General features: G+C 51.2%; 1 protein-coding gene across 4 annotated transcripts; it reads left to right on the plus strand.

Moving 5' to 3' along the window:
- The first annotated feature begins 676 nt into the window (after positions 1-676).
- On the plus strand, positions 677-46,078 carry ABHD17C (abhydrolase domain containing 17C, depalmitoylase). 4 transcript variants are annotated; one of them, XM_040969248.1, is made up of 4 exons: positions 677-882; positions 940-1,295; positions 39,827-40,006; positions 44,586-46,078. In XM_040969248.1, the coding sequence occupies exons 1-4, from the start codon at positions 682-684 to the stop codon at positions 44,803-44,805; spliced, it is 957 nt and encodes a 318-aa protein (XP_040825182.1). In that variant the 5' UTR covers positions 677-681; the 3' UTR covers positions 44,806-46,078. The 4 variants fall into 4 exon arrangements, with proteins under 4 accessions (XP_040825182.1, XP_040825184.1, XP_040825183.1 ...); XM_040969250.1 differs by having other exon boundaries at positions 677-842; positions 969-1,295; XM_040969249.1 differs by having other exon boundaries at positions 677-826; positions 902-1,295.
- Positions 46,079-70,651: the final 24,573 nt, after the last annotated feature.

The following is a 70,651-nucleotide window of genomic DNA, read 5'->3' on the forward strand; positions in this document are numbered from 1 at the left end:
GGTGAACGCAGCACGGTCCAGAGACAACTGGCCGAAGCTCCAGTCACACTCCGTCGCCACCTGAATAGACGCGGTGATGGGGTAACAGGGCAACTCACCCAGGCCTCCCCATTAGGCGCTTCAGACCTGCAGGTGGCTCAGGCCAATTCATAAAACCGCACACACTGGCAGGTAGACACTCCAGCTCCCCTCGCACCTGCATACTCGAAAGAAACTTGGATGGGGGAGGCTTTGGGCACCTGCACACCTGAGCAGCCAGGGAAGCACACGGTCCCCTCATACCCCGTGAGGAGGTGCGGGGACAGGATGCGGGAGGCGGCCGGGAACCCCGCCCACCTGCCGCGCCCGCGCCCTCCCCTGGGGGCCGCCACGGCGCGGTAACCCGGAAGTGGCGGCGGCGGGGGGCGCGCACGAGCCGGCCATGGCCGCCGCCGCCGCCACCGCCGCCGCGGGCTTTGTGTGCCGCACGCCGGCCCCGGCCGCCCGCGCCTCGCCCGGCCCGCGGGGCCGCCGCTGACCCAGCCCCGGCTGCCCGCGAGCACCAGCGCCGCGCCGGCCCCGCCTCTCCGTCCTCCGCCCTCGGCGCGCGCTCGCGCTCGTTCGCCCGTCGCCTCGTCGTCGCGCGCCCTGCTCCCCCGGGCCGGCGACGGCGGCGGCGGTGGCGGGCGCCAGGCCGCCCCGATGCCCGAGCCAGGCCCCAGGATGAACGGCTTCTCGCTGGGTGAGCTGTGCTGGCTCTTCTGCTGCCCGCCCTGCCCGAGCCGCATCGCCGCCAAGCTGGCCTTCCTGCCGCCCGAGCCCACCTACACGGTGCTGGCGCCCGAGCAGCGTGGCCCGGGCGCGCCCTCCGCCGCGGCCCCGGCTCAGGCACCCGCCTCTGCCGCCGCTGCTCCCGGCGCGGCCCAACCTCCTCCAGCGGCGGCGGCGGCGGCCGAGGAGGGCCCGGGCGCGGCGCCCGGAGCGTGCAGCCTGCACCTGAGCGAGCGCGCCGACTGGCAGTACTCGCAGCGCGAGCTGGACGCCGTCGAGGTCTTCTTCTCGCGCACGGCCCGGGACAACCGGCTGGGCTGCATGTTCGTGCGCTGCGCGCCCTCCAGTCGCTACACGCTGCTTTTCTCGCACGGCAACGCTGTGGACCTGGGCCAGATGTGCAGCTTCTACATCGGCCTCGGCTCTCGCATCAACTGCAACATCTTCTCCTACGACTACTCGGGCTACGGCGTGAGCTCGGGCAAACCCTCCGAGAAGAACCTGTACGCCGACATTGACGCCGCGTGGCAGGCACTGCGCACCCGGTGAGCCCGGCGGTGGGGTCCCTAGACTCGGCTGGAGGCCTGGGACATGCAGGGTGGGTGGTGGGGGGCGGGTTGTTCAGGGTCCACTCCTCCCAGGCTCTGTGGGTCTCTGGGCCTCCGCGCTCACCCTCTGCTAGCTCCCCTCCAGTGCCAGGGGTTCCTGGAGAGCCCAGGTCTGGAGCCAAAGTTAACTGCCTCAGCTTGGCACCAGCTGGGATCTTGGGGCTCATGGTCATCGCAACTGGGGAGGGCGTGTGTGTGTGTGTGTGTGTGTGTGTTACAGGGGCAATAAGAAGCAAGAAGGTTTGTGCTTAGTTTGTCACAGCTACACACCCCCACCTGAGGGCCTTGAGCCCAGCTGTGACCTTGGACAAGGCATGGGAGTCGTCCTCACCTCTGCTTGCTTCCCTGTAGAGGTCTGGGTCAGAATATGGTGGCCTCCAAGAGACTTTCTGGGTGCACAAGTGACCCCCCAGGATACTGTCTGTGTTCCTTGGAGGGTCAGCCTCCAGGTAGGGCTGGATAGCTGGGCATACCATGCAGTCTTCATGCCAACCAGGGTGAGTTTTGAAGTCTTGTAGGGGCTGGGGACTCCCTTGACCTTGAGAGAACATACAGCACCGCAAAGTATTGAGTGAGTATTGAGCTGAACATCAAGTGTGGGCATGGTGTGGGGGTTAGATCTGGCAAAGACTTGAGTTTCCTTCTGGACTGAGACAAAAGTCTGGCCAGCCGTCTGCCCCAGCTTTAACGGCTGTGACCTTAAGCGGCTGCCTTGTGGCAGTTGGTGATGACAATGCCCAAGGTGTATGCACATTGAGACTGGGTTTCTAGGGACAAAAATGTGCCCAGAAGTCCAAGTCAGGCGCTCCGGTGGCTGTGGTTTGTATCAGAAGCAGTTTGCTGGGCTCTGGCAGCTGGCCTGCCGTTGAGGACTTTGTGCCCACACGTATTTGTATAGATGCCTGCTGCCTCCCTGGGAGGATGATGTGCCCAACCAGGAGGGCCCTTGGTGTTTAAGCTGCAGTCCCTGTTCGGGAAGTGTACTCACTGGGGTTGTTGCTTTGGCAGGTGGGCTAGGGCAGCTGCAGGTGTACTGGGTTGGAGTGTGCAGTAGGAGAACGCCACCTGTTCAGTAAAGGCTTTCAAAAGTTTCTGTCACACACTGTCAGCTCTTGGGGAGCGGAGCAGAGGTACGGTTGGCGCTGGACCCTTTTTGTCTAGTAAAATCCCCAAATCCTACTCTGGTTAGGTTTTGTATGAACATTTCCGTAGGACATGGCTCCTTGGTGTGTGTCCAGAGTAAAAGGAAATCAGTTAGACTCACCCTTTGGCCCTTCTAGGCAGGTGTGCCTGTGACCGGGTATCTGAGGCGTGTTTATTTCCTGGAGACGTGTGTTATATTCAGTTGAGTTAATGAGCCTTGTTTTGGCTTCTGTTAAAACTCTGAGTTAGCTGATGGTGTATGTGACTTTTGCCCAGGATTTGATGTTCTGCCAGATCGCGTGTCTACATCGGTTTATTCACCTGGAAGGTAGAAGTTGAAGTCTCAATGAAGAAACCTATCCGTCTTGTTCTGGGTATTGTGGACGCTTTATGCAGTGGGCCCCCAAAGAAACATTTTTTGGCATCTTGTTCGAGCACACACTTCCACAACTATGTGTGTGTATCTGAAGCAGGTGTTTCACAAACTGCATTTTTTTTTTTAAGTTGGGGTAACATATAGCAGAATCTGAACTGCTGAACTCCAGCTGACCAAGATGAGAGTACTGGCCAGGAGCTGCCACACGGATGTCCCCGCTCCTGGGTGGTCTCTCGTTTGACAGAATGATCACCACCCAGTGGACCACGGGGCTTCTCTGGACTACTAATTTAGTACTGTTTCCACTGTACCTCTTGGTCCTGCAGGTCGGGTTTCTCAAGAGTTGCATTTATGTGCCTGGGTTACCTGACTCAGAAGCTAATCAGCACCTCCACCCCTTCCTGCAGTCTTTCCCCCTTTGCTCAGCTCTCTGTTTTTCCTGGAACGCACTCCGCCCCCATCCATTTACAGCAGTGTTTGGGTCACTGCCACGGCAGGTGCACACCTTTCCCCAATCACCTATCCTGTGACAGGGTCAGATTTGCCTTCTGACCCCTCCAACCCAGGTGTCACCTCTGAGGAATCTTTCTTTTCTGTGACTTTCCCAGGAGAGGCCTTGGAGAGCTAGACTCATGCCGGGTCAACTCCATCTCTGCCTTTAGGTCATTCCCCAGCATCAGGTGGACCTATCAGCACTACTCAGCCACACAGCTCCAGGCCCAGCACCCTGCCTGCCTCCTCCCACTCACAGCTGTACCATCCTGCTCTGCTCAGAGCACCCCATCTGACTCCATCCTGCCCAGATGTAGCCACCTTTGGCATCTCCCACTTTTCCTGTGCTCAGTGCCATGTTGCGATGAGTACCGAGTTCATGGCACTCACCCAGCATTTCCTTAATGAGCTGTTCACACAGGTGCCCTGCAAATAAGTGGGACACATCCAGTGCTTCCCAAGTCAGATTCTTGCAAGGAATTGGATCATATTGCAGTTCCAGAATTTAGTATCCATGAGTATCGGCGCACCGCGAGAAGGAGCTCAGATGTGCTGGCTTGAGGTCTGAGCAGTACTGTATTCGTTATGTTGATGTTCTTATGATATAAGTTGTCTGCATTGATCCTTGGTATTTCTTGCCACCTTTTCTCATCACCTATCTGTGCCAGCTCCTGGGCCTACTGTAAGAGTTTCCCAGCCAGAGTTGAATACCACCAGGTGTGTACTCCTTTGTCTCTGAGTCCCCTGCAGTGGTGAGTGACAGGGTGGGCAAGAACTCCCAAAGAACCCAAGAACAAGTACATTTGGAGTGAGGACCGTGATTAATTGTTGCTGTTTGGGCCATGCGTGAGCATCGTAAGCATGTGAACAATCCCTGGAAAAGGTGTAGAATGGAGGTGGGGTCTGAAGGAGTCAGGTGGGACACTGGGGAGAGCTTGGGCTCCGTGGGAAGGCCTAAGCCGAGGACACGTCTCACCCTTGCGTTCCTGGGACACGAGAAGGTGTGGCTTGCGCTCACGGAGAACTATTTGTGGCAAGGACACTGTGAAATGAGGGCTGTCTCTGTGGGAGCCCCGTGCAGTGGCTCCATTTGGGGGGTGAAGCGCTGACAGCTTTAGTCTGATGAGCTGCCTGCCTGGGGCTGAAGGGGAAGGGGCACTTCCGGGCCCCTGGCTGTGTGTTCTGCGGGGACAGGGGAGCAGCAGGAGAGATCCTCGCGGACCCCAGCAGCTTCAGACTGCGGGAGCTGGACTGTGATTTCGGAGGGAGTGAGTCACCCAGTTTTGAAAGTGTAAACCAACAAATAGTTCAAAGAGGGGTGGGCAGTGTGATGCAGTGAGCTAGGTCCCTCCTGCCATGCCAGCATCCTGTGTTGGAGCTCCCTTCTGAGTATTAGCTGCTCTGCTTCAGATCCAGCTCCCTGCTAATACCCCTGGGAAAGCAGCAGAGGATGGCTCAAGTGCTTGGGCCGTTGCCACCCATGTAGGAGACCCAGATGGAACTGCAGAGTTCTAGCTTCTGGGCCCAACCCCAGCTGTTGCAGCTGTTTGGGAAGTGTAACAGATGAGCAATGTCTCTCTTTCTCTCTCATTCATTTACTCTACATTTGAATTAAATCATAAATCATAAAATAACTAAGGGCTGATGCTATGCTTAATGTCCTGCCTGCAGTGCTAGTAACCCATGGTGGGGCCAGACACTGCTTAGATAATTCTCTTTGAGTTTTGTTCAACCCGGGCTGTTTCTTGTGGCTGAGCATATAGAGTAGATTACAGAGGCATTGTGACTGCAGACCTTATCGCCTTTGTGTCTTGTGATCTGTGGATCTGTGTTTGGAAAATCCAGGTCCCAGTGAGGTTACTAATTGTGGCGTGCCCATAGGGAGTGGCACCCTCGGGCACACCTTCTGTCCATCACAGAGCAAAATACCTACCTCTCTGGGCATATGGGAACATGTAACCTAACTGGGTGTTCCCAGAGTTCTCGGGGAATACCGCAGGGTCATTCTGGGGAGAAGGCCTGGGAGTTAGACCAGTGAGGGACCAGAATGAGCACGTGTGGTGAGTATGCTGACACAAGGAGACATCATAGTGGTGTTCCCCAAGAGCAGGGAGGGTATTGGCTTGGGATTCGGGGCAGGCAGTGTGAGCCCTCCTATTGGAAAGCAGTAGGCTGGTGTGCTTGAGAGCAGGGTGTGCTTGAGGGGATCTACTCGGAGCCCCTTCTCTTGGGTGCATCCACTCCCCTCTCCTAGGCTTTAGCTGGCTTTTTCAGGCCCCCGTCCCCCTGTCATCCTGCAAGGTTGCTTCTTTGCAGCAGAACTGGAAGCTGTGCTGTCATTCTGCTACCTCCACAGCATACTGGTTCTACCCATGTTTCTATTTTGAGGGACTTGACTCTTCCGTGGCAACCCAGCTACAAAAGATCTGACAAGGGATTTCAATGTGAATAACTCGTCTATGCGTTCTTCTCCAAGTGCCTTTACTTTCATTCAAGGTACCCTTGGAAACTTGGTCTTCACTGAAATTTAGCCTTAAAACTAATGGTGGGGCAGGCATTTAACTTGGCAGTTAGCATGCCCATCTCTCAACATTGGCATGCCTGGGTTCAAACTCCCTGCCTCTGGCTCCCTGCTGGTGCAGACCCTGGGCCCTGGGAGGCAGTGGTGCTGGCTCAACTCATTGGATCCCTACTCACCACGTGGGAGGCCTGAACAGAGTTCCTGGCTTTAGTCCTAGCCGAGGGACCATGGTTACCGTACAGGGAGTGAACCAGCAGGTGGGTGCTGCCTTTCTGTCATATTCACTCTCTGTCTCTCTACCTTTGGGATGAATACTTTTCAAGCCAAGCCTACCCACTCCAGTGGTGCAGTGGTGCAGTGGTGCAGTGGCATTTTGGCCGCAGGTGCCTTGGTCCACTGCTGAAATCATTTATACCACACTCTGCTGTGGTTCTTTGGGGACTCGCCTGCCTTGTGCCCCTGCTGCTATTCTTGTCCTCTCTCCCAGATTAGTAGCTGCTCTCCTCTGCTTGGCATTGCTATTCCCACTTAAGCCTCCAGAATCTGACTTTTGGAGTGGCAGCGTTCATTTTGTTAGCACTTTACCCTCAGCAGTGGGTTTTGCCTCCACTCATCCCGAAGCTAGGAGTCTGCCCCGTGAGGAGTGGTCTTCCGTTTGGAACCCAGAACCTCAGCCCAGATGGGCTCTCCCAGGAGGTCATCAGTCAGACAGCAGCCATGGCTTTTTTTTTTTCCTTTTCCTGTGGTGTGATCAGTTTAAATAACAGGATTCCCAAGTTTGTCTAAAGATATGATTTCCCAAAGTTAGATAAGCACACAACCAGGAAAGTTAGTTCTAAATGCAGCAAAGTTAGTTCTAACTGCAGCAGACACATTGTGTCACAGTGTCCCCATCTTAGTCCTGAGACTGGATCATGTTTAAAAGAATAGACAATTCTTGTTTATACTTTTGGAGGCTGGCAGAACCAAAGGCGGGGCAGTAGCCGGGAGATTCCATGTCCATTGAGGCCCCCGTCTGCACTGCCAAGCTGGCACTTTGAACAGCACGTGCTCAGGAGTGGAGAAAGGCTGTGTCTGCACACAGCAGGTACATGAGCTGGCAGGGCGGGGGGAACGGGAGACAGCGAGTATGATGAGCTCGCTGTGTGTTAGGGCCTTGATCCACTCCAAGGGGCAAGGCTGCCAAAGCTGCTTCACCTCTTACAGCAGCTGTTATGTTTCAGCAAGGCATTCGTGCCCTCCCGGGCAGTGACTCTCACAGCACCCTCACTGGCTTCACATTTCACTCCAGTAACACGTGGGGCCAGCAGGGCGTGAGCCAGCTACATGATGGGCAGAGTGAGCCTGGGAGGGGACTTTGGGGGCAAGCACTCGTGCTTCTGAACTTGCTGTTCTTGCCAGTGCTGGGGGCCTCTTGATGAGGGCATTCTGGCACGGGGCACCTCACTGCTGGCTGTGCTTTGAAATGTTCCAGGTGTTCTATGGTATGTGGGCCAGTTATATCCAGCTCTGTGTGTGCATGTACGGGCGACCAGAGCCAATGTGTACCAGCCCACACACACATCCAAGAGCCTCTGCCAAGACCGGCCCCCGGTTATGGGAGGTTGAGTGGAAAAAAAAAGGTGGTTTTTGTACACAGTTATGTAGCTGGTTGAATCAGAGGACCTTGGTGGCCAGGAAGCCACTAGAAGGAACTCTGCAAGGAGCAGGACTGTGTTTATGAGGCTCCCCAGGACTGGAGCTGGGAGTTGAAGGCTTCCCCTGTCTCCAGGCTCCGGTGTCAGGCCCACTGTGGGTCCGCCACCCCTTACCTCCCCCAGCTCCCCAGAGCATCATACCGTGTGATCATGCTTGGCTCACTCCATTGTTGCCCTAGGTTAGCCCTGGCTGGGACAGGGAAGGGACCCTTCTGTAACCTCAGAGTCATGCAGCTGCTGGCCCCAAAGTGATGCAGGGTTGCACAGAGTCCTCTCCACACAACCCCTTGTGAGGGACACGGCCAGTTGGCGCTGACGAGAGAGAAGTGGCCTGGCTGCTCAGGCCACAGTTCCCTCCTTAAACCAGGTCAGTGGGGCAGTGACGTCACGGCCGGCTGGGACCGTGTGTGGGCATACCCATGGGAGGCCAGGGAGCGAAAGGCTGCAGCAGAAAGATTTCTTCACTTGTGCTGCCTCTGTCCTTCTGCCCAGCTGCCAGGGGTCAGTGTGACTGCTGGCAGCTGGGGGGGATCTGTGGTGTGCACTTGTCTCTAACATCCGTGTAGCAAGGGGGTCCCTCAGGGCCTCAGGTTAGAACCCTAGCATAAAAGGACTCAAGGAATTCTTCCTTCACTTTTACTGGAGCTGGCCATCCAGCTCTTCTGTGTGAGGAGCCCTGGGGAAGAATGTTCCCTGTAGTTGGGCAGATTTGGGGCTCACCCAGGCTTGGGGGGGTGGGCACACCCTGCCTGTGTTAGACCTCAGGCAAGCTTCCTCACCTTCCCAAGTCCCTGTGGAAAGAACAATACTAGCGGTCCTGGTGTAGTAATGATGATGGTGGTGGTAGTAACGATAGCTGTAGTCATTGCTGGCAATCAGATCGTTGATGACATTGGTGGAGAACTGATGCTTGGGTCAGCACCAAGAGCACATGGAAGAGACCTTGAGCTCAGGTCAACAGGTGCACTGGACACTTCGGGCTCATCTGCAGCTCAGGAAGAAGTGCTCTGGCCTTGCGTCAACGGCTACAGCCTCCCAGGGGTTCCTGCAGTTACCTCACAAACCATTCTTCACCTGCAGCCTCCACCTTGCCTGTTCCAGCTCTAGCCCTTTGGAGCCGAGTGGGGAGCAGGGCCTGGGCTGGGTGCAAGTCCGACCTCAGGTCTCGTTCTCACCTGTCTGTCTGTCTCTCTCCTCTGAGCCGTTCAGGACTTTCTGGCTGCTCCTCATCCCTCGTGTGACCTTGGCTGGCTGAGGGACCTGAGTGGCAAGCTTCCTTTTAAAATATGAATGGGCCCATCATGCCTTGCACGGGGGTTCCGGGCTTGTCAGGCTCTGTGCGCTGCAGCTGCCGGGTGCCGCCCATGTTATTGATTACTGTAGAGTGGTCCAGGGCCCTGGCACCGTGGGGGAAATTGGAAACCTCTGTTTCCAGGAAGTGGGGGTCATTCCCGGTCAGCGCTCATTCTGCGGCATGTATCGGTTACTGGCCGGATCACTGGGTAGAGTCTAGTCTGGAGCCCTCTTTCTCACAGCAGCCCTGAAGCTCATCAGCCACCTGCTCCTTCACTGTTGAACTGCCGTAGTGGAACTGGGGTGGCTGCATTGTTAGAAAAACACGCACAGCGAGCCTGAACTCCGGGTGCGTCCACAGAGAGCTTGTTCGCAGATGTTTGGCCTGACTGCTGGCCACGGCCTGGCCTGCTAAGGCTGGTGACCAGATGCAAATTCCAGTGTAAGTGGTGGCCGTGACCACAACCTTCACCCTCGGCAGTGATAATGATGGCATTGGCTGCGAAGCTCTGTAATATAGCAGGACAAGATTTTTGCATGTGGCCTAATGGAAATTATTGGATTTATCCCCACGATGCTAAGATATTGCAGATTTTCTGCTTTGGGTCGCTGGGTCCTCACAACTTGGTGAAACTCACTCTGTTTAAGTATTAGGAAAAGACAATTTTTTAGATTCTATGATGAAGCTGGACAAACTGTCCACCGAAGAACATGCCATCAGATACTTTATTGGAAGAAGTTCCTTTTCTTAGTAAAAACTTCAAGAGGGCCCAACGCGGTAGCCTGTTGGCTAAAGTCCTCGCCTTGCACGCACCAGGATCCTGTATGGGCACCAGTTCGTATCCTGGCTACTCCACTTTCCATCCAGCTCCCTGATTGTGGCCTGGGAAAGTAATTGAGAATGGCCCAAAACCTTGGAACCCTACACCCACGTGGGAAACCCGGAAGAAGCTCCAGGCTCCTGGCTTCAGATCATCTCTCAGCTCCAGCCATTGCAGCCTCTTGGGGAGTGAACCAGTGGACAGAAAATCTTTCTCTCTGTCTCACTTTCTGTCTGTATATCTGCCTTTCCAATAAAAATAAGTAAATCTTAAAAAAAAAATCAAGAAGACTAGAAGGGCAAACCAGGGGCAGAATAAGTTCAGACTGTCATTTCAGGCAAGGCACCCCGCCCCTCCGGGCTGTCGCCTCTGTTCTGAGTTCCTGTTCCCATGTGGTTGGTCCTGGGTTCCGGCTCCCTGTGGGCTGGGCCGTGGTGCCGCACCTGGGGTGGGGAGTGGTGTAGACACAGTCCTTCTCTGTTCTCCCTCAGGGCTGCAGGCTCCTGCCGCACTGTGACCACTTTCCTTATCCATTTCCTGCTTCACTCTGATCTTGTTCCTCCATGGGAGACTTGTTCCTCCATGGCTGCACCGCCCCTCTCTTGCCTGTCTCTTCCCTGTTCCGGGTGGCACGGGTTTAAGTCTGTGGGACCAGCCCAGCTCCTGGCTTCCTCCCAGGCGCCTGGCCTGAGTGCACCGGGACGATCCGAAGTAACTGCAGCAAGTCCATTAACAGAACAACAATCATCCGCAAGTCGGGGCACCTTGTCAACATGCATGCTGAAGCTCACCGTTGGAGGCTCTGATCGAGTGGGCTGCAGGTTCAACGTGGAGGAGGTCCAGGCAAAACCCTTTGACACCAGCAGAGCCAGAGGGAAGGGTGCCGTGTCTCTGTCTTAGGAACCATGGGACTGGCAAGTTCTTGAGGGTCCTTTAGGACCCAGTGAGTCCTGGCTGTGTACGCACGCCCTTGGAATGTGCTGGCACTCTCCTTTGCCTGGGGGTAGTAATGCTCATTGTGCAATTGGCAGCCTATGCAGTAGCAAGAATTTCCAGTTTTCTTTTGAAGTAACTGTAAATATGCTTCTGTAAGTGCATGGATTCTGTGGCTATGTAATCTTTAAGAAATGTTTACCTGTTTTCACCTACTTGAAAGGCAGAGCAGCGACAGAGAGAAGAGAGATATATATATAGATTTGGATGGATCTGCCTGCTATCTGCTAGTTCATAAGCTGCCACTCTACGCTACCCCCAGTCATGCACCCAAATGCTCACAAAAGCCAGACCAGGTCAAAGCCAGGAGCCAGGAACTATGTCCTGATTCTCCCCCATGAGTGGCAGGGACTCAGGTCCCCAAACCATCGTCTGATGTCTTTCCCCAGCCCTTTAGCAGGAAGCTGGGTACAAAGTAGAGCAGCTGGGACTTGAACCAGTGCTGTGACATGACATGCTGGTGTTTACCAGCAGCAGCTTAATCCACCGCATCGTGCCAGGACCACCCCCTCAACTCCTCCACCGCCCCATCTCACCCCACCCTCTTACCCCTGGTTAACTTTTGTTTTTTGTTAAATCTTGGGAGATGTGATCCTGCAGGCCATGGTTGCCCGCATGAGACAAGTACGTCTGAGTCCCAGCTCTCTCTGCCACTTCACCTTTTGTTGTTCTCCCATGCTGCTCGAGAACTCTAAGGGAGTTGAGAGGCTGCTCCTGGCCTCTCCTTCCTTCTGTGATCTGCACCTGTCGAGAGCCCATGCCTGGGGGCACCTGAGGCTGCCTGGGGATTCCCAGAGCTCCTTGAGAACACTGGGAATGGTTCATTCCCAGGAATTTGACTTCTGAAATTGCTTCTTTTCTGACTCATCTCTGGTCCTACAGGATCTGCTTGTTCAGCAGACATAGTAAGTGCCAGCCGTGGACAGGTATCCTTTAAGAACAAAGCAAACAATGTATTGCTCTTGAGACATTTCTGATCACTGGTGTCGATGGAAAATGGCCCTCCTGATAATGGTGTAAACAAGATCACCCAGACACGGACCAGGGTGGCAGGGTAATGGGTGCACGGGAAGGTGGGTGTGTGGGTTGCAGGTTTAAGATATTATTCCCATCTGCTTGAAGGGAAGAGGAACAGAGAGGGACTCACATTTTCGAAAAGCCTGCGCCCAGTCAAACCAGGAACCTGGAACTCTGTCCTGGTCTCCCAGGCTAGGTACCAGGGACCCAAGAACTTGAGTCATTGTCTGCTGGTGCTTTCCAGGGGTACAGAAGACAGGGGACCATGAGAGATGAGGATAAAGAACAATCGGGTTGGGATACAAACAGGACCTCATGACCCTTTGCAAAGTTTTTGTTTCACAGCACACAATGGGAAGGTTTGGGGGATCTGGACAGGGAAGCGACCTGACCCTGGCTCTGGCTTTACAAGGTCCTCGCTATGTCAGATTGCTGATGACTCGGAGGGGCTGGTGTGCCAGGGAGGAAGGAAGGGGACATGGATGGGCATAGCCATGGCGTGCGAGGTGCAAGGTGGCTGTGGCTTGGCCCAGAGTTCTGGCAGCAGAGATGGAGAAATGGGCTTGGGCTTTGGAGGCAGACCCGGCAGTATTCACTGGTGGCCAGTGAGGAAGAGGGAGGAAGAGGAGTTGTCAAGGATCATGGCTCCAGGGACTTGGACCTGAGCCCTGGGAAGCCTGAGGTGTCTGCTGAGTGGAGTGGACATAGGTCAAGAACTAGCGAGGCCCCTGCAGGGTGAGAGCAACACGGAGGAATGAGGAGTGTGGTCAGATAGACATTCACTGGGAAGTGCGTCTTCTAAGAAGAGAAGTCACCAAGCCAAGAACACCTGCAGGAGTTGGCCGACCTGCTGTGTTCCCCTGGCCACGTGCTGCGGCACTGGTGATACAAGTTTACGGCAGGCGACTAGAGAGCCCAATGGGGGAGGGTCAGATGCTGGAACGTGTTGTTGCCTCTGCCCACACGTGATCACTGGTTTTCTCTCTAATGGGACCTGGACTCCTAGGAGGGCCTGTGGTAGCTGCATGCTCCCTGTGGCACCCCGAATAGCACCGTGGAAGCCCGAGAACTGAGCAGGTCACGTGCTGTTTCCCTGGGCGAGCTGTGTGCACCCCTGCCTTTTACTCGAGGTGCCCTTGTTACCGCCTGCTTCCTGCCTGCCACAGCTCCAGCTCCTCATCCTGACCCCCGGAGTGTATTGCTGCTTCTCAGAGTTTGAGATAGCCGGGAATCCATAGGTACCCTCGCAGGTTTAAATAGGGTGTTGCATTTCTTCTCTGAACCCAAAATGGGACCAGAATTTCATGGGGACATTGCCAGGAAACTCTTTCACTCTTAGTGTGATTTCCCCCTCATCCTTCCATTTACTGAAAGAACTGCAGAGTTTGTTGAAACCCTAGCGCTTGTGGCCTGACCCTGCCTTGGTAGGAATGCCCTCTTCTTGAGGCAGGTGTTGTGGCTCAGTGGGCTGAGCCACCACAGCTGCTAGAGTGCCTGCTTCAAGTCCTGGCTGTTCTGCTTCCGACCCAGCTCCCTGCTGATGCATCTGGGAGAGCAGCTGACCAGGACTTGGGCTCTGCCTTACCTGCATGATCTGGATGATGTTCAAACAGGATCAGCCCCCCAGTGCCCATGGAAGGATGGGGTGGAATCAGTAGTAAGAGGTGGGGTTAGCCTTGGGGCACTTTCTTTTCAGTTTTATAATGGATCAGGTGATTCCGGGGAGGGAGGGTCTGTCAGGCAGCTATTACAGGCTCAGCTTCCCTGCTGATGACCCCTTTGGGTGTAACCCACTCTAGGGGAAACAGGCAAGGCTGGAGAGACCCAAAGAGCAGTGGTCTTGGGCACAGCCCCTGGCCCATCCTTCAAAGCCTGGCCATCCTGAGGAAGCACAGAGCTGGGGAAGCCTCCCTTGTGCTCGGATAAGGCTGCAGGAGGGGGAAGGGAGGATCCTGTGTGGTGTGTGGGAGCATTCCCAGCCTGGTTCCCCAGCACCTGAGCCCTCAGGCACAGTGCAGCTGCTGTTGGGGAGTGGTGTGTGTGTGTGTGTGTGTGTGTGTGTGTGTGTGTGTGTGTGTGTGTGTGTGTGTACACCAAGTGTCAGGTTATAGTGACCCAAGTTAGAGTGGAAAAAAAAAGATTTTTCTCTGCACTTTCACCAGCTTCCCACCTGTGGACTTCCTGAGGCCTCAGTCTCTTCTGTCTCTTGCCGTATCATATATTCAAAGTAAAACAGAGCTTCATGATGGAAAAATTCAAGTTAAAGCAAAGCAAGGCAAATATCCTTGTCCATCTGTCATGGCCAGGGGCTTACTGCCCTACTCGGAGCGTCTTCAGTGCCACGCACATCCCACACTCTTCCCCAGCACCCCACCTCCCCAGGCCATTATTCGGATTTGTTTTGTTTTGTTGCATTTCCCGGTCATGCCATGTTGTCATCTGTGGCCTCCATATGGTCAAGGGCTGGCCCAGGAGCCACATGTGCTTGACTGTTCCCTGCCTGGAGATGGGTCCCAGTTGGGTAGAGTCAGTGGAGAGCACTGCGGAGAACCTTGGCCTGGCGCTGGGAGACCAGTGGCTCCCGCTCTCACAGCTACAGGGCCGGAGTCTTCGTGTTCTGGCCTTGAGCCTCTTTTCTATAATATGGAAGATTTGCAGTAGAGGCTGCTTCCAGGTATCCACTGTTTGTTGCCTGTCTGCTTTGTGCCAAATGCATTGTTCACAGATGTGGAAACTGAGGATCCTGAAAGATGGATGACTGAATGTGGGTTCCCAGGAGCCAGGATTTGAACAAATGGCAGCTGTTCTAAAATCAGGCATTACTTATTTCCTGGGGCACTGGGGCTTGCGCCACCTGTGCAGGCCACAGGCTGCAGTGTGGTGAGAAAATGCCAGAGCTGTGATCCGTTCCTGGCTTACCATACTCCTCCAGCGCCCACAGACTTTGTACAGTGCTCTCTCTCCCTCTGTCCCTCCCTTCTCTCTCTCTCTCCTCTCTCTCTTTCTCTCTCCTCTCACACACACACTCCCATCTTTATAAAAAGGAATGCACGATTGCAAGTTTAGAAACCAGTGTTCTCCATCCCTATTGTCAGTTAATATATTTTGGGCTTTCTTTTCTCAGCATGACGGTATCTGAGCTCCATAGTAAATTGAAATGTTTATCCCTTTCCATCTTCACTCCACTCCGCCTGCCTGAGGTCCTCAGCGCTGTCAGGTGCTGGGCTAAATGCTAGGTGCAATCTGCTACAACACAAAAGACAGGGCTTGATTTGCATTTTAAAAGGTGACTGTGAATACCCTTGGAGAGATCATTCTCCCCATGCAGGCTGTGCTGTGTTCCCACAGCGTTCTGAAGTCATAAAATGTCTCCTGGATGTAGGGGAAAACCGTTGATGAAAGGAAAAAGGAAGAAATGATTCCTTTTGGGCCGCTGGCTTCTGTTTGGCCCTGGGACTGCTGGCCTGCTTCCGCCCGCCCTGCCCAGTGTTTTGTGACTCCTGAGGGAGTGAAGGTGATGGCTGCGGGGTTCAAATCCTGCCTCTGCCAGTCCCTCTCTGCCTGGCCTTCCTCTTCTGTAATGAATTCTTGCTAGCATAGATAGGAGGCCCTTATATGTACGCTTGATAAAGCACCATTTTTTAGACAATTGCAAGGGAGAAAGGAAGATGACACAGTTGAGAAATGGCCACTGCCAGCCTTCTGAGTGGGTTTGTGATCATTGAGGTCCTTTCCCACGCTCTCACTCTCATTGTTCCCATGCTCAGGTCTGTGACTCTTGTTTATGTTGGATGGGTCCAAGGAGGAGGTTCCGGGAAGGTCTGTGACGGCCCGGCCAGGTGGCTAACAGCCGAGCCAGGATTCCGGGTATTTTCTTTGGATTTGAAACACTCCCAGCGTCCCTGCTGCCAGGTTCAGGGCTCCCAATCAATGTGGGCGATTTCCTCCCACTCTTACTGGTCTTCAAGCAGAGCAGTGGTGTCCAAGTGGTTGACACCTTGTCTTTCCGTGCTTGAGTCTTTCTTATTCTTTCTCTTGGGTGCAATTCAGTTTTTTTTTATTATTTAAAGATTTATTTATTTATTGAAAAGGCAAAGTTAACACAGAGAGAAAAAATAGATCTTCTATCTGCTAGTTTACTCTGCAAATTATTGCAATAGCCATGGCTGGACCAGCTCAAAGCCAGGAGCCAAGAGCTTCTGCACATCTCCCACAGGAGCTTAGGGATTTGAACCATCCCCTGTTGCTGCTTTCCCAGGTGTGTAAGTGGAAAGCTGGATTGGAAGTGGAGCATCTGGGACCTGGATGGGTGCCCATATAGGATGCTGGCACTGTAAGCAGCCGTTTCACCTGCTACATCACTGTGCCAAACAGAAGAATTGAGTCATAATTCTGGGCTGGCATTTTACTGCTGATCATCTAAGCAAGCACTGATTCTCACTGCTGTGTTATATTTTTTTAGATGGGGCTCAGTCTTGAAAAGTCACTTGGTGTAGGTTTTTGGAGCCCAGCTCCAGGGTAGGGCTGAGGAAGGAGTGGCCCAGGGCTTCCTCATCGGACCCCAGACATGCTCCTTTCTCAGGTTAGACGGGGCCTGTGACCTGCTCTACATGAAGAGCATGCCTTGAACCCCCAAAAGAGAGGCAGCAGCCATGGAGGAGGTGGGGCTCCATCCGGATTGTCCACAGCCTCTTGGCAGGGTCAGTGGTCAGAGCAGGGTGTCATAAGGGGAATCATCTTCAGTCCCACCCTACTCCTCCCACCTTGCTAAGGGCCAGTCTGGAATTGTAGCCTGGATGGTCAGGGCCATGGTCATTTCTCTGGCCAACTGTGCCATACCCTGAAAGCCCGCCTTGTTGTCAGCCAAGGTTAAGGTTTTGGCCCTTCTGTTGTCACGGGGAACCCGTGACAGTGCACAGGCTGACGCTCATGGACAGGACACCAGGGTATCCCAGTGGACTCCTTGTGCCCATCTGTGAGTCAGGATGACATTTAACTTCACCCACAGCCAAGTGGGAAAGTTAGGCAGTGATGGATCCTCAAGCCAGCTGTATTCAGTAGGCCCAGTCTTCTGAGGTTGTGCTTTCTCTGTAAATGTAAATTTGTTTTTTCTTTCTTTTTTTTATTATTTGCAAAATCATCCATCAACAGATTGACTTCCCAGATGCCCATGGTAGCTGGGGCTGTGCCAAGCTCAAGCCAGGAATATGAAACTCAGTCCAGGGCTCCACTGAGGGTGCCAGGGGTCCAGGGTGCACATTAGCTGGTAGCTGGAATCCAAAGTAGGGCCAAGAGTGCAGCTGGACACTCCCCTATGGGGTGTGGTCCCCCCAAGAAGACCCTTAACTGCTGTGCTGAGCACCTACTGCTGCTTTTCCTTCCCTAATAATTAAAAATACTCTTTGAAAACTATGTGACAACCAGTAGTGGCTCCCTGCTGTGATGTGCAGGAAATAGGAGACACAGGTTGGCCAGAGTGTGGAATCTGCAAGTAAAACCTCATTTAGTCTAGTGCATGCTGGATTCAAGAATGTCTTCATTGTTCTTTGAAAATCCGCTTTGGGACTGGTGTAGTGGCATGCAGGTTAAGCCATTGCCTGCAGCACTAGCATCCCGTATGAGCACTGGTTCAATTCCCAGCTGCTCCATTTCCGTTCCTGCTCCCTACCAACAGAAGTTGGCCCAAGTCCTTGGGTTCACTCGCCAAATGACCACAAAGGCTGAGGCCAAAGCCAGGAGCTTCTTCTTGGTCTCCCACATGGGTACAGGGACACAAGCGCTTGAATCAACCCTTGCTGTTTTCACAGGCCACAAGCAGGGAGCTGGATGGGAAGTGGAACAGCCAGGACACGAACCAGTGCCTGTATAGGAGCCTGATGTATGCAAGTCAGGGATTTAACCCCTGGGCCATCACACCAGACCCAAATTTTCTTAATATTGTCAAGGGAATAGGAGTAGACAGGTATTGTGCAGCAGTAAAGACGCCACTTGGGACCTTCGTGTCCCAGATTGGAATGCGTAGTTCAAGTCCCAGCTGCTTTGCTTCTGATCCCAGCTCTGCCAGTGCACACCCTGGGAGGCAGCTGGTGATGGTTCAGACTCGAGTTGCCACACATGTGGGAAAATTGGATTGAGTTCTAGCTTTCTGGATTTGGGCCAGCCCAGCCCCAGCTCTTGGGGATGTTAGCTGAATGAACCAGCGGATGAAAGATCTCTCTGTCTCTTGCTCTCACACGCCCTCTTGTTTCTGCCTTCCAAAAGAAAACAGGGTGGGTGGTGAGTTTTCTAGAAGGCATTTGTTGGTCTGTGGGCTGAAGGTCACTGCTCCATAGACTTCTGGCTCCCAGCCCCTCGTGTGCGGAGCCAGCCCCGTGTGTGGAGCCAGTCATTCGTTTGCGGAGCCAGCCATTCGTGTGCGGAGCCAGCCCCGTGTGCGGAGCCAGCCATTCGTGTGCGGAGCCAGTCCCTGGGCTGTTTCGTATTTATTTGTCCATAGCTTGCTTTGTCTTCTAATGAAGCTTTAGGGGCATTTCTTTATTCTTGATAACCCCCAAAATTTTCAGAACTATTCCAATGAAAAACAGTCTTAAAATTGTGATGACTTGGTGTTAGGTGCTTTGTGGGAGCCCTCACTCGCAGAAGACTCAGATTTTCTGTTCAAAGGATTCCTCTCATATTTCTTTGAAAGTTTCTTTTCTCTCACTTTCCCGACCTCCACGTTTTTATCTTTTATCTCATGACTTCCCATTCTCATAACAGCCCCTTCTTGTTTCAGAGATGTAGTTTTTCAAATCCACAGGGATGTATAGCTACTTTTAAAAGCTTGTGGCAAGATGGAATTCAAAGATCATTTTATTTTGGTACAAAACAGTCCCTTTTCAAAGATCCCCCCTTAATGTATAGACTTCACAAAATTTTACACCACAGTAAACTTGTCTTCCAATGCTATTGCCATGAGGTGTGGGTTTTTGTTTGTTGATTGGTTGGAAGTGTCCTTGGGCATGCATCTTTCATGCTGCTAACATCATCTTTGCCCTTCTTAGTTATTGATTCTCACTGAAGGGGGAAACGATTGGGTAGCAAGGTAGGGCTATCTTCCGTGTGGTTTTAGAAGCAGGTATTGCTCACCCAGCCTTTTTTCAGGAGGGAGAGAGGCTTCGTTCTTCATAGCTCAGCTCCCATGTTACCCTGCAGGCTTTGTTTAGGGATGAAGTGAATGTGGATGAGTCACTTGGCAGCCCCCACCACTGGCCAGTGTTGCTCACCCCTGAGAGCTTTTTTTTTTTTTGCTGGGGAGAGTGGTGGATCTGCATGGTTAATCACTTGCACTTTTTGAGCCCAAAGCCTCCCTGGGGCTCAAGTGGCTGCCACCTGCCCTGCATCAGTGTATTCCCATACACATCTGTCACCTGCCCAGGTTTTGAAGTCTCTCCTCATTTTGTCCTGTCTTGCTTTCTCTACTATTGTACGTTTATTCATTTATGACCTTTTATGCATCTTTTCCAGTTAGTTGAAATGCAAATAGTTGGGCTCAGGTCATCATAACCAAAGGAATCTTTTATTAAAAAGAAAGCTTTATTGAGTTATGATTGACATACAGATAGCTAATGTGCATAGCTGAATGTGTTTGAAGCATGAACCCTGGGAAACCCTCAAGCTAGTATCTTTCTAAAGGCCGCAAACTTACCCATCACCTCCCATGGTTTCCTTGGGCTCCTTTTTGCCCTCCATGATCCCAATGCTTGAAACAAGATTTCCCCCATGTAGACACTGTTTCAGTCTTGGGTGCAGAATCCTGAATCATAGACCTATGCTGTATAAGGGAGGCTTCCTATCTTTTCTGTATTCTTTGGCAAACTCTGTCTCATTTCCTACTCTCACCTTGTCCTGCCCACCTCTCTGTTCTTGGCTTCCGTTAGATTGTTTCACATCTGTGTCCTTTGGGCCTGGCTTGTTTCACCTAGGCAGAAGGTCCTCCAGACCAACCTTATGGTGGCCAATGACAGAACTTCCTTCCTTTTCAAGGCTGGACACTACTGCAGGCCAATTCTGCTACCACAGTTGAGTTACTCGTTTGTCTGCCAGTGAATGCCAAGGAGTTTTTTCCCATTGAGTTTCTCAGTGTGAGCTGCCAGGGCTGTTCCATGCGTCCATGAGCAGGGCACCCATCCTGAGACCTGTCCCTGCTCCTCCCCCATCCCTCCTCCCCAGGAGAGTGCTGACTGACCAGCCTAAACAGGATCCCCAAAGTTGTTCTGAGCACCCTGTTTGTGGCTGCAGGTGTACTTGGCCATGGGCAAGTCCCTTCTGCAGTCTCGTTCCTGCTGATGGCCAGTTGTACTTGGTGTCTGTAAGGGGAAGGGACGGGCTGGGTTCCTGGGCTGAGTCCTGGGCTCCTTGTCTTGTTGATGTAACAGTCACAGGTGCACATTGCTCTCAGCCCATGCACTCGCAGTATGCTTCATCCGTTTGCCAGGTGAAACTTTGGAACAGGTGTTTGCACTGTTATGAACACATCATCTCTGTCCCCTTCCAAGCAAAATCCAGTGAAAGCCAAATCACCAGGCCTCTCCTGGGGCCTGTGGGACGCAAGCAGGGAGAGTGGTTACCGCCTGGCATGACTTATCCTGCAGCCCCCAGCCTCCCCCAGCTGTGGAAGTGGCCAGGTGTGGGACCCAAGCAGGTCTCCCTTTAGGGTGGCAATCGCTCCAGTACCTGACTCGTGGCCGGTTGTCTCCCAGGATGAGCATTAGCAGGAAGCTGCATTGGGAGTATTATAACTGGGACTGCGCCTCCCCAGAGGCAGCTTCACCCAGAGCGTCACAACACCTGCCTCTGTTCCTGTGTTCTTACACTGTCATTTCTCCCAGAACAACCACGGTCTGGCTGTCAGAGGATTGTGTGGTCAAGGCATGATGGCATGGGTTGTGCCAGGACAACAGTGTTTGGTCCATAGCACAGTGTAGTCTCCTATGGAGTTGTTGGTACCTGCTGGATGCAAGGGGCCAGTCTAATGGGAGGTACAGCTGTGAGTACACCCTCACCCCCACAGGTCCCAGGCAACCCACAGGGGGAGGCACTTCAGTTTTAGAGGGCTGGGCATTTAGGACAGCGATTAAGATGCCTACTTCCCACCTCAAGTGCTGGGGTCAGTCCCGGCTTCCTGCTAGTGAGACCCTGGATGGGAGACCTCTCAAGCCACTCAGTCCCTGTCCCGCCGTGGGAGTCCTGAGTGGTGTTCCTGGCTCCAGTGTTCAGCCATTGTGTGCATCTGGGGATGAGGCAACATCTAGGAGCTCTCTGGCCTTTCTTTCTCTCTGCCTCTCAAATTTAAAAAAAAAAAAAGCATTGCAGAAAATAGAATAAAAAGATTACTTTTGTGTAAAGAAAAAATTTGGAATCCTTGCATGCATGCAAGAAGTCTTTCAGAAGTTCTTGAAAAAAACCTGCGCTCAGGTTTTGGATTGTTTCTGCATGATTGAAGTCTACTTTCTGAAGCACCTTCACGTCTGTGGAAGGTTGTCTGTGAAGTTCCTGAGAATTCGCAGACCCACGGAATAGAGATAACCCTTGTGCATTCCCTGAGAGTGGCAGGCTGCTGCCAACGTGGGCTGCTTGAGAATTCCTGCCCCTGGAGGCTGGCTGGTGAGGCTATCTGCAGTGTTCTTTAAGCTCCCAATTGATATTCTGGTGGAATGTTAGTACAGCCTTGGTTATGTTAATGGGCCAGGTGATAAACTGCCTTGCAATCCCTCGTGGTGCTATTTTTTAAACATGGGCTCTCACTGTCGTTTTTTATTTCTCCTTTATTCCAGAGCTGTTTAGAAAAGTTTGTATGTGTGTCTGAGTGTGTGTGTGTGTGTGTGTGTGAGAGAGAGAGAGAGAGAGGGAGAGTGTGTGTGTGTCTGTGTGTGTTTTGTAGTTCAGTCATGTCGCTCCTCTCTAGATAGATTTTTTTTTTCCCTCCATTGTCCTTGCTCTCTGCATTGTGGGTGTAGAATGTGACACAGCCTGCCTTTGCTTCAATTCTGAAGATGGGTCCCCTCTTAAACTGGTCAGAGCCTTTACCCGTGTTGGTGCTTGCCTGTCGTCCGCTGTGGTTGGGGTGCGTGGGGAGCTGCCTGGGGCTGGGAGCTCAAGTGAGTCTATGGGCCGAAACTGCTCACCCTGTACAAATTCTGTAGTCTGAGGATAGTGAGATGGAGAGAAATAAACTTCCCATGTCAGAAAATGGAAAGCAAAGTGCAGTGCTTGCATTTCAAGATGTTCCGGTGGATGGGGACCATGTGGATTTGATATCTTTTCCAGGTTCTTGAACAAAGTAAACTTAAAAACGACCACTCCCAATGGACAGTGTGAGTTGGGATGGGGTCAGACCAGACCGGGCAGGGCTACAACACCTCTTGGTCTCATGTGAACTGGATCTGGGAAAAGCCAGGCTGCGCTAATTGTTCCTACTGGTGCAAGCATAAACCAGAGTGGGTGAGGATTGGTTGGGCTTTGCTGCAGCATCAGCAGGCAGATGCTGGCACTGGGGGCTAATTCTGTCAAGTTAACCTGCATAACCACCTGAGGAGTGCAGGATCCAGGAGTGGGAATGGGCCCATTAGAGAGACAATGGGTACCTCCTCTTGGGTTGCCATTCTCACTGGTGAGCATGAGAACCAGGACAGGGGCAGGTGTGGCTAGACAGAATGGTACCCACCAGCATGTGTGTGGTCTGGATAGTGGGACTGGTTGGGTTGAACTAGGCTTCAATGCCCATTGACATGTATGAGAGCTGAAAGGGGTATGGGACAGGCTGGACCAGTCTACTATGCATACGGCAAGCATGAGAACCAGGGCAGGGGAGAGTTCTGTTGAGGGTTATTGTGGGTTGCTCCCACTAGGCTGCAGCTCCCACTGGTTTGCATGAGGGCCAGAGTGTGTAGTGGGCAGGACTGAGCTGGATTACAACACCCGTTGGTTTGTGTAGAAGACAGGACTGGAAACAGAACTGACCCAGCAAGTGCAACCACCAGCGTATACATAAGCTGATTGGGGTGGCAGACTGTACTGGACCCTGTACGGGCAAGTACACAGAGAATCAGGTCTGGGATCACCTCAGATGAAGTTTTTTGGGGGGAATACTCCAACTCAACTGCTGATCTCAGAATGCCAACCATGAAGAGACCTGCAGGGTCCATGGTCTGACCTTGGAGTGCATGTGTCAAAGTTGAGCCTCCTCAGAGGCTCAGACAGAGCAGTAGACAGCATATCCAGGTGCACATAGAGGATATGGCAGTGCTGGAGTCCAGCTCCAGCCGGAAAGGCTGCGTGGAGTCGGCGATAAAGAACGACACACACTGTCACTTCGTGCGCTCCTGCTACAGCTCATGAAGAAGCTGTCCTTTTTATTTACTCAGACACCTCACAAGCTTCTACACAAGCAACTAATTGTTCTATTTTTACTTCACGACTAAGAGGGCGTGTATAGACATTTGGTCATTCCGTCTGCACTTCAGGGCTAAGCAGGTGCCCCTAAAGATAATTCTGCAAAATACTGTATTCATATTCTTCAAAGCAAGCCATTATTCATTCTTCAGTAGTGGTCATGGAGCAACAGCCAGGATTCCAAAGCCAAGGCACATGTGATTACCTGCTAATCAGTATTACATTCCTACCACATTTCTATTTCTACAATTTACCCATTATTTGATGGGAAAATAGGTTACAAGGGGAAAAATGTAAAATCTAAGACGAAAGTTTCAAATATTAAATCCCCCTACAACTATAGGCTCTACAACCCCATAAACAATAAAACAATAATTAAAAGCAAATTTCCTTAATGAAAGCATCCTTAATCCCTCTATCTAAAAATTATAAAAGCAGCTAAAGCAGTTACATTTTCTATGCTCCAAAATGCAACGACAGGCTAGCCTTTGAGATGACAATAACTATATTTATTGCCATAGCAGTTTCAACTCTCACTCCTACCACTTGCATTAATATTTAGGATATGTATCAAGCCCTTTTCCAGAAGGAGTGCTACATGTCTGGGCCAGATTCTGAGACAATGATTAGCACACAATAAGGTGTCAGAGATGGCATGGGCTTGATTGTACTCCTGTGTGTAAATTGTCAAAGGCCCACTCACCAAGACATTATCAGTGACATTAACTCTCAAGCTCATGTTGGTCACAAAAGCCATCTCACAGGGGCAAACAACAATGCCTCAACAGATTACAGAATCCTTAGTGGGGTGCTTGAGTGTCCATGCAACCAGGGGGTGAAACAGCGTCAAGGTGGTCAGAGAGAAATCCTCCAGGTCCTGCCAAACAGCTGGAAGTTACCCTGAGCCCTGCCAAGCAGGGGAGCTATTCTCTTCACACCTTCGTGTCATCCACACCTACTACACGGACCCCAGCACTACAGAGGACACCTGGTACCAAAACAGAGGACGGAGGACAGAACAAATCATTCTACTCTAGGCATATGTTGACAGTGAAAATCTGGGCAAACGGAGACTCTAAGGTGGACTGTCAGCCAGTGGATTCTGGAGTGATTTTGTCTTGGTTAGAATGGTGAGATCAACAGCAATTCAAAACTGTTGAACTATCAAAACCTCTTGAACAGTGCCCTTGGAGCATGCCCCACATCGGGGACCCTGGCATGGATGGGAGGCTGGGTGGGTCTTCTCTCTTTATCTCCCCCAGCCTTACCCCAGATACAGAAAAAAAAATGTGAAAATAATGGTCTTACCCACTTTCCTGTAGCCCTTGACCCTTTGTGCCCTAATCAACTATGTAAAGATTATCAAAATAAAATAATAATTTAAAAAATAAGTGAAAGGCAGTGAGAAGGGCAAACAGGGCTCCCATCGATGGGTTCCGGTTCATTCTCCAGAAACCTGCAGCGACTTGGGGCTGGAGCCAGGGTGTCCCATGTGGGTGGCAAGCATCTAATGACTTGAGCCGTCACCTGCTACCTCCCAGCACGAAGCTGGAGTTAGGAGATGGAGTAGGGAAGAAAACCCAGGTACTGGGAATGTGGGACACGAATGTCTTCACCTCAATAAGTAACTCTTCCACAGCACCTCAACTAGGGAACTTTTCAGTGGCGCCCGGAAGACACTCCCAGTGTGGCTCGGTGGTCCACTGCTATTAAGTGGAACTCTTGGGCACTGGACCAGGAACGGGCACAACATGGTACTGTGTGGTTACTTCAGGAATTCAGGCCAAGCCGTCCTTTGGCAGGTGGCACCCAGAGTTTGCTTTGAGCATAAACAGTGCCTTCCCCGCCATGGTACTCAGGAGGCTTTGAATAGCTCAGATTCTTCTGAGTGCTCAGCTTAGCATTCCTTTACAGTGAGAATAACAAAGTCTCCAAAACTGAAAGGAGTTTTCCCGAAGTCACCCTGGAAATGTGGGGTGTAAAGCCTCGGTCTCCATTGCTGTAGGCTGTGGGGTCTGAGCATCCTGGAGCCAGGGAGCATGGCTGGGAATGGAAACACTGCTGTTTGGGTCATTGTAGCCCAACACTGAATGCTGGGCTTTCTAATGAAGGGTATGGCACATGGTCACTTAACGCCATGAATGTTGGGGTGGACATTTGGGCCATTGGTGAAGGTGTACACCCTGAGGTGTGTAAAGAACCCTCAGAGCTAAGGCTGTGATTCCCAGGCAGAGGAGACCCCAGCCCTCCCTGGAAAACACCCGTGGCCCAGCTTGTTCCACCTGCTCTAGGACCAGTCCAGCTTCAACTTGCATGACAGTGGCAATGACATCACTGGTAGGGGCTCCCCAACCATAGCTGCAGCACTGCTGTGGGTGTCAAAGTCAGAGGTGGTGATGTGGGGGCCGAGGGTCCCCTAGTATCACTTCCCACTTAGTGAATCCAGGTGGGTGACTGCCCTGTGGAGCCTCCCAATGCCTGAGTCATGTCAGACCTCATTTTAGAAGACAGAGTGGCCTGTTTCCAAAGCCCTGGATTCTGTCAAAGCCACTGTCTGTGGCGAGGGTACATGAGGCACGTGAGTGTCAACCACGAAAACCTATCTTAATCCTGACATTTGTGGTCTGTTTACTGGTGTGTGTGCGTATGTGTGTTTTCTTGGAAGAGAGAGAGCGAGAGAATTGAAGAGAGCTCTCCACTTTGCTGCTGTTTCCCCAAAGGCCTGCGATGGCTGGGGCTGGGTGCCAGGAGCTCCATCCAGGTCTCCCATGGGTGGTAGGGACCCAACCACCTGAGTTGTCACCTACTGCCTCTTGGGGTCTGCATTAGCAGGGAGCTGGGTCAGAGCCAGGACTCAAACACAGGGCTCTCAGATGCAGATATACCCCCAACAGCATCGTGATGGCTCCCCTAAGTCTGGAGCCCATTTTACTGTCGTGCCTTGGCCAGCCTGTCCTTCCTGCTTGCTGGTGGGCGGGGAATGTGTGAGCAAGACATGGAAATGTTACAATAGCTCCGCAGTCTCTACAGTGCCCAAGCCATGTCTTTTTCATGTTGGGAGCCCCGCTCTGCCTTGGTGGCTGTTTGAAACATCGTGGACATACATCTTGTAGGAGGTTTTTCTGTTGCTGAAATGGATTTAAAATAGGAGACGGGGTGTTGTTGAGTTCTGCCAGAGAGAAGCTGTTACCCACGTGACAGGTGCGGGAGACTCAGGTGGTCGAGAGCCTGGATGGAAGCATGGTCTCATGCCGTGAGAAGTGTGTGGAGCCCCCCTTCAGAGTGTGTGCTGCTGCAGACCTGGGTTGCCTGCCAGAGCAGGTTCTGCTGCTGCTGCACCCCGCAGCCCCACCCTGCCTCTTGCATTCTGCTCCCAAGGCTGTGTGAGGACGCTATCAGGACTGATGATGGGGAAGTGCAAGGAGTGGAATGTGGTCAGCTGGGTGCTCTGAATTATTAATGCCACAGCACACAGTGTTCTTGGGGGCCAATAATAGCTTCCTGTGTGCAATAAATAGAGAGATAGGGTTTGTTTCATTGGGTTTATGCACTGCATAGGATGATAATTAAAACGCAACCTGGAAGTTACCTGCAAGCTTGCCCCCAGTCTGACTTAGAAAAGGGGCTGGAAGGAGTTGTGCTGGGTAGCTTGGGGGAGCAGGCAAGCTCCTGTCTGCTGTTGGGGTGTGACACAACTCCCAGACTGAGTCCTTGACAAAGGCTGGGTGGAGGAGCTTACAATGCAACTGACCTCTTTCACGGCCACCCTTGAGCACCTAAATATAGAAGCCACCTCTTTGAGAAGTGTTGCTGTTCAGGTCTGCCCTGGGATTCCTGCCGAGGGAATCCATCCCTGCCCCTGCAAAGGCAATGCTCTGGTTCCTGGGCAGTGGACATCCTTGGTTCTTTCCAAAGTCCCAGAACTGAGGAGGGAAAAGGGAAGGGGCTTTAGGACAGGGACCAGAGTGCTGTGTTACCCCTGTAAGACTCAGCTACCAGAGTGCTTGTACCGCACACAAAAATATCAGTCACATGTCTTGGTAGCCCCTTTTTCTTTATGTTACTGGTACATTTTCTTAAATTCTTTTTAAAGATTTATTTGAAAGGCCGAATGATGGGAGGTGGGTGTGTGGAGGCTGGGGAAAGGGGTCTCCTCTGTCCACTGGTTCACTCCCCTCAATGCCTTGCAGCAGCAGCCTAGGGCTGAGACAGACACAAGCCTGGAACTCAGTCAAAGTGTCCCAGGTGGGTAGCAGGGGCCCAAGAACTTCCACTGACTTCTCAGGAACATTAATAGAGAGTTGGATTGAAAGATAGGAAATAGAGGTCCAGCACAATAGCTCAGTGGTTGAATCCTTGCCTTGCATGTGCCAGGATCCTGTATGGGCGCTGGTTTATGTCCCTGCTGCTCCACTTCCCATCCAGCTCCCTGCTTGTGGCCTGGGAAAGCAGTCGAGGACAGCCCAAAGCCTTGGAACCCTGCATCCATGTAGGAGACCTGGAAGAAGCTCTTGTCTCCTAGCTTCATATCAGCTTTGCTCCAGCCATTGCAGCCACTTGGGGAGTGAGCCAGTGGGTGGAAAATCTTTGTCTCTGTGTCTCCTTCTCTTTGTAAATCTGTCTTCCAATAAAAAATAAATAAATCTTAAAAAAAGATAAACAGCTGGGATTCAAACACTTCAATGTGGGATGTTGGTATCTGCCCTTTAAATTTGTTATCTATATTTATTGGAGAGACAGACACAGAGAACTCCCATCTGTAACCTGGTTCACTCCCCCAGTGGCCACAGTAGCCAGAGCCAGGCCAGACAGGAGCCGAGAACTGGGAGTGCACCTCAGATCATCCACAGGGCTGACAGGGAGCCAAGACTTGATCACCTCCCATCCCGCAAGGGGAGCATGAGCAGGCAGCTGAAGCTGAGCCAGCTCTGGTGTATAGGCGCTCTGATATGCAACAGGGGCATCCCAGACGAGGTCTTGACTGCTGTGCAAACCCGCTCCCCCACCCCCACAAGTGATAATGGCCTTGGGAGGTGGGGTTGTACATTAAAGACAAGGCTCATTCTTTATTACTACACTGCTTACTGTTCTTTTTTTTTTTTTTTTAATTTTCATAGCAAAAATCTCATTTAGGATTCATAAGCGCCAGCCATTCCCTTTGTGCTATCTCATAAGGAGATGAGCAAGGGAAATGTGATTCTAGAGGAATATTCACTCTTTTTTTCCTCTTTCATGTTTGTTGATGGTTGAGCAACATAGAATTTTTTTTTTTTGCAAAGTCTTTTTTTTTTTTTTAAATAATCTTAGTTTATTAGGGTACAAAGGGTCAAGGGTTACAGGGTGAAAGTGGGTAATATCATGGTTTCCACACTAATATAATCATTTTGCCCTGTATCTGGGGTTAGGGGAGTAACAAAGGGAAAAGCCCCACCCTACCTCCCACCCATCCTCGATCCCCAACATGAGGTGCTCTCCAAGGGTCCTGCTCAAACAGTTTTGATAGTTCATCAGTTCTGGATTGCTGCCAATCTCACCATCCCAACCGCAATGAAACCTATTCAGAGTCCACTGGCTGACAGTCTCTTGATGGTTGGGGTTCCAAGATTAGCAGTTCAATTGGAGAGATATCCAAAGAAATTTCATCTGAGTTGATCCCAGATCTGATTCTTGAGTGAGTTTGCTAGTACAGACTCCAACACTGTTCATCACACCAATCAGCTTGTGCATATGCTAGTCGTTGTGATTGCTGGGTCAGTTCCGTTTCCAGCCCTGTCTTCCTTGTGAACCGACGGGTGTTGTAGTCCAGCTCGATTCTACCCACTTCATACTCGGTCTTCATGCAAACCAGTTGGAGCTGCAGCCTAGTTGGGGCGACTCCCCAAAACCCCTACCAGCTCTGCCCCCTACCCTGGTTCCCATGCTTGCCAGTATGTACCACAGGCTTGTCCAGTCTGTCCCACATCCCATTTATCTCTCGCACACATCAGTGGACATTGAAGCCTAGTTCAACCCAACCAACCTATTATCCAGCCCATACACCCACTGGCAGGTGCCTTTCTGTCTAGTCCCCCCTGCTCCTAGCCTGGGTTTTGTGCTGTCCAGTGAGGGTGGTAACCCTGAGGGAGGTGCCCACTATTTCCCTACTAGGCCACACCGACTCCCAGAGTATGCAGTCTCCAGGTGGTTTTGGCATTTGACTTGACAGAATTGGCTCCCAGTACCAGCCTCTGCCAGCTAATGCTGTGGCTAAGCCCAAACACCCCTCAACCCACTCTAATTTTAACTCGCACCAGTCAGAACAGTCAGCTCACCATGAGGCCCACAGGTGCTATAGCCCTGCCTAGTCTGAACTGCCCCCATCCCTATTCACACTTTCCAATGAAAGTAGTTATCCAGCAGGGGTGCCCACGTTCCCCTGTCGGCTTTGCCTCCTCCCCGATTGTCACATGTGCTGTTTGTGTGCTGCAACCACATCTGGTACGGCTCATCTCACCTTGGCATTACTTGTTGTGTACTGGTATGTGTGAGCAACATAGAATTTGAAAGGTAAGTTTATTTTGCTACAAAACACCGTGGGACTCCACGCACTTTTTCCCCCCCCATTATACACATTTTCCATGAACTTTTTAAAGACACAAAGTGTACCCTTGTGCACACTTGAAAGTGCAGCCGCTGTGGCATTGGGAACATCTGCCCTGCTGTGCTGCCATCCTGCACCCTCCCACGCTGAGGTTGTGAGCCTGGCAGGTGGCCTGTTGTGAAGGTAGGAGCTCTAGGCTTCTTTATTTCTGACCACCCAAGCGACCACACACCAGGCTGCCGGAGCAGGAGCCTTGGGTTATACCCCAGGGAGAGAAGACCAGAGCTGCACTGGAGGACGCACCCTCTCCTTGCCAGCCGGCAGCGGAGCTAGGCTTCCATCAGCCACACCACTTCCCTGATTCTTGGCCTGGTTTCTGATCTCAGTTCTCCCCCAACCTCCACCATGGCCCACCTCCCAGGCCTGTGACATAGAGCTGGGCACCTGGGCGTCTCTTAAAGCTCTGACATCCCCCTCTATGTGACCGTGAGATCCCCAAGGGCCTTGCCTTCCTTGACCCGTAGTTTGAACCGTTGCCATTCCAGATGCCATGAACGTGTGAAACCCATAAGCAGACTCGAGGGAAATGGAAGGTTCTAGAAGCAGAATGGAAAGTACGGAATACCAGGCAGGCCACCCAGAGGGGCTTAGGCCCAGGAAAGCGTGTGTTCTCTATTCCCAGGATGTCCTCAGCCAGAGTTTGCTAGGGCACACCTTGGCAGTTGCAGTGAGAGTCAAAGTGATCCAGGCCCACAGGACCAGGCACATGAGTGTCCTACAAGTGAGCACCCTCTCTCTCCCTTCTTGTACTCACCTTACAGTGTGGTGCTGGATATTGAATTCCTAGTTCTGAGAAACCACATTCGGCCTTGGCTATCAAATAGATCATTCACTTTGACTTTTAAAGCACCTCCACACAACACACACTTGATGTGAGGGAACTCCAGAAAATTAATGGAAAATATAATTTTAAATAAAAATGTTTATTTTATTGTGGAAAATGTCAAACCCAGGCTTGCTTTTATCCTAGTGTGTGTCTTCTTCCTTGGCCTTTCTGAGGATCCCTCATATGTTTGGGTTTCATAATTTTTTGCATCATAATAAACTTGTATCCCACACTGTGGTGTAGCAGGGTAAGCCACTACCTGTGATGCCAGCATCCCGTACGGGCCTTGGTTTGAGTCCCGGCTATTCCACTTCCAAACCAGCTCCTTGCTAATGGCAGCAGGTGGTCCAAGTCCTTTGGCTCCTGCACCTGTGTGGGAGACCCAGAAGTTTCTAGCTTTAGTCTGACTCTCCCCTGGGCGTTGCAGCCCTGTGACAATGAGTGAGCCAGCAGATGGAAGATCTCCCTCCCTCTCTGTAGCTTTGACTTTTAAATAAATAAATCTTTAGGAAAAAAAACTTGTTAAATTTCATTTCCCGCATAATTTTTGCAGTGTACTCATTGTGACTGCCTGTAATCTTTGCTTTGCTATTAGCTGGGTTTTCCAGGAGGTGGAACAATGAGTCTGTTTTCTAGGTTCTTACTTGGCTCCGGGGTTCTGTTTATTGGTGTGATTAGTTAGTGATTAGTAATTAGTTAGGCATTGATTAGTTGTCGGGGCTTCAGATGCCCAGTGGTTCACATAAACCAGCTCACTAGTTCTCCCTAAAAGTCCTGGAGGGCAAGTGGCATTCCAGCCGTTAACAGGTGTGGTGCCGTGCAGGGAGAGAGGTGCATTTTTTCTAGCTTTTCCAACAGCTGGATGATTATTGAAAAGGGTCTCAGTTATCATTAGAACAACTCATGCAGGATTATACTCAGCCAGGCTCGAGCACATTGTTGTATGTGAATTGTAGCAGATCTAAAGAGAGCTAATTTTATGTTCTTTAGGAGTGCAACTTTTGCACTGAAAGATGATGATTGCTTTTCTCAAATTCAGCTCATCCCGACAGCTCCTGTTTCTTTTTGCTTTGACGCAGCAAGAGCGTTGTGGGAGTCAGGTTGAGTCTTGGGTGTCAGTGAGAACTGAGTTGTTTTGAAGGTTGGGTTAGAGCCCAGCAGGGAGGGCCCTTCCCAAAGCACCTTGCAGGAGGAGATTTCAAGCATCCTGGAGGGAATGATGCATGAGACCCAAGGCTGGATGCCGTTTCACCGGAGGTAGATCACGTGCATCTGAGGTATTTCAAGATAAGCAAGGTAGCTTTAGACAGGTTGCCTTGCTTTGATCTCATTTCACCACAGCAGGCCTGCCTGTTAGCCTCCCTAGAGTTGCCTAGAAGTACTGTGACATTGTCACCATGCACAAGCACCCAGGCGGCGTGGTCCCTCCCACATCAGCCCTCTGCACCCAGCTTTTCTCTGTGCAGGGATCCTTCCAGCCAGGACAGCAGTGCAACTCTGTCCACGGCATCTGCCGCGACCTCAGGAGCTGTGCTTGCGCAGGGGTTTTCCTGTAGAGTTGGTTCTGCAAAGCTGACTCTGACAGCCCTGCTTTGTATTTTTCCCAGGCGGAACTTACTCCCTCGTAAATCCAAGTTCCAGGGCTCGCTGTCTCCTCTCAGCTTCAGGCCTGGGTCTCGGCGCTGGCCCTGGCCTGTGGGGTGAGGCCAACGCTGCCCGGTCCCTGCAGCAGCTGCAGCCAGCGGCTCCACAGTCTTTTGCGGTACACTTCTCACCCTCTCCCCCATCTGCACTGTGGGTTGAGATCAGCTTTCCTGGCCTCACCTTCCACTTACTCCCTCCCTGCAGCCTTGCTGGCCTCCATCGGCACCCCACGTTGGTGGGGTGCTCTCCCTCACCTTCCGCCATTGTCCATCTTCTCTTGATGCTTCCAGATCTCCCCACCTTTGAGAAAATTGCCTCCAAGAGCTGTCGTTGCAGAACCCGTGACTCCCCAGGACATTCGTGCATCCCTCTCCTTGCTGTTTTGATAAACTCACTGATGGCAGTATTTATATTTATGCCTGGTTTTCTAGTGTTATTTTACAGCTGGAGTCTCATTTCCTCTTTTTTTTTTTTTTTAATCATTCGTTCACTGGGGCCGGGGTAGCAAAAGGAGATCTTTAATCCATTGATTTATTCCCCACAGGCTCACAATAGCCAGAGCTGGGCCAGGCCTTAATTTGAGTCTCCCGTGTGGGTGGCAGGGACCCAAGTCCTTGTATCATCAACTGCCTCCCATGGTGCACATTAGCAGGGAGCTGGAATTAGAAGTGGATCTGGGATTCCAACTCAGGCACTCTGGTAATGGGTTGAGAGCATCCCCAAGCTTAACTGCTGTGGCAAACACCTGCTCCCTCATTTCCTCCGTTATTTCCCTTAAGACATACAGCACACTGCTCCCCTCCTTTGGTTCAACTCTAACCGAATACAGTGAGGCTTCTTTTCATATTGTACTAGCTACATTTTATTTTGTGACCGCTGTCCATGGAATACCTTGGCTGTGCCCGGCTCATAAAATGCCTGGGAATTACAATCGTCTTGTTTATGAAGAGTCCCTTTTAACCAAATTAGTTCAAATGAGAATTAAAAAAAGCAAAAGAAATATCCAGCCAAAATCCCTGGACTTTTTATGCTTAAAATCATCTCAAAACAGTCGCCAAGTAACAGATACTTTAAAATGTTGTGGTTTTGTTCGTTTTAGTGATTAAAACCAACAACCAATAGAAATCTCTTGGTAAAACTTTAATGCATATAACACTGGAAAACGTGGCTAAACCTACAATGGTCCTTTTTTTTTTTTTTTAACATTTGTTTAAGATGAAGAGACAGAGAGGTGGGTACTCTATGCACTGGTTACTGCCATAAGCAGCCGTAGCATTCAGGCCAGAGTCAAGCTGAAATAGGAGCAAGGAGCTTCAGCCATGTCTGCCATAGGGTGCCAGAAGCTGCAGCATTTGGACCGTCTGCCACTGTTTTTCGCAGGCCATTATCAGGGAGCTGGATCAGAAGTAGAGCAGCCAGGATACAGACCAGTGCCCATATGGGACGCTGGTGTCACCCACTGTGTCACAGCACTAACTCTAGTAATACATCTTAAGGAGGGAAAAAAAGCACATTTAGGCCACTGGTGTTTTTTTTTTGTTTTTTTTCCAGCTCTTGACTAAAATATAAAGCTCATGTTTGTTAGGCTTCGGCTACAGAAAGTACAAGATTGGCTCAGCGTTCGTATGCCTGAACGTGGAGTCTCCCTCCCGGCCCTGTGGGTTTGGGGCTGGTCTCCGTTGTGCATCTGCTGCACCCCTATCCCACCCCTCCCTCCAGGGGGAGTCTATCGCCCAGAGTGTATTAGGGGTCTCAATGTCCTCAGGCTTAGCATTTGGATTCCCTTGTGTATTATCTACATCCTCCAGTCTGAAATGTTTAAAATGTTGACTTCAAAGTCAGCGGAACCTGTGCCAAGGGTGCTTATTCCGAGAGCACGGGGCTGCGTTCTTGACAGAGGACAAAGGGGAGGCCCGTCAGCTTCAGCAGGACACGGTGTGTCTCAGGGTGGCCAGGCGTGGAAGGAAAGGAAAGGCTTGCTCTGAAACCTAAACAAACCGATGCCATCCTCGTGACCCCTCACGTCCTGGGAACCTCCAGCCTTAGCCGTCCCTCTTCTGTTGAGGAGGGACACCCAGAGAGCGTGGGTGAGCAGGGAGGAGTGGGGGAAGGAGGATTTTGCAACCTAAACTTGCAGTGGTTGAACCTGTGCTCGGCATAACTGACATCTACAAAGAGACAGGAGGTGAGGCCGACGCGCTGGCATAGCACATAGAGCCACCACGTGCAATACCAGCACCCCATGTGTTTTATCAGTTTGAGTCCTGGCTGCTCCACTTTTGGCTTGGCTCCCTGCTGGTGGCCTGGGAAAGCACTGGAAAATGGCTCAAGTCTTTGGCCCTCTGCCACCCACTTGGGAGACCCACGTGAATCTCCTGGCATGGACCTGGCCCAGCTTTGTCCATGGTAGTCATTTCGGGAGTGAGCCATTGGATAGGAGATCTCGCTCTCTCTTTCGAATCTCTCCCTCTCTAAGGCAGCCTTTTAAATCGATGAATATTTTTGAAAAGAAACAAAATGTCAACTTTTGGAGAAGTTGACAAACCTTGTGGCTTCACAGGGGCTTTCCATTGTCGGGGCCTGGTTCAGGGCCACAGCTTCCGCCTGGAGGAGTTGTGCGCCTTTCATTGCTTGGGCTGCATTTTAAGCCACAAACCATACACCGTGTCTAAAAATATCAATGCTTACATGCTCACTGTCATTTGTCTTCCTTTTGGCTAGTTTGCAAAGCAGGAGATTCTGCTCTGCCCAAGTCCCCAGGAGATTGGCTGCGTTATGAGATTCAGTTGTAATTCGTTCAGAAACAGCTCTGGGCTGGAATCTCCCGTCTGTTTAGAGTCCCAAGTGCTGCCACACTTGCTGATTCCTGAGCTTGGGGGCTGCTAGCCACCCCAGGGGGAGACACAGAGCTGGTCCAATGGAGCCACATGCACGACTCCAGGAAAATCACACCACACACACACACACAGAGCGGGGAGGTGGGGAAGGAGCCCAGGACGGGAGGAACCTGAATGAGCCCAGAGTTTCCTGATGACAAACAGGAGTGAGGAGCATCAAGAAGCCAAGTCTTCAGGAGCAGCAAGGGCCACTAGGAAAGAAGAGGAAGAGGTTAAACCATTCAGGCAGGGCGAACCTGGTTTATGGTGACAGAGGTGGCTTGGCGCTTCAGGATGGCTGTGGGGAGGGGAGTGTGGCAGTACAGGTCTGGGGATGAGGAGGGGAGAGGTCAGCCTTGGGCCCTGCCTGGGTCCCTGGAGATTCTGCCCAGGATAAAGGGAGGGGCCGGGAGGGAAGCCCAGAGCTGTCAGTGTGCGTCAGTACTCAGGGAGATCAGGGCCAGGTCTGCAGCCTGGACCAAGGGTACCTGCCTTCCCATTGACCACTGAGCTATATGCAAGAACTCGTGGAGCAGGCTGGTCCTAGGAGCCCACAGAGAGTGTCACCAAACCGAAGGACCTGCAAGCGACACGCACCCATCACTGACCTGACAGGTTCATCTCCATCATTGTTGGCCATCAGGGGCCACTCCTGTATAGCAGCCACACAGGAGCTGTGTACTGTCAGGCAAAGCTTGGATCCAGAAAAGGCACCTGGGGTGAAATTGGGGGAGCTACTGTGGTAGGATGCTGAGGTTTGAGATGCGACAGGACACAGATCCCAGAGTGGCTCTCCGACAACCCCAGGTATCTGCTCCGTCCCCGACGCTAGGCTGTCCCTTGCCAAGGGGCAGCTGTCAGAGTGTGAGAACTCAAGACTGTTGGGCAGCAAGGATGGCGCTAACTGGAGGCAATGTGGTGGGGCTGGGCAGGGCAGGGCAGTGCGACCTTCCCTGGAGAAGTGTGCAGAAGACGCTATGCAATGGTCAGAACCCAGGAAGTTCTGCCTCGCAGGCAGACCTGCTGTTGGCCAGGAGCAGAGCAACCTCGTTGCCCACCCAAATTTGACCCTGACCTGATTCTGAGTGTCCTGCTTGGGCCACCACAGCATCCTCTGTCCTGGTCATTCCTCTCATGCTCAGCTTGCCCCCTCAACCCTCTTCCACTCCGAACCTCCACATGCATCCCCACAGACTGCAAAGTCCCCCAAGACCACCAAGCCAGTCATACTTCTCTGTCCCCAGAGGCTCCATCTGAGGGATAGAGAGAGAGAGGGAGGGAAGGAGGGGTAGAAAGATAGCAAGCTGTTGCTTTTTTTTTTTTTTTAATGCATTGTAAAACTGGTTGACAGGCATTCTGCATAGGCAGAAGCAAATCCAGGGTTTATGTAATTGTCCAATTAATAAGTCACTCCCAGAATTAAGTTGCGGATTACAGCTGCATTTGTCCTTTACCAATTCACTGGTTTGCGTAACTTGTTCCTCGCCGTAGCTTGTCTTGGGAGGGAGGGGACCGTGATCTCCAGGTCCTGCCTGATGGGCTGCTCTCTGGAAAGTTGTTGATGTCTTGAATCATCACAGTGAGTTTGGAATTTGCCCGTGTCAGGGAGCTGCAGCAAGTTCATAGCCCTGCCACTCCCCAGCTGCAGGAACTCACAGAAGTTTACCCAACTGTCGCCCTTGAGTCTCTTCTGAATAAATGGGGTCCAGAATGGTTCCTCACAGGATCGCAGGAAGGTAAAAATCAGATTGGTTGTTTGGTGTTGTGAGGTCAGTAATGGCACAGGGGATAGAGGTCTCAAGAGCCATTTCCTTTTGTCCACTTGCCCTGTCTTTAGACAGGGAACGTGTCCTTAGGGAACATTCTGCTCTGGGGCTTAGGAGGAAGAGGAAGGCTGATGGAACTCGTCAGTGTCTGATTTCTCCAAAAACACAGCCAGTAGGAAATGGATGGCTGGGTGGATAGATAGATATGGGAGGGGTGGGTGGGTGGACATGGGTGGATGAATAGATGTGGTCAGAAGGGTGGTTATACACCAATACATGCACACATACATGCAAGGGAGATTCATGATCGACATCAGGGATGTTTATGGGATGCTCCGCATTCTGCCACTGGAAGCTTGAGAACCAGGAAAGCTGGTGTGTTATGCTTCAGTCTGAGTGTGCTGATCTGAAATCAGGGGATTGAGGAGGGAGAGAGGGTGAAGGCCAGGGCTCAGAGGCCTGAGCACCAGGGACTTCAGGGCCCCAGAGCAGAAGACCGTCCCAGCTCGAGAATGTGCCCTTCCTGCCTGCTTCGTGCTCTAAGCGACAGACCGTGTCCAGCCTGTACCCTCAACCCTAAGCCCGCTGGAGTCTACCTCCACTCTCCTGCCAGCTGCTGTCACACCAAATCCTGCAGCTCTTCCCGCTTCTCTTTCACTTGAACTTCTCCTTGGCAGAGAATCCACCCCACTGCCTTTGCTCTGCAAAGGGGTGCTTGTTAGGTTGGATGTGGCTCTGCCCACATGGGGAGGGCAGAACCACCCTACTCACTCTTCAGACACACCCTGAGGTGCTGTTTCCCCACTGGGCTGGAATCCCTAGCCAGCCTACTGGGCATCCCTGGCCCGGTCAGGTGGACACATAGTTGGCCACTGCAGCCAGCTTTGAGTTTGTATTGGAGCTGCGGCTGGGTGTGGGGAGGTCAGCGAGAAAAAATCCCAGCGTGTGACAGGGAGTTGAGTGCGTCTGGGGTGGAGACGGGTGGAGATGGGTGGAGACGCCAAGACTCCGGGTCACAAAGGCCAGGCCTTGGAGCTCATGGACAAGGTCGTCATTCAGCAGGTGTGCATTGAGCTGAGCTGTTGGATTTGGTTCTTCCAACAGCAGGACCCAGGAGGGGTTGCAGGTGGATTTCCCGGGGCTTAGGGTTAAGCATCCGGGAAGTCCATGGCATTGAAGTGGGAGTGTGGGGGCGAGAATTGGAGCTGTGGCTTGGAGTAGGGAGCACAGATGGAAACAAGTACTTTCCTGGGTTCAGAGACGTGAGCTATCTATGGCAAAGAGACCAGGAGTGCATACCTACAAGGGTGGAGAAGATCCTTGAAGTGCAGAAGGGCTGCAGGGAATCCCCTGCTCCATGGAAGGGCAGACCTGGGGCCAAGAAGTTACACCCCTTCCAGAAATGCCCTGGGCAAAGCAGAGATGGGAGAATGGGACCGGGACACAGCCAGGCTCCACTCACCTGCCCTGCGTCCCTGGAACAGCTGCACTGACTTTTAACAGGCTTCCAGGAGCCCATTAAGAAAGATGTCTGTCAATCACCGCCCCCACCACTGTTCTCTGCTCCCCTAAAGGTGGTGCCTGCTGGAAGGACTCATTAACCTCTTGCCATTGTAGCACATCTCCACAAGAGAGCAAATCACCATTTAAAATGAAGGGAAATAACCCAAACTCCCTGCCACCTAGCCCTGGGTACACATACAGCTCCTTCAGAGCGGCAGCTTCCTGTGGAGTCTCTTCCCAGCCACATGCCCCACCCTAGCCTCTGGGGCTGCCATGGTGTGGCCATCCACCTCTGTGGGTTCCAGTCGTGTATCCCCACTGTCATGCATTACAGAGAGCCAGGACGGTCATCCCTGCCCCAGAATTCCTCCTTCAGGGCCCCACTGTCACTGTACTGGAGGAAGGGAACAGAGCAGGGTGAAGCCCACCACCCCAACAGGCTGTCAGCTCTCACTGCAGGCTGCTGTCAGAGGTGTGTGCTCTCAGGTCACTGGCATCCGCCGGACCAGTCTTATCCTTGTTTCCCCACAGGGCTTGTGCCTGTTCCTACACAGATGCAGGGGTCACAGACCTGCACTCTGGCATGTCCTTGCCAACCCTCACCATCTTGCCAACCCTCACCCCTTGTCCATGTTACTTGCATCTTGTGCTGTCAGAGAACATTGCATGTCCCATCTTCTCATGCTTGTGTGTGTATCACCCAGGTGCTGTGTTCTTTGCACCTGCTCCCCGCTAACAGGGAGGGCCAACGGAAAAGGCTGAGCATGCAAGAGTCTCTTTAAAGCCACCACCTGGCATTGGGGGTTGGGTAGTGTCACTTGGGTTGTATCCCATTGGCCAGAGCCTGGGCCTCAGGATTCCCTAACCTACAGGGGAGGCTGGGAGATGCAGCTTGCATTCCACACAGCTACTCACCCACAAACCGTGGGAGGAGACCGTGGAGGGATGCCAAAGCAGGGATTGTCTTCAAATTCACTGCCTCGCCACCAGACCTGCTTCTGATGACATCAGCGCTTCTGCCATCATGAAAGCACCACTTGAAACATTTTTCATGTTAGAATTCGCCAAGCCTGCCCATTTCTCCTGAAGAAACACGTCAGCAACTGGAAGAGAAAACGTTGGGAGAAGAGGTGGCCATGTGAGCCACTGGAGAGAACAGATTTATTTGGAAAGGCATCATCTTGGTTAGGATCGCAAAATGTCACCAAGATAGGATCTTGCGCTTGGTTCTGAGATGGATGCCAGCATTTGTGTGTGTGTGTGTGTGTGTTAAGGTTGTGTCTGTGTTAAGCTCCCATGTGTGAGATGGGCGGTGGGGTGGCCAGCTGGTGGCCACGGGATCGTGTGGGTTCAGGGGATGCTGGGTTTCTCCGTGACGCTCTGCTGTCACATGGCCATTGACAGCATGCCACCTGTGCTTCCCCCAGCTATGGCGTCAGTCCTGAGAACATTATCCTGTACGGGCAGAGCATCGGGACCGTGCCCACCGTGGACCTGGCCTCACGGTACGAGTGCGCAGCTGTCATCCTGCACTCACCCCTGATGTCCGGTCTGCGCGTGGCTTTCCCCGACACCAGGAAGACCTACTGCTTCGACGCCTTCCCCAGGTGAGTGCGTGTCCCCAAGGCCAGCCATGTGGTCTAACCTGTGCCATCTGACACCAGGTTAGACCTGATGCTGCCAGGAGCTGTGTGTTGAGTCCAGCGTGGCTCAGACCGTGAGCTCGGACACCCACGGGGGGGGGGTGACTGAGGGGTACGCAAGGACCGGGGACACTGTTGAGACACTTTGTCCCACTGGGCTCACCTCATCTGTGAAAGGCTCTGGGATGTGGTGGTGCAAGGACTGGGAGCATATCCCTATCTCTGAGTAAGTGGCTTTGCTGTGACATGCAGGATTCACACAAAACCAGGGGGCTTACCACTATGGTACACCAGGCTAAGGCCTCCGCCCACTGTGCCAGTCTCCCATGCGGGTGCCAGCTCCAGTCCCAGATGCTGCACTTCTGATCCAGCTCCCTGCTAAAGCGCCTGTGGAAGCAGTGGAGGACAGCTCAAGTCCTTGGGCCCCCCGCAGCCTTGTGGGAGACCTGAAAGTTGCTGCTGGCTCCCAGAGTTGAACTAACCCAGCTCTAGCCCTTGCGGCCATTTTGGGAGTGAGCCAATGGATTGGAAGATCTCTGTCCTCTCTCTATAACTCTGTCTTTCAAAAAAATAATAATAATCATGAACCTTAAAAAAAAGTTACCCACGTGTAAAAACTTGTTGTTGAGTATTTGTTCGTTTAGAACATCATGCGACGCTGAGTCGCAGAGAGCAGGTGCCAGCTGTGTGACGAGGCCTGAGCAGTGGTCAGGCTCCAGCAGACGCCACCAGCAAGCACAGGTGTGACCTTTCCCATTTCATTCAGAAACATGATGATACTTCGGCAAGTTGGTGAAGAGTGAAAGTAAGGCAAGCTTATGTCTGGGCCCAGAACATTTCAAAATCCACACATGGTTCCTGTGACACGTGTCTGCACGAACACTTTAAAGGCGCTCATGGGCGAGGCTTTAGAGTCCTGGAGCCCACGGACACAAGTCCTGTCCTGGAGTTTGCAGAGTGCCAGGGCGCAGGTGAGGGAGTGGTGCTGTAACTTAATCCATCTCGGCAAACACGCCTGATAGATCCAGGGGTCTCCTTGCGAGGCAGGTTGTGATCCTTGGCACCCAGTCTCGGGGACACAGTGTGCGGGAACCCTGTTCACCACTCCTACCAGGAAGTCTCATCCTGGAAGTTGTGCACTGAGAAACTGGACACCCATCCTGGTGGTGTACAGCCAAGAACCTGGGCACCCATTCTGGGGGTGTGCAGCCAAGAACCTGGACACCCAGCCTCCTGCTCGTTCCCGCCCTCGGAAGAAAGAAAAAGCTGCACCGTGGATGCCAAGGCAGTGAGTACACCGGCCTGCCGGAAAGCATCCACTTGGCTTCTTTTAAGATGAGGATGATATTTTTAATGAAAGCATCTGTCCCCACAGTTCGTTGCTTCAGCAGCTTCTTGAGTGGCGGCGGGCCGGCCAGATCTGCTGCCCAGAACACACGTCAGCAGCCAGTAATGGGCGGTGTGGGGAGCCTGAGTGGCCCCGGTAATTGCTGCGGTTCTGCTTTGTTGGAAACTAGCCGACTGTGCCTTGTCATCACATGACCGTTTGTCCCCCACCCCCAGGGCAGAACCCTACTGCCCTGTGCCCTCAGGAGAGCCCCTCTGCAGAATTCCCATGGTGTGACCCTGTGTGCCTCCAGCACAGCCTTCCGTCTCCCTCGTTCTCTCTGCAGACTTGGTAACAGGAAGCCAGTTTGACAGGCAGGTGCCTAGCGTGTTTGTGGGCAGCATTGCCAGGCATCACCTTGGCAACAAACAAAATGATTAAATCTCCCCGCCCCCACACAGCCCTGACAACGCAGTAACTGAGCAGTCGGCAACATTAGCACTCATCTTCAAGTTTGATACACCAGGCTGGTTTCCCTTTTGTCTTCATGGTGCCTCCAGGAGCCAGTCCAGGGAGCATACCCAGTTTATAGATGGGAAAACCAAGGCGCAGAGAGCTGATTGGACGCAGCAAGCTAGCTGTTGCTAGTACTCAACACCATCAGTTAGGGTATTGATGCATCAGGGTAGATTTCAGCCCATCACAGTTTGCACTGATCTTCACCCTCATCAGTCGATTTACGAACTTTTCCTTGCAGTGTCCATTGCTACCAGGGGATGTTACCTCTGCATCTACGCCCCACCCCTGTCCGTGTTGTGAGGGTGAAGAATGAGGGTTCCCTGGCTGTTACTGCATCCGTAGTTGTTTGTTTTCAGCCTCCCTGACCCTGGTGTTTAGCCTGAAGCCTCACCCAGACCCAGGGCAGCCACTGAAGAAGCGTTTCCCTGACCAATAGGAAGTCACTTAACATACCCTTTCCTATCAACAACATGGGGCGTGAGCGTGGGCCGTCTCCCCAAGGCCTCCAGAAGGTGTTAGCAGCTTCTGGAACATTCTTGGTTGTGCTTGCAGCCTCGTGGGTGCCACATACAGACTTCCCTGAGCCTCCGTGCCCTCCTCGGCCCTTGCCCTTGAGTCTCCTTGGAAAGTCTGTGGGATTGCAGCCACGGTAAACATGTAGTATTGCCCGTTACAGGCAGTTCCACTGCATGTCCTCGTGAGTCAGGCTGCAGGATGGGTAGAGAGGTCATCTGTGAGAAGCTTCTGGCAGGAGGACAGGCGGAAGGCGCAGCCTTCTGCCTCGAGCCATTCAGAGCTGAGTGGCCGGCATCCAGCAGCAGTGTCCCCCAGCACCCCGTGCCCCAGACGATGGCCTGCCTTGAGTTCCACTGGGGGTTTGCTTTCAGTCTGTAGTGCAGTCCCTTGAAGATTCCCTACACACACACACACACACACACACACACACACACACACACACACGCGCGCGCGCGCGCGCAAACACTTGCTCATCCCTGGAGTGCAGATCTCAGGCTTGTAAACAGAAACCGCTTGGAATCCATTCCAGGTGTGGCATGAAGTTTTCAAGCTGAGTAATTTATTTTGGATCACAGAATGAGATGTTAGCTTTTATGCAGTGGAATCAAATGGGGTTTTCAAATGTTATTTAAGAGGTTTTTTTTTCTAATTTCTTTGTTTTGGCTGGAGAGGGAGAGTGCCAGAGTATGAGAGTCCCCCGTCCACTGGCTCATCTCCCCCACATGCCCCTGGTCGGAACCTCAGCCTGACCCTGGGTACTCAGTCCAGGTCGCCCATGTGGGTGATCAGGGACCCAGTCGCTCCAGCCAACCACCCTGCCTGCTGGCAGGATGCTGGCATCGGAGTGGAGCTAAGCTCAAACTGAGGCACTTGGATGTGGGGTGTGTGCCAAATGCGTTGAGTCTCTGTCTCGTTAAGCAGAGTTCGGAAAACATGTGAGGCAGGGGATTAAATGTGCCACTCTCCAAAGACGTATTTATTCAAACATGTTTATTTTCTTTAAAAATCCTCACAACAATATGAATACAGTTAGTAGCCAATTCATTTGATGTCTTTAGGACTCTGTCTTAAGTAAAATAACAAAGATATTGTGACTACATGCAATGGGATTTTTTTTTTTTTAGGATTTATTTATTTGTCAGGCAGAAAGAAAGAGAGGGAGATGGACCGTCCTCTGATTCGCTCCCCCAAATGGCCATAACAGCTGGGGCTGGACCAGGCAGAAGCCAGGAGCCGAGAACTCCATCTGGGTGTTCTTCATCTGCTGCCTGTCGAGTCTGTCAGCAGGAAGCCGCCTCAGGAGCTTGGGGGTAGCCAGGACTTGACCACGTCCACGTCTCAAGGGGGCAGTCAGCTAGGATCGTAGAGGAGAAAGGGACACTAGTGGGAAAAATGAGTGACATGCAGAATGAGCCTGGAGTTTGGTAAGTGGCAAAATCGGACACTGGCCTCTTCGTTTGACAAAAGTACGGTGATGTGATGGGTGACATTAGGCTTCTGGGAAAATGGGGTAGGGTATGCAAAACGCTCCAGTATTTTTGCTCCTTCCGCATAAAGCCAAAGCTCTTTAAAAATGAAAAGTATAAGAATGAATTGGTAGGAAAGAATGGGCAGGGGCCAGGGAGCCAGACCATTGTGATGTATAAGGGGTCTTGGAAAAGTGCATGTGGATTTCAACAAAATTTTTTTAACATCAGAATAAACTTTTAATTCCCCTCCCTACAGACTTCTCAAAATACTCATACTTTGTGACATGTGCCACTTTGCTGTATGTATTTATTTGAAAGACAGAGCACACTTGTCTGCTAGTTCACTCCCCAGATGGCTGCAGTGGCCATGGCTGGACCAGACCACAGTCAGAAGCCCGAAAGTTCATCTAAACTTCTTCCATGAATGGCCTTCAGCACGTGGACCATCCTCTGCTCTTCCCCAGGCACCATTAGCAGGGGCTGGATTGGAGGCAGAGCAGCTGGGACAGGGACCAGCGCTCCTAGAGGATGCTGGCATCACGGGTGGGGGCAGAACCCACCATGTCCCAGGGCCTCAGGTGCTCCGAATTCTTCAGTTGTTAACCCTCCAAGATTGAGGCTGCTTCTCGCCTCAGTGCTAGAGAGTCGCAAGTGTGCTCTGCGGCAATGGCTAACACAGGCCTGTCTCTCCCCACCCCGCCTCTCTCTGCAGCATTGACAAGATATCCAAAGTCACTTCTCCCGTGCTGGTCATCCACGGGACAGAGGATGAGGTCATCGACTTCTCCCATGGCCTGGCCATGTACGAGCGCTGCCCCCGGGCCGTGGAGCCCCTGTGGGTGGAGGGGGCCGGGCATAACGACATAGAGCTCTATGCACAGTACCTGGAAAGACTAAAACAGTTCATCTCTCACGAGCTCCCTAACTCCTGAAGACGACGAGCCCCCGTTACCTCATCTGCTGTGGACAGAAGGGCCCTCCTCTCCGCACCTGCTGTGACTGTGACAGCTCGTGGAGACAGTTGCGCCCAGCCTGCGCTCCCAGCCTTCACGGTGTCCTCCTCGAAGAGCCAGCACTGTCCCCGTCTCCTGCATCGCCAGCCGGTTCTGCGCAGTCCCCACCACAGGTTCAACTCCCGCGGTCCCAGGCTCCAGCTCTGTGACCTTGCCGGAAGAGGCCCATGAGCCGAGCATGGGGACCGTGCCCTGGTCTCGTGTTGCCCCCTGCTCCTTCCCCCACCCCCGTCCCATCTCCGCTGTCCATCCCGGCGTCGGACACCTGTCGGGCTCTCGTCTCAGTTGCCAGACGGGTGGGTCCAGACCCACTAGTGCTGCTGTCGGTAGCATCACTGGAAAGCTTTCATGGTGAAAACCCCTTTAACTCGTTTTGGTTCTAGGACAAGTCTCCCCCAAACACACACACTGGAGAATTAGCTTCCTGGAAATTCCTGGAACAGCCTCATCAACTGCAGCCCCATGAAGTAGAACTGGAAGGCTCTCACACTGGGGTTGGTTTTGGGGTTTTTTTTATTTTGTTTTTTTAAAGTGTACATTTCTTACCAGCCAGCAGTTTTCCTATTTGGAGTGTCTGGCAGATCTAACCAAGAGCCTCGCGGGACTTGGCTTCACTGAAGTCCCCCCCAGGAGACTTTTTAAGCAGTACTGTACATATTTGCAATGCCGTCGTGCATAGATTCTTAATGGGTAGTTTCCCCCCTTGGTCAGGCTACAACGATGAACCGCACACTTCCTTGTTTGTAATGTAAATGATTGAACACCTTTTGTTAATACGTTTTTATTCCTATGTTTTGCTATTAAAAAAATTTTATAACATTTGCAAGATGAAACTTCCAAGTTTATGCTTTGGAGACTTTCTGAAAATTTCACGAGACAAATCTTTTTTAGTTGAGGAACTTCCTCTGGGTGTTGACACTGGAGCGGGCGCTATAGAGGCATTGGGAAGAACGCTGAGCGCTTCAAATTGCTACACTGCTTGTGTTGGTTGGGGGTGTGGGTTTGGGGCTTCTTTGGTTTGATTTCTCTCTCTCTCTTTCTTTTTTTTTTTTTTCTGAAATTTAAAAGCCTTAAATGTACTGTAAGCCTCAGATCGTTGTACAACTGGATTACAGGCGATTGCCAGTTTGTGTACTGTTGCTTGGATGGGACCCAGTGGTTGGTAATGGAATAAAGGATGCATGGATCAGAACCGCCTGGACTGTTGCTCTTTTTTTTTCCCCCTTCTCTCAGCACAGAACACATGAGTCAGGTGCTTCTTCAGTCTCACCAGGAGTCGAGATGCTGATGGTGTAGCAGGTTCAGTGCAGGGGCACTCCCTGTAGTGTGTGCAGTAGATGCTGGCCCCAGGGCCACAGTGAGGAAGGCAGCCTGGCCAGAAGGACAGGGCCTGCAGGTTGGGAAGCCCGACCCACCCCCTCAAGGATGTCCACAGAGGGTGTCCGGCCCTTGGCCACCCAGTCAGCAATGGAACAGCTGTAGCATGCTAGGTTTGTCCTCTCAGAACATATTTTCCAGGGCATGTGCTTGGAGGAACTGGTGAGCGGGGAGGAGAGTTTGAGAGTGGCAGTGCACCTGTGCAGGCTGCTTCCTGGTCTGCAATCCATCCCGAGGTGGCAGCCGTGGGAGGAAGGAGCCAGCTCACTTGTGTGGTGAGCTGGACGTGGGTCCCTGCAGGCAGGGAGCACAGGTGGAGAGTGGAATAGGAGAGTGGCTGCATCTCCATGCCGCTGAGCTTCTGTTGTCCCCACTTCTGCTGCTCCCGGATGCTTTGGAGTCCACTTCCCACTATGAGCCACACGCCAGCGATGTCAGCAGGACACAGTGAAATGGACAAGAGCAAACACTGAGGGCCATTCTGTCTGCCCTTGCCACAGTGTGCCCCTGGGGGCTGCGTTCCTCCTGGGATTGATGGGTGAGTGAGCAGTGTGCCCCAGGGCTGCCTTCCTCCTGGGACTGGCAGGTGAGTGGGCAGTGTGCCCCCAGAGACCGCATTCCTCCTGGGACTGACAGGTGAGTGAGCAGTGTGCCCCCAGAGACCGCATTCCTCCTGGGACTGACAGGTGAGTGGGCAGTGTGTCCCTGGGGGCCATGTTCCTTCTGGGGCTGGCAGGTGAATGGGCAGTGTGCCCCTGGGGAGGGTCCGCTTCCTAAGATGCAGGCTGTGGCAGAGCTGCCCTTCCGCCAGCCTTGCACTGGCCTTTCCACCAGGAGAGCATGCTTCTTTGGAAGCTCCCGAGGTCTTTTTCCCCCAGTCCCAGGGCAAGAATCAAACGGTGACCTCAAGTCCTTGCAGAGCAGACAGAAACTGCATTTTATTTCAAATACTGCTATTCCCAACTCATGCAAATTCAACTACTGCTATTCCACCCATGCAAATTTGTAGAACCATCCCAATAAGGGCCTAGAGGAGCAGGTGATTACCCAGTGGTGAAGGTGCCCGTGTAGCACATCTGACTGCCTGGGTAGGGTGGCTGGCTTTGCCTCCAGCTTCCCGCCAGCTTAGCCGCTAGCAAGCAGTGGTGATGGCGCCAGTGAGTGGGTCATTGCCATTCTCAGGCAGGGAGGACCTAGGTTAAGTCTGCCTCCTGGTTTTGGCCTGGCACAGTCCTGGCTGCTATGGACACACCGGAAGTGAACCAGCATATGGGAGTGTTGTGTGGCCTCTCTGCCACAAAAATTTTTTTTTTTAAATTAAAAAAAAAAAAATGGCAGGAGCCTAGAAATAACACTCAGAGCAGCATATTGTGGCCATTCTGCTGATGGCCATTCTGCTGATGGCGTTCTCACCTGAGCCCTAAATTTAAGTAACACCAGTGTGGGCCATGGGTTCAAATCTCAGGAACACTTCAGATCCTCACTGAAATCATCCCAACTCTTCTTGGGGCCTTGGGAAACTGGAGGATGGAACAGTGGCTATTGTCTCCTCTATGTTAGAAAGTGTGTCTTTGAGGTTGTTTGACGTTTTAGGGAATGTGTTCAGTCTTATGGCAGGGATACAGAATGAGAAGCAGAGAGAACTCCTAGCCTCGGGTTGGCTGAGTCAACACCTGACTCTGGAATGCAGGAACCTTTCCTGGCCGGGTGAACGCACAGACCCTGCTGACTTCCGGGGTGTGGGAGACTGAGCAGTCAGTGGATCCTTGCTGCCTGTGTGGGAGGCTGGGCAGGGTGGAGGGACTGGCTCAGCTTCAGGCTGTGGACAGAATTCCTCCTCTCTCCTGGCTCCATGTTAGATTCTTTGCTAACCTCTGTCCTGTGCCTAAGAATCAGGCACTCAAAGGCACAAACAGAAGGAGAACCTTGGGCCCAGCATGGTAGAGTAGTAACTAAAGTCCTAGCATTGCATTCACCAGGATTCCATATGGGCGCTGGTTCTAATCCCGGCTGCTCCACTTCCCATCCAGCTTGCTGCTTGTGGCCTGGGAAAGCAGTCGAGGACAGTCCAAAGCTTGGGACCCTGCACCGGTGTGGGAGACTGAAGCTCCTGGCTCCTGGCTTTGGATCAGCTCAGCTCAGCCACTGTGCTCACTTGGGGAGTGAATCATTGGGTGGAAGATCTTTCCTCTCTGTAAATTTGACTTTCCAATAAAAATAAAATTTTTTCTTAATTAGTGAATAAGCAAAAGCAAAGCTTAAATAAAGCTTTTTTTTTTTTTTTTAAGGCAAATCTTTTCTCATGCTTTTCAGAGGAGTCTTGGGAGGAAGGTCTGGGACTGTAACCAGACCTCAACAGTTGCATACCTTGAGTGGGAAGCTGGCCAGCAGAGGCTATAGGCCTGGACTCCAGCTCCCTGCTCACCCATGTCTGAAGACACATTGCCTTGTTCCTTACTTTAACTTCTCTGGCAGAGCAGGACGTGGTCAGGCAAGGTTGGATCTCATCGCCTCTGGGCTCAAGGACCACCGTGACAGAGCGAGAAGGACTGTGTTGTCGTCCATCTAGTGACACCAGAGACCTACAACTCTCCTGATTCTTTTTTCTTTTTTAAGATTTATTATTTATTTTTATTGGATTAGAACCGGCGCCGGGATTAGAACCGGCGCCCATATGGGATCCCAGCGTGTTCAAGGCAAGGACTTTAGCCGCTACGCTATCGCGCCAGGCCCAGCTCTCATGATTCTGCCTCATCAGCACCCCTATCCTGGAGCCCCTTTATCAGCCCCACACACCTTCACCCCACACTGGAGCAATCCTTGAGACCCTGGGGTCTGCTACCTTCTCATCTGTCGACAGATTGGCACCAGGGACAGGGACTGAACTCTTGGTAACAAACCTTCGTGACCAGAGCAGGACGGCTCCAGCTGTTGATGACAGGCACTTGCTGCTGGCTTAGCTGCCAGAGCAGTGAGGGGCACGGTCCCAAGTGGCACAGTCCCCATAGTCATACCTTACGTGGACGAAAGAAACTGGATTCTGAAAGGTGATCTCACAGCAGCCGTGTGGTTCTGGGGATTGCACGCTCCTCCACGTTGTCTGGGAGCCTTGTGAACCCTCCAGCACATTGCGCGGCATCCATGATGCCATCAGTGTGCTGATTACGGTTGACCTAGAGAGCCCATCACTCCTTTGGTTTGGTGCCAAGGCTGTTTTCAAGCACCCAGGAGTGATCTGGTTGGGGGAATCACACTGGGAAGAGTCGACTGGCAGTGGTCCTGTGAGAGAGGTCTTGAGTGTCACATCTGCTTACCGTGTTATTGTCTTGTTCCCATCTTTGCAACCAAGAGGCTCTGTTTCCACACCAAACCTGAATGCCGTAAGAAGAAAAGTGGCCAACAGGTCGGCTTATAGCCATGAGCTCATGACTGTGAAAGAGGTAGTGTTTTCCAGCCAGACTGCTTGGCCAATGTGTGCATTTCAATTTGAGGCAAGATGGGCTCTAAATGGGACCCTGAAGTGTGTTCTGATATGATGGACGGAACCACTTTGCTGGATGCTGGCTAGGTGTGCTGGGCTCGAGCAGCTGTGTCACAGTGCAGATTCAGAAAGGCCAACAGGGCATAGTGAGGATCACCCCTGGTGTGGTTGATTCTCCAAGGAGAACCGACAAAACTTTCCTCCGGAGCCTGCTACCCATCCCCGTGGGGAGGCGCTCCATACTGGGACCAGGCAGTGGGCCACGGACAACCTGCTGATGTCTTAGGGACAGAATCATTTTTTTCCTAAGTCATGGAATTTGATCCAGCCAGGGGCTACCAGTAATGACATCAAGGTAGCTTCTTTTATGACACAGCCCATGGTGGGATGAGGGCTGAAGGTGCAAAGGCAGCTGGCAGGCTGTTTCTGGGTAGAATTCCAGCCTAAAAAGATTTTCTAAAGAGAAGTTTGAGTTGTTGACCTGCATTCTGGTCACTCATCTGTGACCCAACGGGCAGACACGGAGTCCTCATTACACAGTCTGTGAATAGGGTCAGAGAGATGGCTCCACCTGGCCAAGGGGCATCCTCTCACAGAGTCCTCTAGCTGTCCTGATAAACAAGCCCTGAGGCAAAAGAATATCTCCCCAGCAGGACACCAAGACCTGTCCCCTGTCATCAGCGTGCCTACAGTGTCCAGTCACTCTGAACCTCTAGTAGCCCCAAGGCAGCAGCCGTCATCCTCTCTGCTCAAGACAGACTGAGCATGTTCTGACACCTGGCAGGCCCCATCAAGAGTTCTATGGATGCCATCCACATCCAATCCAGTGAATGCTATTCCTGCCTCCAAGCCCAACTGGACTCCAGTTCCAGTGAAGGAAGCATAGGCGGGTTCTCTATCTGGGATGCAGTGTAGTTGGACTCCCAAATGGAGCGCCAGAGCTTGCAGAAAACATGAGAATTTGCAGCAGAAATCCGATGAGCACCCTTCTGTATCTTTGGAGCCAAATCTCTTGGGCATTTAGAAAAGAGACTGAAGCCCTCCCACAAATTTACACAGCACTGGCCCTCAAACCCCAGCCTTACTCACAAAAGAGCCACCCCCATGTGCCAAAGCTGCATGCACTCCTGGCAGCGAGGCCCAGTGGCTGTGGCTGGTGTTCAGAATTTGGAAGATTGATATATTCTTCTGTGTTCCTTGGGAAGAAACGACCCAGTCACTAATGGCTCTTAAGTAACAAAATCGGCACTAGAGCAACTTCACAATGTAATAGGATGGTGTTACCCTAAGGATTTAAAACTCATCCATGATGTTGGGTGAAACCTTGGCCAAAGACTTGTGTGCCTTATGGTTGGGTAAAGAAGCATTGTTGAGACTTGCTTATAGCCAGCCCTGACCACAGCACTGCCTGCATTGAGCACTTAATTCCTGCATAGGACACAAATCTGCAAGCAGTCAGTTGCCCATGTGCAGTTACAGATTAGCAAAGGAACTCAAATAGAAAACAAGTTGTTCTTGACTTCAGACAACCAATTAAAAGGCAATTGTGCAGATTCCTAGGAGTGGCTGGGTTTTGGTGCCATTGGATCCTGACATGCAGACTGAGAGCAAAGCCATCATATGAGGCCCTGAAAGGGACCCATACAGAACCCTTGACGGGGCCTGCCAGGTGTCAGAACACTCTCAGTCCGTCTCGAGTAGAGAGGATGATGGCTGCTGCCTTGGGGCTACTAGAGGTTCAGAGTGACTGGACACTGTAAGCATACTGATGACAGGGGACAGGTCTTGGTGTCCTTACTTGAAAGATGTGCCTTGGGCCCGGCGCGATGGCATAGTGGTTAAGGTCCTTGCCTTGCCTGCTCCGGGATCCCATATGAGCGCCAGTTCTAATCCCAGCAGCCCTACTTCCCATGCAGCTCCCTGCTTGTGGCCTGGGAAAGCAGTCGTGGATGGCCCAAAGGCTTGGGAACCTGCACCCACGTGGGAAACCCAGAAGAGGCTCCTGGCTTCAGATTGGCTCAGCTTCAGCTGTTGCGGCCACTTGGGGAGTGAATCACCGGATGGAAGATCTTCCTCTCTGTCTCTCCTCTCTATATCTGCCTTTCCAATAAAAAAAAAGTAAAAAAAGTAAAAAAAAAAAATCAATCAAGAAAAAGAAGGTAAGCACTTGTACAGACTTGATATATCATCACGACTACGTGCTCATGGTGTCCACTGGGCAGAAACAGGCTTCTCCCGTGCAGAAAACAAGACATTCAATAGGCCACTGAGGTTCCAACCACCTGACAGGCAGTGGCAGAGCTCGGACAGGTGGTGGTGATGTACGGTCCTGGCGGCCCATGAATGTTTATATTACAGAAGACAGAGTTGTCTATCAGGCTGTGAAAACAGCAGCCAAAAGAAAAAGGTTTCTTTTCTTTGATTATCCCAACTTGAGCTGCCTCCGTTTAAATCTTATTATACCAAAGATGATGAAGAAAGAGTGAAAGACTGGGGCTTTGATGCATGAGAAGGTAGCAGGAGATAGAAGCAAAATTCTCGTGGGTTTAATACCTTGGGTTTAACCTTAAGGCCGTGGCCTGGCCTCTTAGAAATTGCATGAGAGCATGTTATGGGCACCACACCCTGGTGAACTTGCTAGGGCCCTACCTGCAGGAATCATTACCACTGCGGGTAGTACAACAGTGCACTCAAATTTGCCCATTGTGTGTGCACAAAGCAACCCAAAGTTTGGGGCCAGCACTGTGGCATTTCAGGTTAATCTTCCACCTGTGGTGCTGGCATCCCATATGGGCACCAGTTTGAGTCTTTTGGCTGCTCCACTTCCGATCCAGCTTTCTGCTAGTGGCTGGGAAACAAATAGAGGCTGGCCCAAGTCCTTGGGACCCAAATGAAGCTCCTGACTCCTGGCTTTGGACCAGCCCAACTTTGGCTGTTGCACCCATTTGGGGAGTGAATCAGTGGATGGAATCTCTCTCTCTCTCTCTCTCTCTCTCTCTTTCTCTCTCTCTCTCTCTAACACTTTCGAGTAAGATACATCTTTAAAAAAAAATAAACAGAAAAGGTGCCAACTGAAAGAGGCACTCAACATGAGGACGCACAACCCTTGGAGAAGCAGCAGTCTTCATTCAAATGCCCAAAACACCTGAAGCTATGCACTTACCTGTGCTGGTGGATACTTTCTCGGGTAAGTGGAGGCCCACACCACTAGGACAGAGAGAGTGTCTGAAGTGATCAAAACATTGTTAGAAGAAACTGTGTCCAGATCTGATTTCATTCTTCTCTCCAAAGCAGTAATGGACCTTCTCAATCTGACATAACCCTGGGGCTCTTGGCAAGACAATTCACCTACAAATAGAAACAACATGCATCTTGTAGGCCAAATCTACTAGGAAAACCTAAAAAAAAAAAAAAAAACAAAAAAACATAGTTTTTAAAAAGATTAATCCTATTTTTATTTGAAAGGCAGAGTGATACAGAGAAAATAAGAAACAGAGAAAAACATCTTTCATCCCCTGGTTCACTCCCCCAAATGGATGCAATAGTTGGTGCTGAGCTGATCCGAAGCCAGGATCCAGGAGCTTCTTCCAGGTCTCCTATGTGGGTGCAGAAACCTAAGAACTTGAGCTATTCTCCATTGCCTTCCCAGGCCATAAGTAGGGAACTGGATGGGAAGTGAGCAGCCAGGATATGACCCAGTGCCCGTATAATATGCTGAAATCATTGACGAGAGCCTAGCCTACAATGCCATGGTACCAGCAAAATGATGCCAAGAACTAGTCTAAAATGAGCTAAGGCTTTGCATATGCTGAGCGATATGGAATAGCTCAGGGGAGACCTTGGCTGATGCTTTACGCAAGGGAATGATAAGAAAACAAGACAACATATACAAGAAGTGAATCAAAAGTTAATGACTATGGATCAGTATATACTGCCAGATCTCGTCCACAGCTTGCTGTGCCACTGAGTCCTTTGAAGCTGGGAGAGACAGAATCCTGCCTACCAGCTTGCTGCAAAATGAAAAGGCCTGATGATGTTCTAACCCCCACTCACTCTTCCTTAAATCTCTGACTAAAGTGCTCCTGAGTTATTAAAGGGCACGGACCCTCAGGGGTCCTACCAGCCAGTAAAGTCATCTGTGTCAAAAGGGAAAAATGTTAGCTCTGAGTTTCATGCCTTCCTCAGCTCAGGCAGCAATTCCTTCTTTGAATAGCTTGAACCCTCAACCCTACCTTCCCAGGACTCGCTCAGTCCCAGTTTCCAGGCATCAGTCCATAAGTTCCCTTTATGTCCTGGGAAAAGTTCAAGCTCAGCTTCCCATGTATCACAGAGAATCAAGGCACTAATATGACCTTCGGAATCTCTCTCTAACACTTACCATAATTGGAAATGAAGCCGCCAGGTCTCTTCCTCACATCCAAGCATCTCTAGATTCCCTCAGTAAGGTAGAACGGGATAAGCTTATGGCTTTGGACCACAGGCAAGCAGAACAGCGGGTGGTGGCGGGGAGTGGGACCTATGCCAACACAATTGCACCTGCTGTGTTTATACCAACACCTCTTTTTCCAGATGATGGCTAGCATTGAGAAGCCCTGGCAACAGACCACCTTGGCCACAACAGACTTCTGGTCAGCACACTCCATTGCTCACAGGTATAGGAACTGAACTGGGCCGTCAGTCAGTTCACTCATCTCTTTTCTTGGGTCCTGGTGGAAGAACGCTACAGAACCACTGGAAACCCAAGAGGCATGAAGAGAACAGGTTCGAGCCTTTCACTTCCTCACCCTGGCCCAGCATAAGGCAGTCAGGAGTGTCATGGCCCTGCCCCCCGACACAGGAGGGTGTGACTGGCAGTGGGGAATATGTAACAGAAACGATCGGTGATTACTGCTTAACTGTAAAGCCGGGAAGCTTCCTGCTCACGCATGTCCTGAAGCGCACCTGGCCTTATTCCTCATCTTATGGCTAGGTCTAATCTCAGCCCCTGTGGCCTCAAGCACCACCATGGTGAAACACAGAGTGTGCTGCTCCCCATCTGGTGACGAGTTTCAGCATCCGACACCCTCCCAGCAGAGGAGCAGTCCTGGACAACCTGAGGTTCGACATTCTCTTTCCATGGCCCCCAAACCTTGTCCTTGCTATTTTTATTGGCACCTGGGACAGGGAGTGACTGGACATTGAGTAACAGAATCATTATCTCAAGTTTGTCTCCCTGGCCAGGCTATGTGACTTTGACCTTACACCCTGGCTTTTCTTTGGACCTGACTAATCTCACTTACGATACATAAGCACTGAATGGAATGATAACAATGAAAATCATATCCATTTCATGCTGTGTAAAATACCTGCTGACAGCGGGGCTGCTGGGTCCCAGTGGAGTTCTCCAAAGAGAATAAACCATCAGTACCCAAAGAACTAAAAAATAAAAGCCAAATTATCTTCAAAAAGTATGCTAGACCCAGGTAATTACAGATTGAGTCTTTCAAACTATCAAGAAACAGTTCCCTAATATAGAAACTATAGAAGTCCTATAGAAACTATATGTATAGGCATACGTATACACACACACACACCAAGTAGAATTCACATACAAAAGCCAAAGTGATGCATAAAATCCAAACCTAACCTCTTTCAAAAACACAAGAAAAAAACGTCAGACTTTTTTCCAGTTACACACATGTTGCATTGGAAAATATTAGCACACATATTAACACATCAAACGTAATCTCACTGATTTAAATATAAAAGTCTTATTACCAACCATCAGTAGAAATAATTAAAAAGCCATAGAAGTGGAGGCTGCTGAGGGTATCTGAGCCAGGTTGGACACAAAGCTTGAGGCCCTAGCCCCAGCCACTGCTGCCAAGCGGTGAGCGAGTCCTGGGCTTGTTTGGGCCCTAGAGTTTTCTCCCATCACAGTAAGCACACTGTGAAGGGATCTCTTGGGAGCTCAGGTTGATCCCTGGCTCCACTCACTGCCGCTATCTTGGGCTTGCAGGTGGCCAGATTGCCAACTGGTGCTGGGCTCTGCCCGCTGGCCACTCAGCGACAAGCTCTGGGGTCACGGGAGTGTGGGATTACTGCCAAGGAAAATCCACGGGTAAGGCCACTGTGCATGTAAATGAAGAATTAAGTCTGAGAGACTCCCAACTACAGGGCCACTGTACTTGCAGTTAAGTGAGGGGACCGAGACCTGGTGGTTTGGAGGGAAGAAATCAGAAGATCTGTATGGGTCAGACTGACACACCAATCCACATTGGAGTCCTGAGTGGGGCTTGTTAGCATGGAACATTGCTGACCACCACACACCAGTCCATGTGAAAGCTAGGGCTGGGGACTTGTCTAGCAGGGCTAGATCCCAGTAGCTGACTGAATGTTGAAGCAGGGGACAGGTCACATTAAGCAGGGCCATGACACTAACCAGCACACAACAGAACCAGGTCTGGGGGTAGATTCTGTAGAGGATATGTGTGTCCAAAACTGTGGAGATACAAGTCCCACTGGTTAGTTAGCTCAAGAGTTGGCATGGCGATGGGCTGAGCTAGGTGTGACTATAGAACTTGTCATCACTCACAGGTACAGGGGCCAAGAATAGTCTGGGCAGGTCCAGACTGCAACAGCCACATGTGCATCCTAAAATGGGTGTGGAACGGGCCTGGCCGCAATATCCACCAGCTCATACAAAGGCCAAGAATGGAGGAGCAGGCTATGCCAGGCAAGGGCCTGACACCTGCTGCCATGGATGAGATCAAGGGCTGGGAGTGGACTAAGTGGGGGAGCGTGAGAAACTCCCCTAGTGGGTCACAGCTCTGCTGATGAGAGCATGGTCCATGCCTGGGGTAGGATAAGCTGAGGAAAGTAGCTCTAACTGTTGGCTAATGTATGGGTTGGTTTTAGAAAGAGGTGGATTGGGCAGGGCCAAGTAAACCTTAGCTCACTGGCAAGTGCAGAAATCAGGCTGGAGTACAGATCATGCCAGGCTAGACTGCCACACCTACCAGTTTGCATGAGCCAGGGATAAGAGCAGACTGAGCAGGGCCGGTTTCAGCATCTGCCAGTGAGAGTTGGAACGGGGGACAAGCAGGTCAGGCCAGGCTACAGTATTCAAAGGTAAAGGCCAAGACAGATGAGGGATGCCAAGCTGGGTCAGACCAATCACTGGCAAGTACAAGATCTCTGACCAACCACTGGCAAGTACAAGCTCTATGGCTGGGAACAGACCTGATTGGGGAGCTAAGGGGATGCCCACTGGTGAGCGCTGGGACCGGAGTGGGGACTGTATTCTGGTCTGGATATGGCTGCAGTGTCCTTTGACGCAAGTGAGAATAGGATCTGGGGTGTGTCATACTGGGATAGACTTCAGCACCCACTGGTGCTCAAGAGAACCAGAGTAGGTGAAGGACACACTAGGCTAAGTGTCTGTCCCCGTTGAACCATGTGTGAGCTGTGTCTGGGTGTGGACCAGGCTTGGCTGGGCTGTAACACTGAACAATAAAAACTGGAATGGGTTGAAGGCCGGTCAGGAAAGGCCACTATTCCTGCTAAGACAGGAGGTGGACTAAGAAGGGCTGGTCCATGGACCCACTCACTGATGGGCATGATATCTGGCATTGAGAGAGGTTCTGATGGAGGAGCTTGGGAAACTCCTTTGTTGGAACACAGTTCCCTGCAGGTGAGCATGAGAACCAAGAAAAGGGGCAGCTCAGAACAGGCCAGGGAACGGTACCCTCTGGCATATATTTGACACAGCTCAGGGGCAAAACCAGGCTGGGCTAGTTCACATCACCTGCTGGAGAACCTGAGCACCAGAATAGAGTATGGATTGGGTCAGGTTTGGTAGTGACACATGCCAGTTCACATGAGGGCCAGGACTGGGGGTCGGTTGGGCTGGGCTAGGCTGTAAACCCTACCAGTGTGAGCTGAAATTGGGGGCAGGCCAGGCCAGGTTACAGCACCCAACCAGCACATGTGGGACCCAGGGGGACAGGGCAAAGCTAGACCACCATTCCCACTGGACAGTGTGAGTGGGGATGGGGGCAGACCAGACCAGGTAGGGCTACAACACCTCTTGGTCTCATGTGAACTGGATCTGGGAAAAGCCAGGCTAGGTTGACTGTTTCTACTGGTACATGTGTAAGCCAGAGTGGGTGAGGGTTGGTTGGGCTTTGCTGCAGCATCAGGTGGCAGATGCTGGCACTGGGGGCTAATTCTGTCAAGTAAATCTGCATAACCACCTGAGGAGTGCAGGATCTGGGAGTGGGGCCCATTAGGGAAATAGTGGGTACCTCCCTCTTGGGTTGCCACTCCTGCTGGTGAGCATGAAAACCAGGACAGGGGTAGGGGTGGCTAGACAGAATGGTACCCACCAGCATGTGTGTGGTCTGGATAGTGGGGCTGGTTGGGTTGAACTAGGCTTCAATGCCCATTGACATGTATGGGAGATGAATGGGAGTAGGAGAGACTGGACCAGTCTGCGGCACATCCTGGCAGGTTTGGGAATCAGGGCAGGGAGCAGGACTGGTGGGGGTTGTTGTGGGTTGTTCCAACTAGGCTGCAGCTCCCACTGGTTTGTATGAGGACCAGAGTGTGTGCTGGGCAGAATCAGGCTGGACTGTAACACCCACTAATTTGTGTAGAAGACAGGACTGGAAACAGAACTGACCCAGCAATTGCAACTACCAGCATATGCATAAGCTGATTTGAATGATAGACTGTACCAGAGCTTATATTGGCAAGCACACATAAGAACCAGTTCTGGGATCACCTCAGATGAAGTTTTTGGGGATACCTCATTTGAATCACTGGACTCAGAACCCCATCTCTGAAGAGAACTGCAGGTTCCATGGTCTGATCGTGGAGTGCATTTGTCAAAGCTGAGCTTCCTCAGTGGCTCAGACAGAGCAGTAGACAGCATATCCAGGTGCACATAGAGGATATGGCAGTCCATTGGAACCTGCAGAGGGCACCTGGTACCATGACAGAGGACAGAACAAATTGATCAACTACCCCAGCTAAGTGTTGGCAGTGAAAATCTGGGCAAACGGAGACTTAAGGTGAACTATGTCAGCCAGTGGATTCTGGAGTGATTTCATCGTGTTTGGAATGGCGAGATTGGCAGTAATTCAGAACTGTTGAACTATCAAATCCTCTTGAGCAGGACCCTCAGAGCATGCCCCACATTGGGGACCCTGGGGTGGTGTCGGATGGCTGTCCTCCATCCCAGGGTGCATAGGAGTTTGGGAGGATGGGTGTAGCTTCTCTGCTTGTACCCCTTTCCCCCAGATATAGGAAAGAAAAAAAAAAAGAGAGAATGTGAAAATGGTGATCTCACCCACCTTCCTGTGGCCCTTGACCCTTATCACCCTAATCAACTATCATCAAAATAAATACAATAGATAAATAAATAAATAGAACTTGGGAAATGAAATAAAAAGCCATAAAAATCCATTTTCAGTAGCATGCGTGATAAAATACAACACAAAGTTTGCCTTTTTGGCCATTTGTAAGGAGTACATTCATGTTGTACAGCCATCAGCACCACCCAACTCCAGAACTTCATTCGTTTATTTATTTTGAGAGGCACAGTTCTCCTGTCCTCTGATCCACTCCCCAAATGCCTGCCATAGTTAGAGCTAGACGAGGCCAAAGCCAGGAATCTGGAATCAACCCAGGTCTCCCACACGGGTGACAGGGACACAAACATTTTGGCCATCACCTCTGTGTTTGGCAGGCTGTGCATCAGCAGGAGGCTGGAATCAGCAGAGATGCGACTGCAGCCCAGGCACTCATCTGTCAGTGGACACTTGACATTGTCTCTACGTTTTGGCTACCGTGAATGAGGCTGCTATAAGAATGAGAGCGCACATCTCTCTCTTGGAGTCCCAGCTTCCAGTTCTCTGGGATGCATTCCTGCAAGAGGAGTCACCACGCACCAGGGTGATGCTGTGTATGTGATACTGTGGGGGACCGTTCTACTGGGTCTGCTTTTCTTTGCAGGTGTCGTGGGCTCCAGGACCACTTTGAAATTACAAAGCTGGCATGGGACATCCGTCTCTAAGGCAGGGAGAAGGTCCACAGTTTCTGCAGAAGTTCCTGATGATTTGGAAAGATTAAGAATGCAGAAGTGGGGGCTTGTGCTGTGACATAGTAGGTTAAGTTTCTGCCTGTGTCTCTGGCATCTCATATGGGCATCAGTTCCAGCTCCTCAACTTCTGACCCAGCTCCCTGCTTGTGGCCTGGAAAAGCAGCAAAAGATGACCCAAGTCCTTGGGCCCCTGCACCCACATGGAAGACTTAGAGGAAGCTCCTGGCTTCTGGCTTCAGAGTTTATAAAGATACAAATGTAGAGCTAGACAGCGCTGACTGAGAGCTGCGATTGCAGATTAGGCAAGGAATAGGATGCTGAGAGCTGTTGAGTGCAAGGGGTAGGGCACTTTTGTCATTTTGTCAGACAAGCCTGGGGAGGCAGGCATGGGTTGCTGGAGCTCTGGGTGAGAGCAGGAGGCTCTGGGTGCGTTGGAGAGGAAGGCAGAAGCATTTGCAGGCCCGGAAGGGAGAGACAGAGAGCGAGTCCTATGTGTCTGGCAGAGAACTTCTTTGCCATGAGAGTCACATGATCTTGGGCCAAACCCTGAACTGCTGGAGTGGCCCACAGAGACAGGAAAGCAGGTGAAATTCCACAAGCAGACAGTGTTTCTCAGGAGGCATCTGCCGAGGAGACGGGACCCACTCATTATTGGATGCCTGAGGTCTGGGTTTACAGACAAGTAAACTGTTTTTGAAGAACCCCGGGGTAAGACAGCTTACCCTGTCCATGCCCTGTCTAGGCTGTTTCTTAATCACCACTCTGTGGTGAAATCCTTTGCCATCTGGCTGATCCCAGCGTGTTCACACCAGGCCCTGTCTGGCTCAGTCTGTCATTGGGGGGATGAAGGGGAGGGGAGAATTGGGGCAGGGGATGGCGTGGGGCTTCCAGACCTGCACATGAACTGTCTCCTGCCTCAGTTCTCCAGGCTCCCTCACACCATCTTGTAACTCTCCAAGGCTGCGCTGGAGTGGCCAGAGTCTGCAACAAGAGGCAGGTGCACAGAGCAGAGCCACCCGACCCCTCAGCCGGGACCAGGAGTGGCAGCTCATGCAAGAACAGCAGGTGATGATCCAGGAAGCGTAAGTTCCATTTCCCAAGAGGGTTCAGAAGGAATTATATGCCAGATGGGCTTTAAGAAAATAGAAGGTATCTTTTTTTTTTTTAATACAGCCTTTAATATTTTATCCAAAATGAGGGAAAATGAGCACTTGTATTCCATGTTTAAACGAAGAGAGAATCACCAGGTCCTTAAAGCCTTTATCACTCCTTCTTCCCCAGTCACGTTCTGTTTCTTCCTGTGTGCCAGAATTCTCACTAATCTGAATTTCCTCCCAGCCATTCTCTTACTTTTCTTTATGGAGAGAACTCAGTTGTTGTATGGCCAAGCATGGAATGTGTCTGTGTGCACATGCAGGCTTGTATGTATGTAGCAGCTGCTTCTGTATGCTATGTGCCTATGTATGTGTGTGTCTGTGTGTAGTGAGCTCTTAAAGACTTAGTACAAATATGATCAGACTGTTATGTTCCTGAGTATTGCTTTCTTCTCGTCCCAGCAGCATACATTTTACGCGTGGGGAGTCACGTCACTGTAGTTGGTTCACACACGCTGCTGGGTAATACTGTAGGACTACATTCTAGCTCATGCCGCCCGCTGCTGATAGACACTTAGGTGGTCTTCCAGGAATTTATCTATGAAAGATTTCTCGTGGGTCAGAGTTGTGGCCCTTTGTGATGCCCACGTCACATGTTGGAGTGCTCTTTGGAGACCTAGGGGCTCTGCTTCTGATCTGCTTCCTGCTAGTGTGCCTGGGAAAGCAGCCGAGGATGCCCCCCAGGACTCGGAGCCTCTGCCATCCACATGAGAGACCTGGCTGGAGCTCCTGGCTCCAGGCTTCTGTCTTGGCCAATCCTGGCTGTGGCAGCCATTTGGGGAGTGAACCAGAGGATGGAACTCCCTCCCTCTGTCTCTTGCTCTCTCTTTCTTCTTCTCTCTGTGTCACTGAACCTTACAAATAATTAAAAACCATTTTTAAAATTTAAAAAATGACTTTGTGCAACACATTGATGTGAAGGACTTCTAATTTCTGGTTCTTAATCGTAGTGATATGTTGAAATCACTCGAGAAGCCTTTGATTTTATCTATATTAATTTTTTATTTACTTGAGAGACAAAAAGACAGACCAAGTGCCCATCCACTGGTTTGCTCCCCAAATGCCTGCAACAACCTCCAGCTGGGGCCACACCCTGCAGCCAGGAAGCCCGTCCAGATCTCCCTCATCCCTGTCGGGAACGCATTCAGTTGGGCCACCACGGCTGACTCCCTGACTCTGTACTGGCAGAAACTGGAATTGGATGGGGAGATGGGGGCCAGGCATTGCACCCAGGCATGCTGATGACCTAACTTGCTGACCACAACTGGCCAGGGGAACTCTTACAGAGCTCTGGGGGTGTCTAATGAATCAGCACTTTGGAAACAACTGCTCCTTCTTCCGTGCAGCCTAAAAGCACCCGTGGCTGTGGAGCCTAACTCAATGGGTCGGTGGGGCTGAGTGGCCTGATGTTCTGTGTCTCTAGAAGGCTGGTAGACTAACCCCACTCTGAGTGGTAAGCTTCACCAGATAAGGCGGAGTCTCCTTCCAACACAGCAGCATCTCCCGTCTCTACCCACTAGGCACAGATGGGAGTTCCGGCCTTCCACGCTTGGTCATCCTCTGGTTTGTAAACATCCACCTGAGTGGTGGGTGTGAAATATTATGTTCCTGGTGGCTCATGAGGATCAGCAACTTTTCAAAGACATGGACTACTGGGGAGGTTCTCTTTTGTTTGGAATGGCTTTGCATGGCTCCTGCCTTCTTTGTTGCAAGATGTCCATATTTTTCTTCTTTCGGAGGCTTTTGCTTGTGTGCTGGACCCTCTCCTGTTTTTATGTGCTGTCAATATAGTCTCCCAGTTGCTCCTCTGAATTCCATTCATTAATGCTACCCGGAAGGTGGGTCTCTATCTGCGGCGGAACTTCGGGACTCCCACATAGGGCTGTGCACAGAGTAATTTAAGAACAGGTTTGGGGGCTGACATAGTGACCTAATAGGCTAGTTCTCTGCCTGTGGCACCGGCATCCCACTTTGTCACCAGTTCATGTCCTGGCTGCTCCAGTTCCAATCCAGCTCCCTGCTTATGACCTGGGAAAGCAGCAATAGATGATCCAAAGTCTTGGGGCCTCACACGCACGTGGAAGACCCAGGAGATGGTCCTGACTTCAGACTGGCTCAGCTTTGGCTGTTGTGGTCATTTGAAGAGTGAAGCAGAAGATGGAGGAAGATCTTTCTCTGGCTCTCCTTCTCTCTGTAGATTTTTGTTTGTTTGTTTGGTTTTGTTTGTTTTGATAAAAAGCAGAGGTTCATCAAGAACACACTGGTTGACCTGGGTGATGCTTTGTGCCACCAAGCAGATGGCTTTGGGGGTCTCCCAGAACAAATGGGCTTTGCTTAAAAACATGAGCATGTAGGTCACATTCAACAACCAGTAGGAAAAACCAGGTCACATGTCCTATTCGTCAGACCCCAGTTATCAAAGTAATCGAAGTGCTGACTCCAGTCAATCATTTCGTTCCTTCGGCAAGCACTGCTGTAACTCCAAATCCTTCGGCTCGGGGTGCAGCAGAGAACAGAGCTCCAGAGCTCTTGAGGTTCATCCTCTGGGGGGCGACACAGACAGTGAAAGTGGTCAGGGGATAGCCAGTGGCACAGCAATTTGAGCTGTCACTCGGGAAGCCCACATCCCTCCTGGGAGTGCAGGTTGAATTCTCTGCTGCTCCAGTTCTGATCCAGCTCCCTGCTAATACGTTTGGGAGGCAGTGGATGATGGCACGCCAGTGCCTGGATCCCTGCCACTAGTGTTGGGAACCTGGATGGAAGTCTCGGCTCCTGGCTTTTGGTCTATCTCAGCCCTGGCTCTCACAGACTTTGCGGGAGTGGACAGTGGCTGGAAGATCTTTTTGTTTCTCAGTGTGTGTCTCTCTGCCTTTTAAGTAGATGGAAATAAAATAAATATTAAAGAAGCCGGTTGGGATAGGCACTATGAAGAAGCAGGAAATTTGCTGGGAAAGCGATTCAGGTGTCGGCTCCGTGGTCCTCGAGAGAACCAGGGTACAGCTCTTTGCTTGGCCTCTGTGGAGTCTGTTTAACTCGGGCATTAATTTATGCTCTGTCAGCCCCTTGCTGTGTGTCATGGGGCTGCTGTGCAACCTCTTTGGTCTCATACGTAACTTAAGAATGATTTACTACTTACCTCCTGGTATGAACATGAGGATGAGTCAAGTCTAAAAGACACACGGAGCTCCTGAAAGTCTAAAGACCCAGAGCATTCCCTTTCCAATTGAGAGGACTTCCTGCACTGACACCTTAGCAAAAGGCCCCTTGGAAATGGACTCAGCAGCTCCCCTACAGGGGCTCCTGGGTCTTTATTCATTCGAGATTGTGCCTGAGTCATATACAGGGGAGGCTCTTCTGTAGGGGAACGGCCCTTGGTATCTGCATGGTCGTTGGTTGGTTTTACTAAGAATTGTCTTCGGAAGCCCATGGAGTGTTTCCATTTCTCTTGCACGCATTTGCAAGGAATGCCCTTGCCAAGAAGGGGGAGTGCATGGTTGCCAGTGAGTCCGGATATCCTCTTGCAGACAACTCACAACCCTCCTGCAAGCCGCGTGGCTCAGAGGAGACAGGATGGGTGCACCCTACAGGCACTCACACCCACGAGAAAGGCTGGACCTTGTCCTTTATTATACGAAGAGGGCTTTCTGAAGTCTATCCCTCTGTCACGCATATACATACAGAGATGCACACTCACATACACGTAGTGCATACAGACACACACATACATACATACACTCTCACACACACGCTCACTCACACTCACACACACTCGCACACGCACTCACACACACACTCACACACACTCACACACACTCACACACACTCGCTGAGTGTGCTGTAAATTTGCTTGCCTCCTGGGCTTTCAGATCCCAGCAGTTTGGGCACATGGCCACTGCTGCCTTGACCAGAGACCCTAACCAAGTGCTGGCTCAGGATGTGCCACAAACAGAATCCCAAACTAAGAGGGCTCTTTGGGAAAATCAGAGGATATCTTCAAACAAACAAACAGACTTGTGATAATGTGGACTATGAAAAAAAAAAAAACGCTGCACAGGTTTCAAATATGTTTTGCATTGAAACAGACTTTCCTTTGTTTAAAAAAACCATTTATTTTTTATTGAAAAGGCAGATTTATAGAGAGAAGGAGAGACAGAGAAAGATCTTCCTTCTGCTGGTTTACTCCCCAAACGGCCACAGTGACCAGAGCTGAGCCAATGTGAGACTGAGAGCCGGGAGCTTCCTTTGGGTCTCCCATACAGGTGGAGGGTCCCAAGGACTTGGGCCGTTTGCTGTTGCTTTCCCAGGCCACAAGCAGGGAGCTGATGGGAAGTGGAGCAGCTGGGACATGAACTGGTGCCCATTATTGAATGCTGGTTGTTGACAGTAGAGGATAAGCTGATTGAGCCATCATGCCAGCCCCAGCTTTACCTTTCAGTCCCCCTGTCTGTGAGATTTCCTTCATCATGCCATGCTAACAACTGAGATAAGTTATACCTGGGACTGCTTGGGGCACCTGAGCATTGTGAATGCATGAGACAGGCAGAGTGTGACCCAGCACTGAGTGGGTACGCTGACCTGGACATGCAATGAACGTCTTCTGACACACACACAGCACACAGTCAGACCAAGTGTGAGGTCCACAAGTGTTCAGACTGCAACATCTGCTTGAGTCCAGCTCCGGGATTCACAGACATTTCAAGCACCACAGGCAATGGATTGTAAAGGGATCCTCCAGGAGCAGAGCTGGATCCCATGAGACTGAGCTCAGCCTGTTACCACACTCGTGCACTCCTGTGCTTTCACAGAATCTCAGAATAGCCACTGGTTCATTATGCTGTCCTCCACGTTCCAGCTGAAGCTATTGTTGTGGGGTGCAAGTGAGACCATGCCAACAAGTCTAAGGTTTATTAAGGAGTCTTTATTAACCAAGCTTGGTGATAACAGGGCCCACTAGAAATAGCAAATTACAAGTCCATATGGCAATCCAGTCAATCAGAACCCCAAGGGGAACAAATGGTCATTACCCTGAAGTCCTTTAATTAAGCTGAAGACCTATGTCCCAGCTTTCCCAAGAATACAAGTTATAAGAAGCATGTAATGAATAACCTGGGCACACTCACAAAGCTGCAGACATTCACCTTTCCCTGGCTTCTCTGCCCACATTCCATTACTGCCAGGCCTCACCTCTCCTGGAACTCCTGACAGTACACAAATTAGAAATACAAAGCATCTTAACATTACCAGCTTCACTGTCCCGCCCAAGCAGTGAACAGAGGGTGAGGAATACAGACACACAGGGACTACCTGTCCTCAGAGTCTGTCCTGGCCATGGGTCAGAGTGACAGAATGATGGAGGCACTCGACCAAAATAGAACCCCTCCATTTCATGAGCCTTTATAGGGGCTTGTGAGGGGACTGGTTACAGAGCAATGCAATACCGCCCCCTCTCAGGTGATAGGTGAGAGTCATAGGTGGGCTGGAGGGAACACCTAGGTGGAGGGGAATGGCTTCCAAACTCATGACCCTGAACTAGTTGTCTACCTCACTACAGCTATCAGCAAATTCACTTCTAGGAAATCCATGGGAGGTGAGTCGGGAATAGGCATCTAAACTGTTCTACATGGTTTTATTTAGTTTTTGTGCCAGGAGTTTCCCTTGGGAATGTATTAATCATACTAGAAATGTGCTGTTTATTTACTTACTCAGCTACTGTTCATCCACCAAGGCCATCAATGGACAAGTCTTATAACAGAGAGAAAGATAGGAGGCATTTAAGTGTGTTCCAAGGCTCAGTGCAATGGCCCGCCTTGCAAGAACCAGGATCCCATACTGACACTGGTTTGTGTCCGAGGGGTTCCACTTCCCATCCAGTTCTCTGCTTATGGCCTGGGAAAGCAGTAGGGGATGGCCCAAGGCCATAGGACCCTGCACCCACATGGGAGACCCAGAAGAAACTCCTGGCTCCTGGCTTTGGATCAGCTCAGCTCTAGCCATTGTGGCCATTTGGGGAGTGAACCAGTGGATGGAAGCTCTCTCTTCTTCTCTCCGTAAATCTGGTCTGTTTTTCTAATAAAGATAAATAAAAGTCTTTAAGTGTGTTCCATAGCTCATAGCTGGATGTGGGGAGGTGGAGGAGCTGGAGTGTGTAACACACACACACACACATACCCCTGCTAGGATCTGTAAGAGTATGCTCTTTCATCTCCCATAAGCACTCAAGGTCAAGAAAATCCAAAAAGGTTTCCTAATGGCAGTGAAGTTGGAATTTGAAGGTGGATTCCTATTTGCCATACAAAAAGAGAGACAAGGAATTAGGAACTTTCTTTCAAGCAGAGCCCACATTTTCCTAAGTGCAAACCCAAGGCTGCCAACTCAGCAATACTGACTCCCCACAGTATTATGGAAATGAATCCACTGATTTTTTTAAAAAAAGATCAAAAACATCCCAATGTCCGAAATTCATCATGTTGTCTCTATCTACCTTTTGGAGGTGTTTATGGGCACAACTGATGCTGTGGTTAAGATGTTGAAATGAGTTCATTCAATCAACAAATGTTCACAGAGTCTATCAGATGAACATAGTTTTGGGCCACTGACTTTCACATTGTAGTGGTATTGGGACAACAGCAGTAAACAAATGAACAAAGGGAAAGCAAGGCAGGGTGAAGGGCTGGTCAGAAAGTCATGGAGGCGGTGGGGACAGTACAGGGAGGATGGCGTTCTGAGAAGAGAATGAGTGAAGTGATGGGTAGTGCTGCAGACACCTGCGGCAGGGCTAGGGAAGGGCACCACAGGCAGAAGGAATCGCAGGTACCAGGGACTTTGGCCAGACCTGTGCTCAGTGCTCTCAGAAGCAGCTAGGAGGCATGGGTGGCTGCACCCAGTGAACAAGAGGATGACCAAGATGGTTGGGTGACTCTATCCCAGAGGGGCCTCATAGGCCATGGTAGTGTCTCTGGGGGTTTCTCTGAGGGAATGGTGAGCTGGGAGGGCGCGGGGTGGTTCTGAGTGGAGGAGGCTCTTGCTGGCGTCTGTTTAGGGGAGGGAAACTCTGGCAGTAGTTTCTTTGTATTGCCTCTTTGATGTGCCAAGTAACTGTTTGCTACAAAGCCTCCTGAGATCTCTCACAGCTGCCACTCACTGACCACACGGGCGGAGCTTACGCATGTCAGGGGCCATCAATCACGGTGCTGTCTCTTCCAGGACCAGGCCATGTGCAGAGGGAACGTTAGACAAGTTGCACCAACACAGTTAGCGGCACTGGCTGTAACAGCAAGAAAGATGAAGGTGCCAATGTAATGCGATATCTTCCCATCAGATGGACACAGGTAGAAAAGCAAAGGGCGCTAGCTCCTCTCCCATGCTGCGTGCTGGAGTGGAGGCTGAGCCAAACGTTCCAGAAGCTGACCAGGCTCCACCCGACCCACCTCAGGGGCTGGCAGTGGGGCACACCTGAATGGATGCCTGAGAAATCCGAGAGAAGTGCCAGGACGGTCAGACGTCCAGCCTCGTTCAGAATGCTGATGCCACACGGGATGCCTGATGAAGTGAGTCATGTCCATGCTAGGACGCAGCATGGTGCTATGCGAAAGTAACGGTGAGGGAGGCCTGACACTTAGACACATTTAATGCTGGTGATGCGTCAAGGGAAAAGCAGGCTAACTAGCTGGGGCTTACTTTTGGCATTTCACCAGCATTTAATTTTTTTAAATCTAAGTAATATATTCATTTGATACAAAGAAAGAAGAAAGGATATAGGACAGTCAGACCTCTCTCTGCCATCTTCCCGCTTCCTCACCACAACTGTCAGCAATTCTGAGCCGGAAACCCTGCTCCTGGATTATTCTGGGTCATTTCTTATGCATCCATAAACACTACGATTATTTCTCCTTGTCCCCCTCTTGGCACGAATAGTGCTGTGTTACATGCATTGCTTTGCACCTTACAATGACTAACGCCATTATTCACACTTTATTTTTTTTTTTTGTAATAGCTGTATAGTACCGCGTGGGGATGTAATGTAATTTCTGTAGTCAGTCTCCCTTTTCATGAATAAATAAATGTGGGACTGATGTGTGTAGCCAGGTAGTAATCATTTCACCTATTGTATCTGAAGATAAATTCCTTGACGTAGGAGTGCTGGGTCAAATGGACGAATGCTTTCTCTACCTCCTTGTTTATTTGTTTGAAAGGGAGGGAGGAAGAGAGAGAGATACTCCCGCTGCTGCTTCACTCCCAGGATGCTCACAACAGCCAGGGTTGGGCCAGGCTGACTCCCTCCTGGCTGCCCCTGTGGGTGGCAGGGGCCCAAATCCTTGGGCCGTTATCCAGCTCAGTTAGCAGGGAACTGGATCTGACGCAGAGCAGCTAGGACTCAATCGCCTGAGTTACAATGTTGCTCTCCTGCTTTCTTAAACCTTACCACAGGTTTTAACCATTTAAGTTCTCATTATGGCTGCCCAGGATAAGCTGCATGCACACGTACTGGCCCCCAGCTCCTAAGGGTGACTCAACAACGTGAGTACCCACAGCCCACGGACTCCACGGAGGACCGTGTGGGGCTCCGATGAATGGAGTACACGATGTGCCATCTGGAGGGAGAAAAGAGTTGGGGGCTCACTCTGGATGGAATACAGCTTTATGGAATACTTCACACAGCTAGCACTGCCCCTCTGTACTTGCACTTTACACATGGAAAAACGCATGACAATACACAGAAATCAGCAGAGGTGGTTTTTCAGTAAGAATGATTTCTGGATTTGTGCTTTTCAGATTTTTTTTTTCCTATGCTGTTATAATGTATGCCCTTTGTGTCTGGTGTTAGGTAATTTATTTTCTCTTTTATTCCTTTAAAAAAAAAAACCTCTGTCTCCTAGTTATTTAAAACATTTATGTAGCTAATTTGTAAGATAGATGGAGAGAGATCCCATCTGCCAGTTCATTCCTCGAATGTCCACAGCGTTGTGGCTGGGTCAGGCCAAAGTCAGGACTGGAACTCCATCCTGTCCGACCGCGGGGGTATTCGCACCATCGCCTGTGGCCTCCCAGGTGCACATGAGCAGGAAGCTGGAGTTGGAAGTAGTCGAGACTCGAGTCCAGGCACTCTACGGGATGTGGGTGTTGCGAGTGGTGACTTAACTGCTCTGCCAAACACCCACCCTGCTCACATTCCAACTTTTTGGCTGTTTTTGGTTGAAGGGGACACATTCGGTGTTAGCAAAGCAACAGATGATGGGAGAAGAGTATCACACACAGGCACAGCTTTGCCTGTGTCTCAGGTTCAAGGACTCGGAAGAGTTCTTAAGCATGATGAGCAGTTTGATGAGGAAGTTATGTGAATCCCTTTCATAGCTCCTGACTGGCTGGTCAGTGCTCCAGTGCTTTTTACCAGGCCCACACCTCCCAATCACTCTGCCTTGGCTGGGCAGCTGTGGCAGTGTCCAGCCAAACAGGCACTGAGTAGTTCTTGGTGCTGAAAATCGCACAAGAGCCAGCAATTTCCCTTTTTCAAAGACACCTACAGGCTCCGTGTCCAAGGGTGACCCCTGTTGGTGAAATTTAAATTTGTTTCTTATGCACAAGCCTTTTAGGGTTAGGCAAGGGGGGAGGTTTGGATGCAGGTCTATCTGAAGCCTTCCAGCTCTCCTCTCTTCCTCACTACCCAGGCTG

This window comes from Ochotona curzoniae, unplaced genomic scaffold (assembly GCF_017591425.1).
Source record: "Ochotona curzoniae isolate NIBS_2020 unplaced genomic scaffold, NIBS_Ocur_1.0 scaffold_4701, whole genome shotgun sequence".
Taxonomy (NCBI): domain Eukaryota; kingdom Metazoa; phylum Chordata; class Mammalia; order Lagomorpha; family Ochotonidae; genus Ochotona; species Ochotona curzoniae.

Coding starts and splice junctions, on each gene's coding strand:
- ABHD17C (XM_040969247.1), top strand. CDS start 682: ATGCCCGAGCCAGGCCCCAGGATGAACGGCTTCTCGCTGGGTGAGCTG. Junction 1,296..39,826: donor TGGCAGGCACTGCGCACCCG/GTGAGCCCGGCG, acceptor TGCTTCCCCCAG/CTATGGCGTCAGTCCTGAGA. Junction 40,007..44,585: donor TGCTTCGACGCCTTCCCCAG/GTGAGTGCGTGT, acceptor CTCTCTCTGCAG/CATTGACAAGATATCCAAAG.